Source organism: Eptesicus fuscus, chromosome 12, assembly GCF_027574615.1.
Source record: "Eptesicus fuscus isolate TK198812 chromosome 12, DD_ASM_mEF_20220401, whole genome shotgun sequence".
Taxonomy (NCBI): Eukaryota; Metazoa; Chordata; class Mammalia; order Chiroptera; family Vespertilionidae; genus Eptesicus; species Eptesicus fuscus.
Window position 1 is genome coordinate 39627936 of NC_072484.1, and position 72089 is coordinate 39700024.

The following is a 72089-nucleotide window of genomic DNA, read 5'->3' on the forward strand; positions in this document are numbered from 1 at the left end:
GAAGAGCTTTCCACCTGCTCATAGAAAAGTCTCCTTAGACCAGGACTTACTAGAAGGGGGTTGGGAGGGGGGACATGATTATTTGGTTTGATATGTTATAGGTGGGTGGAGCCAAGCCCAACACCATGAACTTATAGCACTTAATAAGTACAGACTGTTCGGAGTGTAAAAGGATTTAATCTGGGCAGAAAAGAAGAGCAGAAATCGATCAGCACCTGTTTGGCTTGTTTTGAGAAAACAACACTGATCTGACCTCACACGATCCAGACTGATGTGGTCCAACCTGCTCGAACTCAAGGGTTAAGTAGCTGGTACCCCACATCCCTGAGGGAAATCAGGATAGAGATACAGCTTCCCTTACAATTAAGGAAACTTAAACAGAGAAAGAATGAATGGAGGTAAAACACCACACTGGCAGCTTGAGAGCTCTTTGCCACCTGGCCATTGTAACATCCTCAGACTTCCTGCCAACGTCACGCTTTCTCTCCACTCCATGGAATAACGTGCTGGAATCAGACACTCGGTAGTCGTTTGCCTCCAGTGCCCTGACATGTGACAGCTTCCTACATTTTATTCTTATTTGGCATTTGAACTTTGAAATGACTCAGTGATTAATGCTTCCACGCTGCACGTGGTAATTGCCTTGGCAGAAAGGGATGTCTTTGTTCTTGCCCACTCACCTTTTGTATGGAGTTTCCCACTCCTGTTCCCTTATTTATGACTTGTTGACGTTCATCTATATTTAGCAAGTGTTTTGCTAATATCTAAGGAGTCATCGAAGGTGCAGCTGCTTCATCTCTACAGGAAACCCCCACTTTAGGGGGCTAGCGCCGCTCTATAAAGATCTGCTCCAGAACATTCTCTGCATGAAGATAAGAAATTCATCTCTTGATTTTTAAATTAGCTGGCTAATGCTTTCTATCCTTTCCCCCCTTTTGGAGCACGATGAACTCATATGTTATTCTTGGTTGGTTGTCAAACCAGCAAGGATGTTTTTCTGATCGTCTTTCTGTGGAGTTATATTTGGCTGTTTTTTCCTCCCTTTCCAGAGGTTCCTTTCTTCATTGTGTGGGCATGTGACCTTGTTTTTAGGTTTCAGTGTCCCAAGCTAGGAAACTTGTGATAGTCCTTTCCTGTTCCTTCTTGAATCACTGGTTTGTGTTACAAATGCTCGGCTCACTTCCTCCAAGGCCTCTGAAAGGGGGTCCTTCCAAACAAACCCCACTGCTGCCTCTATCATTGTGTGGATGCCGAGGCACAAGCCAGGACCTTCATGAGTGCCGTCCCGTTTGGGTGAGCTGAACAGTGTACTCCAAATGCTGTATTTTAAAGCGATCGCACCATGAGACAGTGTCACTGTGGAGTTCTCATCCACTTTGAGCTGCCTCTTTACAGGAAACGATCACTCAAGACAACTCCCCATAAGCCTCCTGGGTTTCTCCATCAGCCAGTTTCTATTCCTTAGAAACAGAAATTATTTATTCTCCATCGGTCTGGGCTTTCAGAAAAATCAGAAATAAAAAATTTATCCTTTCCATATGTACCTTAAAATAAGTAAAAAGGAGAATTTTGAAATAGATTTTACAAGTTCTTCTTTAACTGACAGGAATCCACCAGAGGAGGAAAACTAAACACAAGAAATCAGAATGGATTGGGGAAGGGGGCATTTTAAGTGGGATATTCTGCTTTTACTATTGTCCCTTCCATCTGGCATCCATATGCTCATGTGGCAGAATCCAAGGAGGGATGAGAAACCAGCTTTCCCAGGAAGCCTGCAATGTACGGTGATTTAACACACTTTTTGGAGAGACAGCGTGGTGCAGGGTTTGAGAGCACAGTCCCTGGAGCCAGGTTCAACTCCTGCCTCCACCACTTCCAAGCTATGTGCCCTTAGCCAGTTATTTTAATGTCTCAGTGCCTTTGTTTCCTCATCTGTAAAATGGGAGTTATAATACCTTCCTCGTGGAGTTATGAGAAGTAAGTGGGTTGATAGTAGACAGTGCCTGGTATATAATAACTATTATGTAAGCACTAGAGGCCCAGTGCACGAAAACTCGTGCACTGGAGGGGGGTCCCTCAGCCCGGCCTGCCCCCTCTCACAGTCCAGGAGCCCTCAGGGGATATCCTACTGATGGCTTAGGCCTGCTCCCCACAGGGAGCAGCCCTAAGCTACAGTCTTGCCTCCCTCTTCAGGAAGCGTCCAGGTTGATCAGGGAAAGGTACCACCCCCATCACCCGCTGCTGCTGCTGCCACTGCTGGCCACCACAGCTGCGAGGCCTGAGCCCCGGGCCTCGCAGCCACTGGGGCTCATGGATGCCTGATTTTACAAGCCTGAAAATTAACTTAAACAAAATAAATAAATATATCCATTTTGGGCTAGGTATTTGTTGTAAACATCATTGGTGCTGACTCGCCTCCTCTTAATAGAAACTGCAATGCCATATGCTCATTTTCCCAATATTCCTTATAGCTGAGGCATGAACATGGAACTCAATTCTGGCCAATGGAACCTGAAGAAATTTTTGCTGGTGTCTTTTTGTTGTTGTTGTTCCTCTCGTTTTAAAATTCTGCTTTTATTTACTCAGGTGGTATTTTTTTATTAAAGTATAGTTGACATACAATATTATGTTACTTTCAGGAATACAACAGTGGTTTGACACTTATATATCTTATGATGTGATCACCACAATAAATCTAGTAACCATCTGTCAACATACAAAATTATGATGATATTAATACTATATCTCTGTGCTGTACATTACATATCTGTGACTTATTAATTTTATAATTGGAAGTTTGTACCTCTTAATCCTCCTCACCTTTTTAACCCATCTCCCTCTCCCCTCTGGCAACCATCAGTGTGTTCTCTGTACCTAAAAGAAGACGTGAATACATACACACACAATGGAATATTACTCAATAAAAAAAAAAAGAATAAAATCTTTCCCTGGTGGTTTGGCTGGGTGGATAGAGCATTGCCACCCCCAACCCCAGGTTAAAGGGTTGTGGGTTTGATTACAGTCAAGGGGACATACCTCGGTTGCAGGTTCAATTCCCAGCCCTGGTTGGGGCATGTGTGGGAGGCAATCAATTGATGTGTCTCACATCAAGGTTTCTCTCTCCCTCTGTCACTCCCCCTCCTTTCCATTCTCTCTCTAAAAAGCAATGGGAAAATATTCTCAGGTGAAGATTAACAAAGAAGAAAAAGAAGGAGAAGGAGAAGGAGAAGGAGGAGGAGGAGGAGGAGGAGGAGGAGGAGGAGCTGCTCTTGACATTTGCAACAACATAGATGGAACTAGAGGGTATTATGCTAAGTTACATAAGTCAGACAGAGAAAGATAGATGTCATATAATTTCACTTACATGTGGAATCTAAAATAAATTTTAAAAATGAGCAAACAAAGCAACATAGAAACAAACTCACAGATACAGAGGACAACCTGATGTCTATATGTGTCCTTTGGAAAGATTTTCCTGCTTACAAAATAATACGAGGAGAAACCCACTTCTGTGCTTTCTGTCTGCTGACACCATTCTGTAGCCATCATTTTGTGAATCCAATGGAAAAGCCAAGAGAAGCCAATCTGGTTTCATTGTACCAACCCTGGGGCCACCTGTGCCCAGGCTTTTTGTCAAGGGTGGTGGTGATATAATAAATGTTCTTATTCTTTAAGTCACTTTCAGTCAGGTAGTCAATTATTTGTAGCCACAGGCATCTCAAGTAACACACAATTATTTTAAATGAGGAAATAGAGGGTTAGAAAGATTAAATAACTTTACTAGCCAGACAGGTGGTAGAACTGGAATTCAAACTCAGTCAAAGCTGCTCCAGGACACACCAGCATAGAACTCACTAACTGGACACGCTCGTTAGGAGTCAGAGCACTAAGGTGACCACCTTAATCCCTTAGTCCTTACAACAAACCAGGAGGCAGATACTGTTATCCCATTCTACAGATGGAAAAACTGAGGCATGGGGAGGATGTGTATCTTGTCCAAGGTCACAAAGCTGGAATATAAACTCAGACAGTGTGGCTCCAAATTCCCTGATCACTGTAACATACACTCTTGAGGCTCTGCTTCTCTATCTTGGGCCTAGCTTGTAAAAATGTTACTCTCATACAAAGTGTAGTAATACTCTCATACAAAGTGTAATCAATATCATAGATGCCAACAAGGTCCGCTTTACGATTATGAACCCCCAGCCTGGCCGGCTGGCACTGCAACCAGCTGATCACTGGCCACATGAAGGGCTGATAGTCCAGAGGCCACACTCATGTGAAGAACACCTGTAAATTAGGGGCACCCAGAAAAGGAGAAAAGCTCAATTTCATAGAACTTACCCAGAATTTTGTAATAAAAAAATCTGAAAAGACACACTTTTAATTTTAGCATGAGGGTAAGCTTTGTGTTTCATGGATTTGTATTGTCACCCCAGCTGTGATCCCAGACATCATGGAGCAGGGAAGAGTTTCCATGAATTTCTGATTCACAAAATCCACGACCATAGTTTTGGGATAATGTGTTACACAGGAATACTTATCAGAACACTACCACTTCATAGAAGACAGTCATTTTGACAGATTGGGCCCAATTTATTAAGCAATTGATTCAGAGTTTCAAGTCCTTCTCTCACTCCTCTCCCTGCAACCCTGCAGTACAATTTAGTCCTGATGCTGACATCCTGAGTAAGATGCAGACCCAGAGGTTTAAGCTCACAGTCCCTAAACCCATGGAGTCCCTACATCAGATGCCAGTTGCAAGTGCAAGAGTGCCCAGACCAACTGGCTACAAGTCTGAGGGGTCCTGCAACCCCCTCAGGTTCATAAATTTGTTATAATTACTCACAGAGTTCAGGAAAGCACTGTAATTATGATTACAGTTTTGTTATAAAGGATTCCGATCTGGACTAGCCAACGGAGGAGACACAGGGTGAAGTCTGCATGGGTCCTCGGCAGAGATTCTGTACCCTTTCGCCATGGAATCAGGATACATCATCCTCTTGGCACACTGATGTGTTCATCAACCAGAAAGCTCCACGGAGCTTTGGTGTCCAGTTTTTATTGGGGTGTCATTATGTAGATAAAATTGATGAAATCATTGGCCATGTGATTGAACTCTCTGAAGGCCAGGCTGTCTCAAAGCCCTAGCCCTCTAATAACATGGTTGGTCTTTCTGGTGATCAGTCCCCATCTGAATTATCAATAGCATAAATTCAGATGTGATCCAAGGGGCTCTTGAATAGCAAACACACTCCTATTATTTGGGAAATTCCAGGGATTTAGAGTCATCCTCCCAGGAGCCAGGAACAAAGGCCAGTCAAATTCCTTATTAGACAACACTCCCCGCTCCCCCCCCCCCCCCAGCCCCACAGTGTGCTTCAGGATGTTGAGGCTGGGATTTCACCAGCTGGCTCCCTGCTAGGTTTTGCCAAAGGGATGCCAGAAGACTGGAAGGCAGAAGGAGGGTAGAGGGTTTACTCCTTTGTGCTTGCCACCTGTTTTCCTCCTGTTTTTTTCCTGTTTGGGGAAGCATGACCTCAGCCACATTTTTTCACTTCTATAGAGGTAGTTTCTCCCAGTATCTACAGTTGATTTCATCATTCAGTTTATTAACACTCCCAGAACAGCCTTATCGTGCCATGTCAGAGACATCAGAATAAGCCAGCCATCAACAGTCCCCTCCCCTCCTTCGAGGTCTGGCTCCCAGCCCCATGGAACCCTTCCTCCCAGCTCAGAGATGACATCCCAGCTGAGCAGCATCCTTTCCTAAAAGGTCTGTGTTCCAGCCCCACAGGAACTCCCTTCCCAGTTCAAAGACTCTCGAACCAGTCAGCTGATACCCTCTCCTCAAAAGTCTTAATTTTTTTTAAATGTCTTAATTTCAGCTTCACACATTCCATTTCCAAGCTTCTACATTTTAATAATTATGATCACTATCACATTGTGTTTCCCAAGCCCTGAGAATGATACTTTAGTTTCCTCTTTGCTTTTTCATGTCTCTAATATGTAGATAACAATTCTTTATATTTGATTCCTTCTGTTAAAACCTAGTGTGGTGCCCTGGCTGGGTGGCTCAGCTGGTTGGAGTGTCATCCGTCATCCATATACCAAAAAGTTCTGGGTTTGATTCCTGGTCAGGGCACATACCTGGGTTTCGGGTTCAATCCCGGTTGGGGTACGAATGGGAGAAAATTGATTGATCTCTCTCTCTCTCTCTCTCTCTCTTCCTTTTTCTAAAAAAAATCAATAAACATAACCTCAGGTGAGGATTGAATAAAAAAAAAAATTAGTGTGGTTTTTATGTACTGACTGATGGACAGATTGTCAAAGATGATTCCTCTTCAGAACCACATGACAGGTCTATAACCTCAGAACTTCACCCTTGGCCGCACAGAACTTACAACTTCATTTTAACAGTAACTCAAGACCTGCACTGTCCCACAGGACTTTCTGTGATGGTGGAACTGAGGTACACGAGCCCTGTTCATATATGAGCAGTATCTACAGTTGATTTCAGAACTGAGGTACATGAGCCAATAGCCACATGTCCCTGTTGAGCACTTAAATTTGACTGATGCAGCTGAGAAACTGAATTTCTAGTTTTATTTAATTTTAATTAAATGTACTGTAAATTGCCACATTTGTCTAATATCTACTGCATTAGACACCACAGCTATATAACTTTATTACCATCTCTCTCACCTACTAGAACTTTCCTGTTTTTCTACAGCACCTTGTCCTATGAAATACTTTTCACATTGTATTTACTGGTATGTGGTAGTCTCCCTTACCAACTGTGGGCTTTTTGAGGGGCCATTTGATGGTTGTGGTACCTGGACACATGGCAGAAGGAGGTGCTCAAAAATGACTCATGAATTGAGTATAGTGTCCAACCAGGGAACAGCACTGTCAGGTTCTATGCCAGGAGAAAGGACATACCCTTGGATTATAGAACAGGCTACATACTGCTTTGTGTTTCCGCTTTCCTAATCTGTAAAATAACTTCTATAGGAAAGGTGGAGCTTATTAGGAATCATTATGTCACTTACAAAGCTGGTCTGAAAGCTAAAAATTCACCTTGGCAGTAACCTTAACATTCTATCTCTCAACACTGGATTCAATTACCTCATCCTCTTAACCCTGTTCTTTAAGAAAACAAAAATGTCTATCTTTCAAGCATAAAATACACAGAGGAAGTTTATAAAGATTTGTCTCTGCAACTTGGCATGAAGGACTATATTTCTATCATCCATTTATCCAATTGTCATCCAACAAATAATTATTCCACACATACCAAGCAAATGCCAGGCTTTGTAATCCCCAACCTACTTTTTTTTTGAGATTATATGTTAAATCTCTCTGTTAATCTCTTTCATGGCAACTTGTACCTTTGTAACATATATTATAATTAAATATCCCACAAACAATATAATTATATTTGTTGTATATTCACCCAACCAGATGGTAAGCTACATGAGGGTGGAAACCCTGCCTGTCTTCTCACACCTGTAATTAACTTTTTCCAGAAACACAAAGGGTAGGGGGATTTTTCAACCATCACTCTTTTCTAGGAGTACAGGACTCAGGTGAAGTTTAACATTGTCACCTCAATGTAGAATGTAATCACTAAGTAATTTTTTAATAAATAGAAAAAGAATGGCATATACAATATTTGTAAAATTAGTTACCAATGCCATAACCTGATAAGAATTTGGTAATTCCATTTAACAGGTTTTCTTAAGAAAATAATCAACCAAGAATTAGAAAGCTCCAAAATGAATGTGGCAGGATAAAAAATAAAGACAATACTTGCATTTTCTTTTTCCCATAATTCTCTCATCACAGTCCTCCATTCATTGAATTAGTGGCATTCAATGAATCAGCCAAAAACAACTAAGTCAATAGGGGATATAAACAGGAGTTTTGAATTCAAAAAAGGAGACAAAAGTCTTGAAAACTGAGTCTTTTCATTGTAAGAGCAGGGCTCTTTGAAAAAGAAAGAGTGTTCATCTTCAAAAAGCTAAGTCTGAGAAACTCAGAGCATAGAAATTACCCCTAAACCAGAGAGGAAGGGAGATTGCCTGCTGGTATAACAATATTTTTCTGGCTCAAAAACAGATGGATACTGAGAAGAAAGAGGAAGCAAAAGAGGACCCCAGAAGAGTTAGATTCTGGTGGGCTTAGATGACACACTCTCTCTTCCCTCTGGTCCAACAAAGCCCTGGAGTGGGGAAGAAATTCTAGAAACCCCAATAGGTTTAGAGAGGGCTCCTTCAAGCAGATGTTGAAGTTTAGGCAATCAACAGTCTCATGGAGAAAACCCTTTTTCCAACATAGCTTTGTGACAGTCCAAATGGTCGTGGGACAAGTCTGCAGAGAGGATCTACAATATCCCGAATCTTCCACAGCACTGGTGAGGCAGGAGGGTCATCTGAAGTCTCCTGTGCACATAGAAGAGGACTTATAAGCTAAGGAAGCTTAAGCTTTAGGGCTTCATGTGCCTTCCCCCTTGTAAAGTCTCCAGAGGGTCATGGTGGTGTAGTCATAGTTCAATATTTTTGTAAAATTAGTATTAGTAAGAAGCTTTAAGATCAATTGGTTAATACCACAGTCTCCACTCCAAAATACTTTCTGACATACTTTCCCCTGTGTCAGATGGTGTTGGGGTAGCAGAATACACTTGTATTTGAGTTTAGTCAGATATATGATATGTTTACATGATTCCCAGTCACTTCTGCATATAATTGTTTTTGCTAGCCATCCAAGTATACATATGAGTGTCAAAAATCCTCATAACATCCACTGTGCCAACACCCAGAGTCATGGCCCAAACTTACAGAGCCAGAAGTTGCAATACGATACGAGCATATCCTACAGCACCAAGAACCAGAACGTCATGGTTAGTGAAGAAAATGGGTTTTAAATGTATGCAGCCAGATGCTAGCCTATGGAAAGTTCTTCCAGTCATGAGAAGTGTGAAATTGTAAGTGAAGCATTTAGCGTCCATTCATGCCTCGTAAAAATGGAAGTTCTTCCCAGCCAGTAAATATACTAAGGAATATACTCAACCCAACAAAATCAGAGTTTTATATTCTGTTTCTTAAAGGTAGATCTCAAAATTAAATTAGATAACCATAAGGGGCATGGGAGTGCTGAGAGAATAATGGTGGACTTGTGAGGACCTTACATCATACAGGGGATAAGGACACAGAGGAACCTTCATGAACACAGAGGAGAGAGACCTTTAAGATATTTCAGTAGAGAATGCAGAAAAGAGGGACACTGATGATCCAAGACCAGAGGGATGGCATGTTCCTGATGCCACAATAATACTTGACCCCCTGGAACTCTGATCAACACCTAAGGAGAATGAGAAAGGGACGGCCTACTCCAATTTGGAATTTAATTACTCAAGTTACCACTATCCTAAAGTAATTAAGTTGACATGGAATTAACTGATATTTAGTGCCCCGGCATCAGTGGGAAGGAAGAATTGATATCTTTGTTCAATTTAGTTACAGAAAAAGGTTAATCTCACCCGGCTGACATGGATCAGTAGCCAAGCATCAACCTATGAACCAAGAGGTCACAGTTCGATTCCGGTCAGGGCGCATGCCCCAGTTGAGGGCTCGATCCCCAGTGGGGCATGCAGGAGGCAGCCTACCAATGACTTTTTTTCACCATTTATGTTTCTCTCTCTCTCTCCCTCTTCCTTCCTCTCTGAAATCAATAAATATTTTTAAAATTTTTGCATGCCTGAGTGAATATAAAATGAAGATCCAGTAAATATATCAAAGAAAAATTCTGCCAAAGTGACTGAGTCAACTCAACATGAAACCATGCTATTGGTGATAATGCTAAACTTCACCTGAGTCCTGTACTCCTAGAAAACAGTGATGGTTGAAAAATCCCCCTACCCTTTTGTGTTTCTAGAAATATTAATTGCAACAAATTATCCTTTTCTTTCATATTTGATGTAAAACATTCTTTATCCTTCTTCTTGATTCCCTTAAGACTCATGGATGACATCACTGTTTACTTTCCTCTGTAAAACTCCATGTCCCCTCCTCTTTTCCCATGAGACATTTCTCATTCATGAACTTATCTCTATTGCAATAGCCTGAATAAAACAATCTCCTTTATTGTTAGCAGCGTCAGGTCTTTGACACTGGCGTGTTCTCACTACTAGGTGTACTGGTTAATAATAGCGGATTTTGTAATCAAAGAAAACACAATTTTAAGAGAAACATCAAAAGTGCTTTATTCAAAGTAATGTCCATTGCTAGCTACACATTTCCCCATCTTTCCGGTAATTTGTGGATACTATCCCAATAGAACTTTTCTTGTTTTGAGGCAAACCATTCAGAGACCCAATTTTCCACTTCTTTGTATGTTTTGAAGTGCTGCTCAGAAAGTGCGTGTGCCATCCATCGGAACAAGTGGTAATCTGAAGGAGCAAGGTCTGGTGAACAAGGCTGGTGGATTAATACTTCCCAGGCAAGATCTTTTAACGTGTCTTTAACTGGTTTTGAAGTGTGTGATGGTGCATAATCATGAAGCAAAATTACTTTGCCGAGTCTTCTGGCACATTCTGGTCGTTTCACAATCAAAGCGTGGTTCAAATTGATTATTTGTTGTTGGTAGCGATGAGTATTAATGATTTCACCTTGTTTTAGAAGCTCATAATACACCACACCTTCCTGATCCCACCAAACGCAGACCATTGTCTTCTTTCCAAAGTGATTTGGCCTTGTAGTCGATGTTGATGGTTGACCTGGATCAACCCATGATTTTGTGCACTTAGGATTCTCAAGATAAATCCACTTTTCATCGCCAGTCACAATTCAATGCAAAAAAGACTTTCATGCTGTTGAAGCAACATTTTACTGATGACTTTCCGGTTTTCCATTTGTCTTTCATTCTGTTGATGTGGCACCCATTTTCCTTCCTTTATACTCTTTCCCATTGCTTGTAAATGATTGTAAATTGTTTGCTGAGCAACGTTTAATCTTTCTGCAAGTTGTTTTTTAGTTTGACACGCATCTTCATCCAATAATGCTTGTAATTGTTGATCTTCAAACTTTTTCAGTTGACCTGGACGTCTTTGTCTTTCACATTGAAATCATCACTTTTAAAGTGTTTAAACCAGCATTCACAAGTATCTTGAGATGGAGTATATTCACCATAAGCTTCCCGAAGTATTCAGCAGCACTTTTCTTCAAAATAAAGTAATGAATTAAAACTTCCCACAAATGCTCTTTTTTTGGCATGAAATTCAACATTTTTAAGTGTAAAAATATCTATGATGTTAACACCTTCAGCAAATTTGACATATGAAGTTTTAAAGCTTGTCAATACAACAAAATAGCATACATATCAAATCACATATATATCAACATATGTGTAACTCCAGCTATTGAAAAAAATCCGCATTATTAACCAGTACACTTAGTAAATGATAACCCAGAAATTTGTCGGATTTGGAGTTATAATCACAAAACCAAGATCTTACAAGCACAGTGAAGTCGGGTATATGAAGGACCGAAATTCCTTTAGAGGAAGTTAAAAAAATAAAACTCCAGACTTCCAAATGATAATCGTGATGTTTTATTACCTATAGACTGAGAAAACAATGACCAAAAACTTACCTTAATTTAGCAATGCTTTCAATAAATTTTATTATATGAATCCTTATGGAGCTACACACCTCCATAGATTTTTTTAAAGTATCTCTATGGTCGTCAGAGGTATGTGGACCATAAGGCAAGAACAACTTAGAAAGTTTCCGGTAGTAGCTCTAAAAATGTAAAATGTGAAAACATGAGCTGACTTGGCTGGGGTAGGCTGAATGTCCTAGCACCTGGGGCTGTTCCTTTGGAGGGCTGTTGGCCAGGCCTCATAAAGCACAGACATTTCATCCCCTTTCCTATTGTATCCCCCAACCTGGAGCTGGGAAGATAGAGAATCACCCTCTTCCTCCAGGCTTTTCATATCTGGGCTCACAGAGAGGTACCGCCCTGAATCCTGCTCATGCCTCTTCTCCCATCCTCTCCCCAATGCACAAGCATGTGCACATACATGCACACAGGTGCACACGCACCTCATCTCTGACTCTACACTCAAAACCCTACTCCTGGTGAACCTAATCCTTTTAGAGGAAGACAAAGAAAAGTCTCACTGTGGATAAGATCAGAGACCCCTCTTCTGGGGAACCACCTGAGAGAGAGTAAAGAGAGAAAGAGGAGAGCCAGGTCATGGCGAATCAGAGCTGCACCCACTCCCTGGCTTCATCCATCCTTTACAACCTTGAAAATGCCAACAGAAAAGGAATATCTAAAGTTTTGAGAATACTGACAACGAATTTGTGAATATTTCTAAATTGATTTTAAAGCATGCCTAGCGAGCCCTTTACAAATAAGAGGAGTAATGTATAGGTCATAGTTGTATATAAGCAAATGCATGTATTATCTTCCTCAAAAACCACACTGCCAGGCCCACATGTATTTTTCAGGCATCTGTAGAAATACAATTAATATTAATCTAATATCCAGTTAAAGTATTTAAGACTAGCTTTCATGCTATTTGAAATACAGATTTGAATATATATCCTATCTAATAAAAGAGAAACGTGCAAATTGACCATACCTCTGCTATGCCACAAGCCACGTCCACTAGCCAATCAAGAGCGAGTATGCAAATTAACCCAACCAAGATGGCGGCAGAGCAGGAGGCTTGGGTTGCCCCCGGCAATGGAGGAAGCCAATCTTCTCGCCCACCCTGGCCAGCCCTGGCCTCCGCTCAAGGCTACAAAGTTTCAATTATAGAAGATAAATAAATCCCAGATACCTGCTTTCAGCTGGCCCTGGCCTCCATTCAAGGAGGTGCTGAAAAAAAAAAAAGAAAAAAAGGAGGGGCTGGACAAAGCCATGGTGGCGGGGTGGAGGTAGAGGCGGTTAGAGGCCAAGAGGGGAGGGCAGTTGTGAATGATCAGGCTGGTGGGGGGGTGGAGCCGTTGGGGGTAAGCAGACCAGCAGGGGGGCCAGTTGGGGGCAAGCAGGCAGTCAATGGGGGTCAGTTGGAGGTGATCAGGACAGCAGGGGGAGCAATTTGGAGTGAGCAGGACATCAGGGGAGCAGTTGGGGGCAAGCAGGCCAGTGGGGAGGGAAGGTGGGGGTGAGCCGGCCAGCAGTGGGGGCAGTTGGGGGTGATCAGGCCAGCAGGGGGGCATTTGGGGGCAAGCAGGCCAGCTGCAGGGGGCAGTTGGGGGTGAACAGGCTGGCAGGCAGAGTGGTTAGGGGCAATCAGGCAGGCAGGCAAGCAGGTAAGCGGTTAGGAGCCAGCAGTTCCGGATTGCGAGAGGGATATCCGACTGCCGGTTGAAGCCCGATCCCTGTAAACCAGCAGTAGGACATCCTTTGAGGGGTCCCAGATTGGAGAGGGTGCAGGCCCAGCTGAGGAACACCCCCTCCCCCATGCACAAGTTTCATGCACCGGGCCACTAGTGTGTGTGTGTGTGTGTGTGTGTGTGTGTGTGTGTGTGTGTATTCCCAGTCTGCACAATCTCCCCATGTTTGCATGGTTTTCTCCAGGTCCCCCAGCTTCCTCCCACATCCCAGAGCTATAGGCATGAAGTGAAGGGTCCTGTCTCAGTTGTCCCAGTCAGAGTGAGTGTGGGTGTGAGTGGCCTCACAATGAAAGGGCGCCCTTTCCAGGGTGGGTCCCATCTGCTCCCTGAGCTGCAGGGACCCTGAACTGGAATCAGCAGTTTGGGGAAAATTACTATCTTATTTGCTTTTATGCTTCTTTCTTAAATATACATATAGCTCACATTTATTTCCATGTTTACTATTAGAAGTAGTTCTTTATTTAGAAGTTTGGTGATGTTTTTGTGACCAGGAATATGCCATAGGAACTTAATTCATTTTTATCACTGAGCCCATGGGAAAATTGGTTCCATTATACAGTATTTTGCTTGAAGTCGCAGTTTCCAAGAGCCTATCGATGACATTGAGTACTTACTGTACATCCCAAGTACCATGTTGATGACACAAACATTCTAAAGTGGAATTATCATTATCTTTTCATGTCACCATCGCATCCTTATTTAGGATTTTATTTTAGATCCAAAATTGCAAAAGGAAGTTCAGACATTGCCTATTTTTAAAAAACTAGACAAATGTACTCACATTATTCTTAACTCCAATATCATTTCTAATGGAGGAGGTGGGATTTTTAGAGTCTGGGTTTTGAAGCAATCCTGGCAACTTTATACCTCCATGTCTGAGTTTCATTTCCTTCTCCGAGATCAAAGTGTACATGACTGCGATCGGTAGAAAAGACCGAATGTGGTGAGATGAAAACGTCCTGTGTGTGTACCAGTGATTTATGCTGGGTGCGGAAGTGAGCTGTGATGTTTATGGACGGGAATGACTTCCCTTCTGTTTAATATGTAGGCCGTGTCTCCTGCGGCACCCGACCCGTTATCTTTCTCCTCCTCCTTCACACTTTCCTGAAGCCTTCTGGTTTCACAGCGGACACGTTGTAAATCTTCTCCTTCTAAGTGTCCCACATATGTTTCATTAAAAGTGTTTGTTTCTTTCATCAGCTTGACGTTTCTAATGTGAAAAAAAATAATAACTTTGTCCCTGGGGCTTGGAAATGTATAAGCCTGAAGTCAGGAGCCGGTGAGCTGACTACAGGCAGCAGGAGTCTCGGTGTCCGACATTCAGGCTCCTCCAAGGTGTGGGCCACTCCGTTGTCCCCCAACGGCCAGGTTAGCATGGAAAGGATTAGGTAAGAAACAATGTGTATTAGCCCAGCCTGTGTGGCTCAGCGGTTGAGCACCAACCGATGGACCAGGAGGTCAAGGTTTGATTCCCAGGCAGAGCACATCAATCCTGGGTTGCAGGCTTGATCCCCAGTGTGATGTTTCCCTCTCTCCCTCTCCCTTCCTCACTGAAATATATATACTTTTTAAAAAAAGAAACAATGTGTATTAGTCAGCAAAGGCTGCTATGGCAAGTACCAAAGACTGGGTGGCTTTAAACAGCAGATATTGTTTCATGGTTATGGAGGCTAAAGGTCCCAAATCAAGGTGTTACTTCCCTCCAAGACCTCTCTCCTTGACATGGGGATGGCAGTGTCTCCCTGTGTCCTCACATGGTCTTTCCACTGTACATGTCCTAATTTCCCTTTCTTATAAGGACACAGTCTTATTGGATTAAGGCCCATCCTAATGACCTCATTTTGACTTAGTTGCCTTTTTAAAGTTCTTATCTCCAAATACAGTCATATTCTGAAGCACTAAAAGTTAGGACTTCAACATATGAATTTTGGAGGGACACAACTCAGTCTATAACACCTACTATTCATTATACTTTGGAAAAGTACATGGAAAAGAGGGAGGAAAAGGGTGGCAGGCAGAGGAGGCTGCCATGGAATCCTCAGCGAGGTAGGGTGAACTTTTTTTTAAAGACCTTTTTAGAGCAGTTTTACGTTCACAGCAAAATTAAGGGAAGGTAAAGGTATACCTCCTGCCCCAACACATGCATGACCTCCCCATTCTCAACATCCCCATCAAAGTGGTGCACTTATTACAATTGAAGAACCTATACTGATATATATTATCACCCAAAGTCCATAGTTTACATTAGGATTCATTCTCAGTGTTGTACATTCTACGGTTTGCACAAATGTATGGCATGTATCCATCATTATGGTATCAAACAGTCTTTTTACTGTCCTAATAGTGTGGACTTTTCTGTAGGTTCTGATTCCACCTATTAAGGGGCTCATACTCACAGAGAGTAGGGAACCAACACTGCAGCAAGCAAATTAGGCCTTCACAGCCAGGGCAAGGTGAGCTCTGAGTCGTAGATGAAGGTCTATTTGGGTCTTTTGCCCTCTAAGACCAACAGGGTGCCGAATGGTGCCGAGTATGATAGGCCAATAATTTCCCCCCTCCTCCGCCGCCTCCTGCCACCATTGCCAGTGGTGATCTCAGAGTAATGTCTCAGGCACCACATGCACGTGTAGCCCTTGTCCCCAGAGGTCCAAATGACTAAACTCCCATTACAGCTCCAGAAACACAATTTTTACTACACAAAAGGGCACACCATTAAAGCACTCTGTCCCCAAGTAACTGATTAGTGTGGCCCCATCCCACCCCCGATGTGATTTTCTTTGAAGGGCTAGAACACACCGCACATCAAGATTCCTGTGTTTTCATATAATACCTCAATAAAAATATTTAAAAAAAAAAAAAAAAGATTCCTGTGTTTCAATCTGGGTCCTGGAATGTTCTCAGCAATTAGCATGTGGAGTCCTCCCTTTCAGTTACCATTATTCAGACTGCTTCCCAGATTGCGATGGTGTCACTTCAGAGACGATTTCATAGGTAGAATTGGGCTTCATTTGTTTGGATTAAACCATTGGATCTTCCAAATCTGCATGAAGCATTATTTCAGAATTTCATTCCTCTTTCTTCTCCTGGCTCTCAAGTACATTCTCCCCTTTACTTCATAGCTTGAAAGTGTACTCAGGACAACAAATGGCATAAATGTTACCACTACCCATAGAAAAGGTGGGTGGTTACATTAACAGAAATAGAGTGAGGAGGAACGCTAAAGAAGACAGGGTCAATATTTACAAATGTACACACACAGGGGCCACCATCCAGATTGAGACTATTTCCATCTCCCAAAAAGTTCCTTCATGCCCCCTCCCAGTCACTGCTCTCTAAAAATAATCATTATTCTGACCTCAACCATCATGGATTGGTTTTTAAGGAATATGCAATGCTCTTACAAGGTAAGAAAGAATAAATTACATTTTTAATTATAAAAAATAAAAATTACTTAAATATAGAATATAAATATCTTACAGTAGCACCAATACATGTTCTTACTCAAAATGTTGACTTATATCCATGATTGTTCTGTGCCTGCAAAATCTTCTCAAAAAGAGAGAGAAATAATCCATGTGAGTTGAAGGTGAAACTCAAGGGCTCTACAGGTTTGCTTCAAAATAGCATGTGCTGTCCTAATTGGCACACACAAGGAAGTTAATATTTATATGAACTTGCAGAGTTTTCCAGTTCCTCTCGAGAGACTCTGCATGAACATACTCCCCTTTGAGATTTCTGATAATTATCAATTCTCAATGAGCGGAACTCATTTGCTCTAAGTACCTTCTTTCTAAATACTAGTATAGTTGCATAGGTTTTTCACCTACCCAACCTGGCCAAAACCTGAAGAAATAAAAGAAAATTTTTTTTAATTTCCCTATGGGATCCAAGTGAGCTGAAAGTATCTCCTATTTGGATAGTTGATACAGTGAGTTTCTGAGACATCCTTTCAGGTCTAAACACTGTTATTGGGGGGAAGGGGGCTTCTCTTCCTTTTGTGTGATCAAGTGCAACATAACATGGGGTTAGGCCTTTTCTCTCTGGTGTCTCCTTAATGGACATAGCCAGGTACTGTCAACATGCTTTATTTCACAAACCTCCATGTACCTGAAAACAGTTGTCAAAATTCCCCTTCTGATGTCATTTGCTAAATTTAAATAATTTATTCTTCTTACTTTTCCATATGGAAGTGATTTGTGTAACTTCAAACATTTTAGGATCTCCATTCCTCTCTAGATTCTCCATATGTGCAGAGGTGTGGACAAGAGTTCTGTGAGAATCTGAGCGGTGCTCCAATAGAAAAGAGGAGGATTCCCATTTATTGTGTGCATCTCCATTGTCCTACAAGGAGGAGCCCTCTCTCCATTGTGTAGTTTTGCTCACTGACCTCCACTCTGCTGCCAGACCTTTTCTTTTCTGTACTAAAGAACATTTGCTTTTCTTGATAGTGTTATTTCTGGAATCTCAACATCCTCCAAACCCTGTCAGATCCCCTGAGAGGCTGCTCTTCCCTTTCCCTTTTCTCATTGTAGCTTCCTTTTCCTAAACATGTTTTGGCCAACATTTTTGCTCTTCTGTTTTTCAAATCTCGTTCCCCAACCCTGTTGGATATGATAACCACACCCCCCTCTGACAACTGACAGATCTTCCAAGCTGTGTCCTTGTCATATGGGACATAACTCTCTCCAAAAGCAAATCTCGACTACACCCAAAACGAGCTCTCCTTGGCTTTTCGGTGACTGCTCACACACTGTGCTCTAATCACCCATTCTCAGTGGGCTATTTTGTGGACACACGCCCTGGATGAGAAATAATGATTTTCTTTATTCCCCTTTAGATGTTCAACCCGATCCCCACATAATATTCTACCCACATAACAGACTCCTTGGAATATACACAGGATATATTCCAAGAGTTCACAGTATTTTGGAATGGAGAAAGGAACCTGGTCTTTGCAGGCAAACAGGCTTGGGTTCAAGTACCAGTCAAGTAACAACTTCCCAGCATTTGAGTTTCCTTATCTCAAGAGAAGATAAAAGCTACTTCAGAAGGGAGTTGATAGAAAACATATTCTTTTACATAATGTACCTAGCCTAGCATCTGAAACATAGGAGGAGGTAATGTACAATTAGTTCTGTGACCATTCCTTTCTGTTTTTCTTTAAAAACAAAATGTTGACATGCATGTGCATACACACACACACACAGGTAGTAACCGAAACTCCCTGAGCTAACCCCAAATTAAGTTGTCTCTCCTCTGGGCTTCGCAAACCTTATTTCTTCTGCCTTTTCTTAAAGCAGCCATCCTTGGTGAAATCTCCTCCCCTAGACACGCAGCCTGAAATCGCCTCCACAGACACACTCTCTCATGAACTCTGGATTTATATAGCCTCTCTCTCCATCCCACCAATATGATGCCACCATGTGTTTTGGTCACTTCTTAACTTGACGAATATAACTGTTGTCCAGATGGCCTAGTCTCCCTATGTGCTTCTCAAGTCTAGTAAATATTAGAGGCTGCTGCCAAAATTCTCTCTCCCTCTGGTCATTCTGAACCTAGTTCAAATCCCTACCGTCACTTTTGTATTCACTTTTCATAAAATTCAACATATCTACAATTAGGAGCGAAAGCAAAATGCCTTCTCAAACATGTTAGGTTACTTCTTTTGTCCTTTTAAATTTTTAATTTTTGGGGGTGTTTCTACTTCTTTCAATTTTTTTTTGTTCTCATTCTTCATCTGCCACCTGGACTTTTTCACATTCATGCTATAGACTTTCCATTCCTCATTCACAAGTGTTCCTAAAATTCCATCTATAAAGGTAGTGATACCTAAGTTATTATATATTCAGTAGAAGAATAGATGGAGAGAGAAAGAGAGGGAGAGAGGGAGAGATGGAGAGAGGGAGAGAGGGAGAGAGGGAGAGAGGGAGAGAGGGAGAGGGAGAGGGACAGAGGGAGAGAGGGAGAGAGGGAGAGAGGGAGAGGGGGAGAGGGAGAGGGAGAGGGAGAGGGAGAGGGAGAGGGAGAGGGAGAAGGAGAAAGGGAGAGGGAGAGGGAGAGGGAGAGGGAAAACGAACATATAAAAAAGTTATTTTGGTCTAGAGAAATCTCCCAGACATAGCATTATGAGTTGGGGATAAAAAGGTATGGAAGAATATATATAGTTTGAACCTTTTTAGTGTGAAAATATACCTATGTATACATACATACACACACATTCTGCAAGGATGCACAAGAAATTATTTCATTTTTTTATTTTTTAATATTGATTTCAGAGAGGAAAGGAGAGGGATAGAAAGATGGAAACATCAACGATGAGAGAGAATCATTGATGGCTGCCTCCTACATGGCCCACACTGGGGACTGATCCCGCAACCAGGGCATATGCCCTGACTGGGAATCGAACCATGACCTCCTGGTTCATAAGTTGATGCTCAACCACTGAGCTATGCTGGCCGGACAAGAAATTATTTTAAATGTTTACCTTTGAGAAGAGGGACATTTTATACTATTTGAATTTTCTAGCTATGTGCCTTATTTCTTCTAATATTAACATGAATTTATTTGGGTAGTGGGATTCTGAGCAATTATTATTTCTTTTTTAATATATTCAACATACTAACATCTAAGAAATGTTATATTTTAAAATAAATAAATAAAAGTAATGTTGCCCCTACTCTAGAAGCTCTAGCCTAGAAAAGATTATTAGAAGATGTTAACACAGGTCCATCACAGCTCCTATGCTGAGAACTTCTAAATTCTCAAATGTCATGAATGATACTATTGTCTTCAAATGTCATGAGTGCTACTATTGTTTTTGGCACTAAGGTGGAAAAATATAAATACACTGGAAAAAGTGCACTGGGAAAATGAAAATGAAAAAACTACAGTGCCTATCCTTAAGTGGTTTCTGCATAAACAATGGAATAGCTTCTATTTTCAAAAGAAGACAAGATACTGGAGGAAACCAGGATGGGAAACCCCCTCTGTGGCACAGCAAGGAAAGCTTCAGAGTAAGTGACATTAGAGTCAGACCCTATATCAGTCAAGCTGTGTTAGGTTATGCTACGTAACAAATTAGCCCTGAAAGTTCAGTACCTAATCAAGTTTATTTCTTGTTCCTATAAAACCCATAGCAATACATCTGAGCACCTCTCTAATTTTCCTGTCATATGAACCTCAGGGTAGGTTGCCATAGGCAAAATGGTAAATGAGGCATTGGTCTTTCGAGTTCTCTCATTTTTCCTTTCTTCTTCAGTACAATTGTTCTTTTTTCTCCTCACTATTGAAAATTAGCTTTCTTTATATTCTTTCTCTTCACCCAAGTAAGCCAGTTCTCTTGTACTCATACTATCTGTTTGAATAATGAATCTACCTTTATCCAAAAAATGGGTATAATTGTGCTTCTTCATTTTTCAGATTTTTATCTATCCACCCTCCCAGGAGAAAAACGTACCTGATCTATGTCTTGCTCTTGGCTCTTTGATGGGTATGATGCAACACACAAATGCAGAATAATGGCTCTTGCTACTCAATGTGAGAAACAAATGGATAATGGCCCCACTAAGAAAGAGCCTGTCAGAATTTGAAACAAATCCAGAAAACTTATTTGATGAGGAATGAGTACCCACCCAGTGCGGGTGGGGGACTCCTGCCCCATGCTCTTTATTCTGATTTCAGAAGCAGAGGTCTGCAAACATAAATGTGCTATGCTGAACTGGAATGGAGCTACTGTGCATATTGTCACAGTAGCTCCCTAATACCCAGTATACCTCCAAATTCATTTTATCCCTTCTCTACTCTGCTCTGTGTGTAGGAGGGTTCTCTATGGATTATAGCGCTGGTCTCCCTTGACCTCTGGCTTTAGCCAATGGAAGCAACTATCAGGTAATCAGAGGACAGGTTAAGAAAAAGGTAGGACATTTATTCTCCAACTTTCCCCTGCCTTACTGCAATGTGATAGTGGCTACTCTCCCCTTTCTAAGGCCACACTCTATCAAGTGATCCCTTGCCCATGTCTACAGCACTCACTGGGCTCCAGGACCAACCAACACTCAGGCCTAGAGGTGGTAGATTTCCCACCATTACTGGGCCCTGGGTTCTCCACCATCCTTAACCTTGTATTACCTATGTTGAATTATCCCTTCATTAAACTCCAATTACCCTTACATGTGCCATCTTTTACTTGTCAAGAGACACCCAGTTCAATTTATTAGCCTTCTTCAGGACAAGGGAGTATACCAGGAGCCCACTGAAGTCAGGTCAGCCCAAAGACACAACCTCAACATTAACTCCTCTATTGGAACCCTGTGCACTGTGGGTGGGAATATAAAATGGTATAGTTGCTATGGAAAATAGTATGGTGTTTCTGAGTAAATTCAACATAAAATCCTATAAATAAAAAACTAATATGCAAATGGTCATCAAGTCCTCACACCATCTCACTTTAATGGCCCAGACACTCAACACTGAGGAGAGAGGAATGAGGACCAGCCAGGCACAAATGAGCTCGCGAGAGAGGAATGAGGACCAGCCTGGCAAAAATAAGCTTGCGAGAGAGGAATGGGGACCAGCCAGGCTGTGGCCCGGAAGAGGGACAAGCCGCCTGCCCCACAGTCCCGGGTGCTAGCAGCTAGGGCTGTGGCCTGGGAGAGGGACAAGCCACCCGTGCCGCGGTCTCAGGCACCAGTGGCTGGGCCTGCAGCCCGGGCAAAGCAGCCCGTCCACGGTACCCTGCAGCTGCGGCCAGCCCCGGCAAAGCCATCCCTGGTCCTGGGTGACTGTGGCCGGCCAGGGGGAGGGAAGCCCAGGTCCCAGATGCTTGCAACCAGCCGGAGGAGGGAATCCTGGGTCCCGGGTGCAGGGCAAGATAGAGGCGGTTAGGGGCAATCAGGCCAGCAGGGGAGCAGTTAGGGGCGATCAGGCAGGCAGGCAGAGGTAGTTAGGGGCAATCAGGCAGGCAGGCAAAGTGGTTAGGGGCGATCAGGCAGGCAGGCAGGGAGTCAGCGATCCCGGATTGCAAGAAACAGTCGGACATCCCCCGAGGAAACCCGGATTGGAGAGGGTGTGGGGCAGGCTGAGGGACCCCTGTCCCCATGCACAAATTTTGTGCACCAGGCCTCTATAAAAAGCTAATATGCAAATAGACCAAACGGCGGAACAACCGAATAACTGGTAGCTATGACATGCACTGACCACCAGGGGGCATGGGTGGAAGGTGGCAGATGTCAGCCGTGGGGGGATGGTGGAGCAGGTGAGCAGGGACACCAGACCAAGGCAGGGCACCAGTCGCTGCCATTGGGGCGAGCCTCTAGTGGTTACTGAAAATTCTTTGCTCCTGCGCACTGCAGTCCCGCCCAGTGCTTGTACCCACTGCTGGCGCCCAGCGCTGGCCTCGATTGCTCGGTGCCATCAGTGGGTGCAAGCGGCGACTGCTGGCCCCAATTGCCCCTCAGGGCTTCTCCAGTTCCCCCTATTCCTGAGGGGAGATCGGGGCTGGCAGCCGCCTCTCGCACCTGCTGCCAGTGCCAGAGCCGCGGCTCACACTGCTCACACCTGCTGCCAGTGCCCGGCGCCGGCTCTGATCGTTTGGCGCGATCAGCGGGTACAAGCAGCAGCTGCCAGCCCTGATCATCTCTGAGGGCTTCTCCACCTCCCTCTGCTCCTGAGGGGCAATCAGGGCAGCAGCTGTAGCTCACACCCACGTATGGCACCAAGCCCCACTTGCACCTGCTGCTAGCGCCAGCCCCAATCGCTCTACGCCTTTAGCAGGTGCGAGCAGGGCCAGCGCCATCAGTGCATGGGAGAGGCAGTGGCGGGAGCGGGGCTGCCAACAGACAGGGGGCCGGATACCATGGCAGGAGGGACCAGGTGGGGGCAGGGAGGATGGGCCGAGACCCGCCCCTGTGCCTATCACAGCCTCGTGGCCCACAGTTCCTTTCAAGGTGCACGAATTCATGCACTGGTCCCCTAGTTACTATATGATGAAGCAATTCTATTTCTAGAGATGTACCCAAAAGAATTGAAAGCAGTGACTCAAACAGATTTCCTTACATCCATGTTCATGGCAGCATTATTTATAACAGACAAAAGTGAGAACAACCCAAGTGTCCATCAATATATGAATGGGTAACAAAATGTGAAATATACATACAACAGACTATTGAACCTTAAAAAAGAAGAAAATTCTGACATACGCTACAACCTGTATGAATCCAGAGGACATTACGCAATATGACATGAGCCAATCAACAAAAACACAAATACTGTATGCTTCTACTTATGTGAATCCCCCAATATAGTCAGAAAGTAGAATGGTTGCCAAGGATTGGGGAAGAAGGGAATTAGAAGTTACTGTATAACTAGAGGCCCGGTGCATGGAGTTTCAGTTTTGCAAAAATGAAGCATTCTAGAGATAGATGGCAGTGATGATTGCACAAAAATGTAAATGTATTTAATGCTACTGAACCATACTATTTAAAAATGGTTAATACGGTAAATTTTGTTACATATATTTCACTAAAATTAAAAAAATTTTAGTTCCTTCTGCACCCTCATAAATAGGCTTTCTTTCACAAGAACAAGCATCGGGCATGCTTAATTCAAACAACTCCACTGCATCAGGCAGGACAGGAAGTGAAGAGATATGCCCCCTCTATAAGCTTTCACCAAATGGACTAAAACGTGATGCCAGGGAAGCCAGAACCCAACAGCATGAGAAACCCCTGGACACCCAGGAACATAGTTATACACAAGGCTCTGTGTTAGGACTGGGGACTGAGAGCAGCCCTTACACAGTAGGAACAAATGTCTGGCTGTGGGTTCTCCTCCAGCAGCCTAATTTCGAGGTTGAACCCCTGTCCTCAAAACAAGGCAGCCTTCTTCACTTCCTCCTCCACTTGGGTGGAGTAAAAGCCAGAGATATCTGAATCAAGATGACTGGTGGTTAAGTTTAAAAAAAAAAAAAAAAAGTATTCTGTTAACCCTTCAGTTCCTGGAATCCATGGCATCCCTTATTTTTACTCTGAGGCCCAGGACCTGGTCACAAGTAAAACCAGGACATGGAGCCTGATATACCTCATTACATAATAGGCACAAAAGGTCCAGACTGTAAGGAACACCTGGTCCTGTCGCCTGGGTGAGACAGCGCTAGGAAAGCCCGGTTGTGACTATTGAGACAAATTTCCGTCACACGGACAGTGTGAACATGAATAGTAATCTAAACCAGTGGTTCTCAACGTGTGGGCCCCCAACTAGCAGCACCAGCATCACTTGGGAACTGACCAGAAATGCAAATTCATATGCCCACCTACCCAGATGGGCTGAATCAGAAATTCTGGGAGGGGGGCCCAGAAGCCTGTGTTATACTAAGCCCACCAGGTGATTCTGAGGCCCACTCAAGTTTTAGAGCCACTGGTGTAGACCTGCAATGCACAGTCCCATGCCGATTCCACAAAGTCTGACGTGGGCACAGTTGAGAAACACAGACTAGCAAGTTGTATGAAAGAAACCTAACAATGAACAGAGTTTGCAGGTCTGGCAGAAATCTCATCCTAGCCTGGGTTTTGGAGACAGAACTCATGCCCTGAGGAGGTGGGGGTGGGGGTGGGGGTGGGGGAATGGAACAAACATTGAGGAGAAAATGGAACAGATAAGGAATTCCTAGAGAAGGCATTTAGCCCTGTGGCACAAGATACAGATGCAGCCACCATAACTGGAAACACAAATTTAGTTTTAAGAAGACCCATTAATCATTGAGGAGCAGATCTGAGGAGAACTACCCCAGGGATGAATTCAGATTCCTCCAGAATAGCTCAGTTAGCTCTCAGTGGGGGGGTGGGGGTGAGGGTGGGGATGGGGGGGGGAGGAGGGTAGGTCAGCCTGGCTTCTTAGGTGGGACCCACCTGGGGGGGGGGGGGGGGAGATGGGAAGCAAGCTAATCCTGAAAGAGACATATTCGGGTGATTGGCAAATTATTAAGCTCATAGTTGGCACTGAGATTCTCAGGAGAAATGTCGTGTGGGCTCTTTTCAGTCTTAACTAAAACATAGGTTTGTTTATGTTCATTTAAACCATTTTTACCAGGCCAACAACCAGGGGAGCTAATCACATCCTCAATAAGGAAAGTAAGTTATCAAGCCTGTCCAGTTACCATCCGTGCCCCCTGCACACACCCACACTGAGGTTTTCTGTAGTATTCACAAACAGCGAATCTTGTGAGGGAAGTTTAGACTTTGAGGTGACAGTCCCCGCCTTATCCACAGGGGATACACTCCAAGTCCCCAGTGGACGGCTGAAACCACAGAGAGTACCGAACCCTCTATATACTGTTTTTTTTCCTATACACACATACCTGTGATAAAGTTTAATTTACAAGTTGGGCACAGTAAGATATTAACAACAATAAATAATAATAAAATAGAACAATTATAACAATCGACTGTAGTCAAAGTTACATGGATGTGGTCTCTCTCAAAATATCACATTGTACAGTACTCACCCTTCTTCTGATGGTGTGAGATGATAACATGTCCACATGATGAGATGAAGTGAGATGAATGGCGTAGGCGCTGTGGCGTAATATCGGGCTTCTATCGTCCTTCTGACGTATGTGACAAGCATTTTCATGGCTTCTCCGTGGCACATCCGAACTGCCAGCATCGCTGCTCTTGTGCTTTAGGGTCACGATTAAGTAAAATAAGGGTGACTTGAACACACGCGCTGCAATATCACCGCAGTCGATCTGATAACCAAGATGGCTACCACGTGACTACTGGGCGGGAGCATCTACCGCGCAAGCGCGCACGCGCAGACGCTGGACAAAGGGGTGATTCACGTTCCAGACCGCGCGAGATTTCATCACGGTACTCAGGACAGCCCTGCAATTTCAAACTTAGGAGTTGCTTATTTCTGAAGTTTTCCATTTAATATGTTTGCACTGCAGCTGACCACAGGTAACTGAACGTGAAAAGCAACACCACAGAGGAGGGGGGATTGATTACTCTAGTCCAAGTCGCAGTGGGAAATGCCACTGCGAAAAGTCTTCCTTCTCAAGGAAGTTCTCTCTCACACAGACATGCCCTCCTTTCTCTCCCAGCGGTTGTTCTCAACTCCCACAGGCCTTCAGGTACCCTGGGTGCTGGAATACCCTTAATAGCTCACAGGTCAGCTTTGTATATAACTTTGTATATAACTCAGGTTTTCAATATGATTTCATGGAACTATATTTTCATTACTTCTCTTTAGGACTATTAAGTAATAGTGATAGTAAGATAGCAATAGCTTATGTATTATAACACACACACACACGCACACACACACACACACACATGCACACACACAACGGGCTCCCAACTGAGCCTCATTTTAAAGGAAGGGTCCCTAAAGTTGTGATGTCTTAACTCAAAGGGTCAGAGTTTCATCAGCAGGAGATACTTTGTCCACCTAGTAGCACGTTAAGCGCCCAGCCTGTTTTGTCTTCTGGATGGAAAGTATAGTGTCAGTCACCGGTGACTGACTGGGCGCTTAATGTGCTAGTTGGGTAGAAAGTGAGGACAAAGAGAGTCTTACACATCCTTCAAATTACATAGAAAAGGAAGCTACTTTCTTTTTCAATGAATACACCAACACTAAATTCCCAGTTTCAGAATAGCTCCATGAAGGGCTTCAGGCTCTCTGCTCTACCAGGAAGGCAATATTGGGTATTTACCATTTGTCTCACAAAATCACACCTCCGGAGCCACTTTAGAGAGAATAGAGACAATTGCAAAGTATATTCATCAAACAAATGGCTCTTCACCTCCAAGAGAAACATAACATGCTAGCCTGTGATGAGTGTCATCACATTACTAGACAGATCACATCGTTGTGCTTCCAAACCTGTGGCATTCATATTGACCAAAAAGTCTCCAAAAATCATCCCAAACATGGCATCACCACTGAAAGGCTTCCCTCATAGGCTGTGAAACTCTTGGAAAGTTCAAGGCATCTAGATTGAAGAGGCAACCGGTAAGAGACCTCCCCGTGCCTGCCATGCTCTGGGTTGTCTGCCCGGAGCAGCCTTGAGGGAGTGACATTCATCAAACCCAAATTGTCCCACAACCTCCATGACAGCGTGATCTTCACACAGCATCTGTTCCTTCCTGTCAGCGAGTGTGGATGATGAACTACCATGAACAGTAACATCTAATTGCTGCATTTAATATTTGGGGTTAGTTTGAGGATTCCTCAGTTCAAAATTGGAAAGGAAAATTCTAACACCCAGCCAGGTCCTGAGTAAATCGTGAAAAGGGGGCCGATGTCCTGGTCTTCAATGCTCCTCTTGCTGCCATCTCTCCCCCACCTGCATCCCTGACTTCCCCCCATGCTCAGGGACCTAGTGAGCTCAACATTATTCTTTTCCCAGGTAGATAAAACATAGTCAACACAAGTAATGGTTAATACAGCAGAGAGTGGTGGTTAAGAGCAGAGATCATGGAGCCAGCATGCTTGGGTTGAAATCCTGCTCTTCTACCCTCTGACCATGTGACCTTGGGCAACTGATTAAAATCCTTGGTGTCCCAGTTAGAATAGGGATGATAATAGCAATAGTATCCATCTTGGGTTGTTGGGAGGATTAAAGGAGTTGACATGTTTAAACATGTGTAGTAGGCACTATCTAAGTGCTTGCTAAATAAGTAGCAACCTGTGTTATCAATAAGAAACACTAAGTTAGCACCTATTGTGTGCGTTATGGGACACATACCTGGGTGGAGATGTTAAGGCAGCAGGGACTCATGCCAGTCATGGAGTTCTAGAATGATCATTTCATTCCCTTTATAGATGGTAACTTTCCTTAATTCCCTTCAGTGTCTTGGTCATGGGCATTCATGCAAATTCTATTTATCTACTTCAGCCCTGGGCATTCACTGCTATTGCTCTCCCAGGACTGACCTTGGCCCACTCTTCCCCCAAAGCCAATAGAGGACATTTAGTTGTCTAGGACCTATGTGTTCCAGAGTTCACAGGAGCAATGAAAAGCAGATGCAGAAGGGACACACACACATGCTCAGCGAATCTTCTTTCAATTCTGCTGTCCTCCACACCACTCCATTTCCCATCACCTCTCTTCACCTTTCACAACACATTTTTTTCAACAATGAGGTATTTAAGTGAAAACTGAGCTTTAAGACAAAACTATGGCATGAAAAATCTCCATAGGGAAGCAAGTTTCTCTACATGCAAATCTCAATCAGCCAATGGGTATGAAGTTTTATCATGTGCTCCAGGATAGGCTGGGCCTGGTGGAGGACACAGAGGAGCACAAGACAATGTGGCCACCAACCATTCTCCAAGGAGCTCAAAAAGGCACAAGAACAGAGAAACCACGTGGAATAAATAGCCTTGAGGGGCCTGGGGAATTCAGAAGCAAGGGGGATAAATAAGTGTAGGTACAATCAGTGCAACATTTGTGGAAGAAATGGAGTTTAAAATTTAATTTAAATTTTATTTTCAATATATGGAGCAAGCAGAGGCCATTAAGAGGTAGGGATAGAATCTAAAAATACAACATCAATCACAGCATGTCTGTGGAACAGCAAGACTAGCCCACCCATAGTGGAGGATGAAAGTTGGGAAATAGTATGAAGAAAAGATGGATAGAGAGATTTTCCACCAGTTTACAAATGGCTTTTGAAAGCTCAGCTGGGAATCTAAGATTTGATTAATTGCTAGGTGTACAAAATATTCTTTTCTATTGGCTCTCTAAGAAGCTGGATAAATACATTCCCCAGCAGGACCTTTGGGAAAGTTCTTTCTCTTGTCACTCCCTCCTCTCTTTTCTGCTCTCTTTACATTGATCCTACCAGGCCTGATGCCTCACCTGGACTGTGGCACTAGGCTCTCAACTGGCCTCCAACCTGCACCCTCTGCTTACTTCAGTACATCCCACACCAGCTGTCAGGTCATCTCCCTAAAGCTCAGCTCTCATCAAAAGCCTGTTCAGTGGCTCTGTATGCCAATTAAATTATATCTCAACTCCTTGTTCTTGAATTCAAGGTCATCCAAGTTCCAGCCTCAACTTACTGCTCCCACCTTTGCCCCTGCGTCTTCATACTGCTGTCAAAATAGATTATACAAGGGCACTTTCCCATCTCTACCTACTTGACTGTGCACAGTCCTCTTTCTGGAGTGGTCTTCCCAGCTGCAAACTGAGCAGGAAACAAAGCATCCTGTGATCATGGAAGTAGGTAACGTCCATGCAGGCAATAGGGCTAATGAGAGCCCAGGAAGTACCAGGGAAGCCTGCTAACAGGTATGTGTGTGTGTGTGTGTGTGTGTGTGTGTGCGTGTGTGTGTGTGTGTGTGTTTACTCTTAATGGCCTGATTGTACCTACACTTATTAATCCCCCTTGCTTCTGAATTCCCCAGGCCCCTCAAGGCTATTCCATGTGGTTTCTCTGTTCTTGTTCTCTGTGTGCAGACAGAGGCACCACAGCTTAGTGGTCATGGGCTCTGAAGGCAAGCAAATTGGATTAATACCCTGGATCCAGAACACCCTAGCTGTGTTCCCTAGATAAGTTCCTTAACCATTCTAGGCTTCAGTTTCCAATCTAGAAAGGTAGGTTACTAATAGCACCCTCCTCTTAGGGTTGTTGTGAGGCCTAAATAAGATGACATATGTAAGTACATAGCACAGTGCTAGTGAAATAGCAAATACTAAATAAGTGCTAGTATTGTTTTAGGCAGAGCTCAGTGAAAGAAAGTGGAAACAGGCAAGCAGTTTTCTATTTCCAAATGTCTTCATATTTATAATTTCTCCTCTCTTTCTCTTTCCCAAAGCTATGCTTCTCCAAGTTATTCTAGGATCTTCTTTTCCTGCATCTCCAGTTTTTAGTTTTTTTATTGGATGTTCCCTTTCACCTGCAGACATCTTACTTCCTGACCCTACATAGCCCAGCACCTTCCACACATGCCAATTTGAAGAGGGAGTGAGAGAATAAGGTGTAGGGTTAGAGTCTGCAGTTGAAGGCAGGGTGGGAGATGTGGATGTGAAAGATATTAGCAGAAAATTGGCATCATTAAAACAAATGAACTTTCTGAAGAGAGAACATACAGAGAGAGGGGCAACAACCTGGAATGAAACCTTTAAGAAATGTCTACCAGGCATCAAGTTACCTACAAAGGAAGGCAGGTTTCTCCCCCAGACTTCCTTCCTGTTCCCCCATTCCGTTACACTAATGTCTCATCGCCAAGGTGCTGCTCTGAGTCTTCACCTCCTTACTCACTACACTCTTCTCTCATGTTGACACAAATGGCACTCACATGTCTCTCTGATATCTCACCCAAGTGTAGAACTTCATCCTAAAGTCCCTGCCTAGAAGTCTAACATATGTATGGAATTCATCTTCTGTATGTGTCTTGAACTGCTGTGCAAGTCAAGAGAGGTGGTCAATAGTGTCAAAGTAAATTTTTCATTTAAGACAAACTCCAGAGCAAAATAATAGCTAGTCTGCTTTTCTGTATAGTTGCTGTATCTTCAAATGTAGTGAACATCCAACACAATTCCAAATACAGTCCTTGGGAGGTGGGTTGGATTAGACATTGCATATTTCCTTTCCTTCTCTGTGAGATGACCTCTGTGCAATCCTAAAAGGAGAGTCAGCAGTGACCCACTAGAGCAGTGATGGCGAACCTATGACACGCGTAGCCATTTCTGATGACACGCGGCTGCATGCCAAGGATGAAACATTTGCTGCTCCTGAGGATGAAACATTTGCGACTAGAGTCTTGGAGTTAGTTTTTTCCTCAAAGTGACACACTACCCGAGTTATGCTCAGTTTTTTTGGTGAAGTTTGACACACCAAGCTCAAAAGGTTGCCCATCACTGCACTAGAGTGTACTGAATGGGCAAAAGAACCAAATCCAATATGACAATTTCAACAGTGAACCAGCTCTCAGATCTCTTATTGCCCAAACTTTTATAATATGTACTTTTATTTTGAGGCTAAGATATGCATATTCATAGTCAACTTTACTAATATTAAGGATATTAGTAAATATCAAATGTTTGCTAACAAATGTTTACATATGAATACACCGTGTAACCATCATACAAATCAAGACATAGAATTGCAGCCCTCCCACCCCAAGGTTCCTCTGTACTGTTTTTCAGTCACTGAAGTGGGCACCATGCAGACTTCTATCACCATTGATTACGTTTGCCGATTCATGATCCCTTAACTTGAACCACCCAGTATGAACTCATTTGTTTCTAACTTTACCCCCCTCAGAATAATGCCAGATTTATCGGTATTGTTGTGCATATCAGTAGTTTGTTCTTACTGCTGTGTAGTATTCTATTGCATGAATACCACAATTTATTCATCCATTCTCCTGTTGATGGGCATTGGGTTTGCTTCCAGTGTTTTAACATTGTGAGAAAGCCACTAAAAACATTCTTATTTGTGTCTTTTGTTGGTATGCACTTGTTTCTCTTGTGAATGTGTGTATATATATATATATATATATATATATATATATATATGGTATTCTGGGTCATAGGGGAGGCATGTGTTCAACAATTTAAGATACTGCCAAAAAGTGTTCGAAAGCAGTGATACCATTTTACACTCCCATCCGCAGTGTTGGAGAATTCGCGTCATTCATAACCCCATCGTGGCCCAGTCTTAATCCAACTATAACTTCATTTACAGCAAAAGAATTTATGGTTTTCTTGCCCTCGAATTTTCAGAATCAGGTTTTCTTTCAAACATCATCTCTCTCCTAGATTGAGAATATGAAGATTTTATTTTATTTTTTCCATTTCATTCTACAAAGGCCTTGAGATAGTTTAGGAAGTGGCATGCACCTACATAGAAAAATGCAGAAGGGAAATATGGGTGCATAGAGCAAAAACCTGCCTTAAAAAACTCCTGGCTTAGGGAAGTGTTTTAACTTGATACACATCATTTGGGCCACACATTCCTTTCTTAGTTAATAACACCATTCAGTGAGTAGAAAGCAATTGTCTCATAAGATGCCATCCCTCACATAAGAGCAGACATCTAGCCAATGGGCTGGAGGAATGAGTAATGAGGCTACTTCTCACACTGCACTGTAAGCTACTCTCACGTGGATTTTGGCATAAGTGGCCTTTTTGTTGTCATTAGGATTTTTCCTCCCCCTGGCTGTTCAGAAGTTTTGGATGAAATTTTTCTGATGTTTTTAATGAAAGATGATATTTGCTTACCCATCACAGAAATGCTGCCGAACATGTTGCATTCACAACATGACACAAAGTATAAAAATCACAGAGAGACTAATTACTGGAGGAAAATTATACCAAAAGACCTATTTCCTCATGATGAAATGACAGCCTGGTGCCCCGTTACCTGGCCTGATAGGCAAATCATCTGCGCAACACTGTTCTAGCACTTTGCCTTGCAGGCCACAGCGGAGGAGAGAGGCACTGCGGTCCTGTAAGCGGCTCCGCGAGAAACCAAGGCGAGCTGTCAGTTAAGTGAGGTCTAATTATAAGGCTCAGTTACAGTATTCATGAATATGACAGACAGGAACCAAGGCTTACCTCTATCTATACACGCTGAATATATACTTATATAATATAGAAATAGAGATAGATAGATAGATAGATAGATATAGATAGATAGATAGATAGATAGATGATAGATAGATACACTCCTGCATCTATACTTACCGCTAGAGAAATTCCTTCTCTCTTTTTATTTTTTTTTAAAATATATTTGTATTGATTTCAGAGAGGAAAGGAGAGGGAGAGAGAGAAACATCAGTGATGAGAGAGAATCACCAGTTGGCTGCCTCTTGCACACCCCACACTGGGGACCAAGGCTGCAACCTGGGCATGTGCCCTGACTGGGCATCATGGTTCATAGGTCAACGCTCAACCACTGGGCCGCGCCCGCCAGGCAATTCCTTTTCCCTTTGTGCCAACATCTGAATTATCACTGGAAGTTTTGATGCTTAGTGTTGACAGCCAGGGCCTGCCCCCGCCCAAACTGGGAAGTGAGCACCACCTCTCCTCTCTCACTCTGCTCTGCCTCTTCTCATCAGCTACCTAGGACTAAAAGGGTCTGTTCCTTTTCCAATCAAAAACCTATTTAAAGAGATAGAAAATCATCTTTTCCTCCTTAATGTGTATTTAAATCACTTCAAATCACTTCTCTTTCCAGTCATAAAAGATCACATTATTCCGTTTATATGAAATGTCTCAAATAAGCAAATCTATAGAGACAGAAAGTAGATTAGTGATTGCCAAGGGCTGGGAGGGTTGGAGGGAAATAGGGGGTGACTGCTAATGGGTATGGGGTTTCTTTTTGGAAAATTAAAATGTTCTAAAACTTATTGTGGTGATAATTGCACATATCTGTGAATATACTAAAAACCACCGAATTATACCTTAAGTGGGTGAATTGTATGATATGTGAATTAAATGGCAATAAAGCTGTTTTTAAAATGACTTCTTTTTATTTGTGGTCTTTTTCCCAAATGCAGAAAATTTTAAGCATCCAAGAACAAGTGAGGAAGTTTGGGGGTAGAAAGTGGATGGGGAGGAGATAGAATAATTTCTGTTCCCCTGAAATCACACTTATAAGACCAGTCTTGGTAATTATATTAGAAAGGGGGGATCTTGCTTGATGTCAATCAGTGTTACTCAAAACTTTCTACCCATGATTGTTTTTGATCAACACAAAGGTCTCATGACTTCTTTTAAGCAATTTGAACATTCAAAAGACATTAAATATCACAGTTACAGGCAAATCATCAAATTATAGCATGATCTCTCAGAGATGATGTTACACTCTCTTCACTTGTTCAGAATCATGACATGGAGTGAGCATTATATTTTGTTCCTAAGACTGCCTATAACTTTCTCTTGAGATCATGTCAGAGCTGGAAGGGACGTTAAGAAGTTCCCTTTATCTGTATAGACATTGATGTGATTTTCAGCAGAAAGGGGTTTAAAAGTAGAGGGTTGAACTCAATTTCAGATACGGCCATACCCTCGGATATCAATCATTCCATGGAAATATTTTCCTCAAGCATGCTCCCCCTCATGGTAAACATGGAATTTTGTGTTGCCTAAGTAAATGATGGTATTAATAAATTGTTAGTTTTTTTTAAAAGCAACATAATGTAGGTGTGTTATCCTTTTTAAAACAGCAATTATCACCCGGCCAGTGTGGCTCAGTGGTTGAGCATCAACCTATGAACCAGGAGGTCACGGTTCAATTCCCGGTCAGGGCACATGCCCAGGCTGCAGGATCTATCCCCAATGTGGGGCGCACAGGAGGCAGCTGATCAATGATTCTCTTTCATCTTTGATGTTTTGATCTCTCTCTCCCTCTCCCTTCCTCTCTGAAATAAATTTTAAAAATATCCAAAAATAAAATAAAACAGCAATTATCTTTTAGAAATGCATACTGAAATATTTATAAATGAAATTATAAAATATACAGGATTTGCTTCAAAGCAATTCCATAATATCACCCATGAGAAGCAGGAGTATATACAGATTATAGAAGTTTGGGCATGAGTTGATCATTGTTGAGGCTGGATGATGGGTACATAGTGACCGATTATATTATTCTGTCTTCTTACATATATTTTTTAAATTTTCCATAAAAAAAATTTAGGAAACATGCTTCCAACCACATGGAGTAACAGACACTGAATTTATCCTCCTACCTTAGAAAAATTAGCAAACCAGGAAAAATTCTGTATAAAACAATTGTTTTCAGACATTGAATCATAGGCAATGCATGAAGGAAAATAAACTAAGTGACACTTACATTTGACCCAGCTTATGGCCTGGAGAGTTTCCAAGCTATGGGACAGAAAGGGGGAACCCAAAGGAAGCCCAGCATTCTCACTAGAATGGGGGTGGCAAAGATTAGAGTTCAAGGAGACCAAGATGAGAGAGAGAGAGAGGGATAAGGAGAGAGAGCTCCAGAAATCTGTAAAGGAGTCCCCAGGGTTATGCAAGCATGAAAGGAAACTACTGAAAATCGGTGAAAGAAACCCTGGAGAGCAGTAGGTTGAATAATTCCTAAAGCTCATGCAGGGCTAGATATCATTTGTGTTTCCATAAACCAGAGTAGAAAGACTCAGTAATCCATAAGACATAAAGTGGAGTCTTCAGAAAGGTTGTACCATAACAATGGAGCTAAATTAACCCAAGACTAAAGGCAGATTTGGAACTGAACTAATAAATCTGAGACATAATCTTTGAAAGGATCAAAGAGATTCCAAACATTTAACTGCATGCAAGAATAAAGTCCAGCTTGTTTAAAGAAATACAACAAACCTTAAAAGGCAACCATGTAAAATCCATGATGCCCACCATCCAATCAAAAATTACCAGGGATGAAAGAAGTAGGGAAATATGATCCATAGCCAGAAGAAAAATCAACCAATAAAAACAGAGCAAGAAATGACAGAGATGATTGAGAGATAAGTATATTAAAACAGGTGCCATAAATGTGCTCCAAATGTTTAAGAAGATATAAAAATGCATGCACAAAATAAAGAGGAAACTGGAAGATATAAAAATAATTTGATGAAATTAGAGATGAAAACTACATCAGAGATGGAAAAGCATTGAAGAAATGATCAGTGAATTAAAAACATAGCCAGAGAAACTATTCAAAATGAAGCACAGAAAGAAAAAAGCCTGGGTAAAATGAGCAGAGTACTGTCTCATACCTGGAGTTCCAACATACCTGTAGTTCCAGGAAAAGAGAGGAAAGGGATAAAAAATATTTTTTAAAAATAATGGCCAAAATTTTTTCAACTTTGATTGAAACTATAAGCTTGCAGCTCCAAGAAAGCTCAATGAACCCCAATTAGAATAAACATAAAGAAAACAACCCAAAGGCTCATTTAAAAAAAAAAAAAAAACTACAGAAAATCAGGACTAACTAAAAAGGAAATCTTAAAAGCAGACAAATGAAAAGGACACATTACATAAATAGGACCACAAATAAGAATTTTTCAATGAAAATCTATGCAAACCAGAAAGCAAGGGAGCAACATAGTTAAAGTACTTAAAGGGAAACATTTACAGGGAACTCATACAACTTAACAAACTGAAGATAACCCAATCAAAAAATGGACAATGGACCTAAATAGATACTTTTTGAAAGAGGACATACAGAAGGCCAAGAGATATATGAAAACATGCTCAAAGTCACTAATCATCCGAGAGATGCAAATCAAAACGACAATGCGGTACCATCTCATACCTGTCAGAATGGCTATCATCAACAAATCAACAATCGACAAGTGCTGGCAAAGATGCGGAGAAAAAGGAACCCTCGTGCACTGCTGGTGGGAATGCAGACTGGTGCGGCCACTGTGGAGAACAGTATGGAGTTTCCTCAAAAAATTAAAAATGGAACTCTCATTTGATCCAGTAATCCCACTTCTAGGAATATATCCCAAGAAACTAGAAACACCAATCAGACAGGATATATGTACCCCTATGTTCATAGCAGCACCATTTACAATAGCTAAGATTTGGAAACAGCCTAAGTGCCCATCAGCAGATGAGTGGATTAAAAAACTGTGGTACATCTACACAATGGAATACTATGCTGCGGTAAAAAAGAAGGAATTCTTACCATTTGCAACAGCATGGATGGAACTAGAGAGAATTATGCTAGGCAAAATAAGCCAGTCAGAGAAAGATAAATATCACATGATCTCATTCATTTGTGGAAACTAATGAACAACATAAACTGATGAACAAAAACAGATCTAGAGACAAAGAAGCATCGATCAGACTGTCAAACCTCAGAGGGAAGGTAGAGGAGGGTGGGGGTAAAAGGGAGAGATCAACCAAATGACTTGTATGTATGGATATAAGCCTAACCAATGGACACAGACACCACGGGGGTGAGGGCATGAGTGGGGGTGGGAGGACAATAGGGGGATAAGGACACATATGTAATACCTTAATCAATAAAGAAAAAAAGTTTAAAAAAATAAAGTGCTTAAAGGGGAAAATCACATATACCCCAAAATATAGTTTAAAAATGAAGGTGAAATAAGACTTTTTTGGGACAAACTAAAGCTCAGAGAATTCATTACAAATACACCTGCACTCCTATCAAAGGTTCAGCATACCTGGAGTTCCAGAAAAAGAGAGGGCAGGGAGAAACAATATCTGAAGAGGGAAAAGGAGGATGCAATGCAGTCTCTTACATTTGCAGAGACTTCCTTTACTCATCAAGCTATTGGTTTTCCCCTCGACTTTCAAAGTCATGTTTTCCTGCCACCATTGATTTCGAACTCAGATGTTTTCCTCGTTTGCTGGTACTGCTTTTCAAGTGTTCTTGGGAGCTTAACCTTGAGAGTAACCCAATTTCAGATTATATTCCAAACTGAGTCTCCCTCAGCAAACGTAAACTCTACAAATGCAGGCTGAGGGCATGTGAGCACCAAATCAACTTCCTCTTTTGTAAAGTCTGGCTGGATAGCGAATCTGCCTAGATCAGAAAAGTTTCACCAACAACCAGGGAAATTTCCCTGAGCCAGAGGAAATACCTGATTAACCTAAAATAAATACATACATACATACATACATACATACATACATACATACATACATAAAATGACATCTCATTTGGGCTGTCAATGATCCCCAAAGTTTTCTGACACAGTACCTTCCCAGAACCACAAGACTCGGAGGACAGGCGTGGTAATCAGCCACAAGATTGCTCCATATTCTGGCTTACAACCCTAATTCTAGAAGAGATGTGTTAATAGCCTACAAGGCAAGAATTTCAAAAATATAAATGAAATTGTATCAGCATTTTAAGTATCTGCCATGCAGAATACCAACATTGTTCAGAACACTTTTCAAAGCTGCCAATACGTTTCTATTCATTGGTGGTAATGATATTAATTTACTAAATATCATTTCAAATACTCTTGCCTGCTGATATTTTTTAGCATGATCATGCAACCCAAAAAGTACATTTCTTTCAGCAAAGTTGTTTGATTCAGAGGACTCCTAAACGACTTCTACCCGAAGATCACTTTTTGCCGTGGTTGCTAAAAACACCAATTGTTTACCAGAACATAGTTCCAAGCTATACATAAAATAAATTTTTAAAAGGACACTTAATGCTCCTATATTTTAAAGAAGTACCCTCCCATAATTTCAATGCATGGCTCAGAGAAAACCTGAATGAATATTTCTAAGGTCTGAAAACACTGGCCACAGAGTCCTGTGGCATTTGAAGGGGAAAGGACTCTTTTCATTACTCCACACTAAACACCTTTTATCAGTGATAACTTTCCCTTGAAAGACAAGAAAGTGGGTATATTGAATATTTATATATTGTGTATTTCACATAGGTTTTTTTCTTACATTTTTATGTGGCCTACCATGGTTTTCAGCTAAATGGATATAAGAAGAAAGTCACAGGAAGTTATCAAAAATTACGACTTCTGGTTTGTTCTAGAATTACCTTGCCTAGATTGCTTAAGGAATACATTTTTGTAATAATAAAATTCCCACAAAAAGTGAATAATATGGGAGTCTAAATCCACTTTCCAGACTTGCTTCCCCTGTAATATCTGTAATAGAACAATCCTGAATTAGCTGCTACTTTCCATAATTCTTGTCAGCAAAATCTATCAGTAGTTCTAACTCTGATTATACATGCTGGTAATGTAATTAAATGTGTTTTAAGCCTATCTCTGATGTCACAGTTTCAAATATAGCCACATAAATTTTAGCTATGAGTATTTCATACATAATTTATATATACAAATGTGTTTGCATGTGTACCTGGATTAAGTATAATAAATGTAAATTGTATAATTTATATCTATATATGTTTAACTGTGTTTAGTTTCAATCAGACAATGGCTTGATATATATTTTTAATGAGGGAAAATCCTACTGCAATATTAAGATTTTGTGTTTTGCAGACTTCATTTCTTAGTATTTTTTTAATTAAAAAGACAAATACATTTCAATGTTCTTTTCAGTAAATGTTATGCTTCCTGTTCCAAAACAACCTTAAGTTTATAAATAAGAGTTAATGAATCCAAGAACCATGTTATTCCATGAGCTTGTAAACTAGACTTCTTTCCAAGTTGGATTTTCAGATGGTACAATTTATAAACAATTTCTGGGGGTGGAAGGGTTGTTTTTATTTTGTTTTCTGTGTGTGTGTGTGTGTGTGTGTGTGTGTGTGTGTACACACTAATAAAAGAGAAAGATGCAAATTGACCGTACCATCGTGACACCCACCAGCCAATCAGTAGTGAGTATGCAAAATAACCCAACAAACATAGTGGGTTAATTTGCATACACAGGCACCGAGTGCCTGGGGGCGAGATGCTTGCGTCGTCACCATGGCGATGACGCAGGCATTCCACACCACCCCAGCTGCTCCGGGCCTCTGGGCAGCATGGGAAGGCGGAAAGGCGGCTCCTACCAGAGTGAAGGCAGTGCCAGCAGCCAGGGGAAGAAAGGCCCATTCTTGCATGAATCTTCGTGCATCAGGCCTCTAGTGTATATATATTTGTTGTTAATCCTCACCCAAGGACATTAACTCTTAGACAGAATGGAAAGGAGGGAGAGAGACAGAGAAAAACATTGATGTGAGAGAGACACATCAATTGGCTGTCTTCCACATATGCCCCAACCAGGGCTGGGGATCAAGCCTGCAACCTAGGTATGTGCCCTTGACTGGAAATGAACCCGCAACCCTTTAGCCTGGGGGCCAAGGCTCTATCCACTGAGCCAAACTGACTAGGGCATGTTTTTCTATATTTTTAATAATTAAACTTCTACCTTTCAAATGACTTAAAGACTAACTGAATTCCTAACACATCACAAAAATGAATTTGTGCTTCACTGGGATTTCTCAGGCCAGCACATCCTCATCCTGCATTTGTCTTTCTCTCCGAGAGCATGCTGGCTGGGCACATGAATGGCTCAGAAGTAGTTTGCAGTATCACGTGATGCTGCTTTCATTGAAGAAGAAGGGAGTCTGCATGGCATCCATTCCTGAGACCTGATCAGAAATCGTTCCTGAGAGAAGGAACACTAACCTTGGACTCTCTCACGCTGTAAATTGTCTCTTCTGTAATTGTGACAGACACTCCCCCAGGTTCTCTCTCCCATACGCCTCCCGTGATCACTTTATTCTTTCTCTCTCTGCTGCCAAATCCAGTGGAGTTCCCGGAGTTTTGACACCTTGTAAAGACATTCCAGTGGATTCTAGCACACCCAAACAGATGGTGTGAAAGGAATACAGGGGAAGAAAATAGAGACCCCTGCCAGATTCTCATGTATTCTAGGTAACATCGTGTTCCAGGAGAAGAAAAAAAAATAAAAAGGAACTGATATCATTGTTACTGCCTGCTTCCTGAGCCAAGCCACCATGCTTCTGCCAAAGATAACACCGTCTTTAAGATGCCTACAGAAACTCCCAGCATTATGCGAGGTAAAACACGAGACCTAGGAGGGGGTATAAAACAATAATCTGTATTATTGTTATACTGTGTTACACTGAAGCTTACATAAAACAGAATTTGTTTTTCCTTTAGCAAGGAATGCCATCCAGCTTGAAATAGCATCTCTACTTCCTCTCCTTGTCCAGTGTGCTAGAAATTTCTACTGTTTCCTCTATGAAAGCTATGGCATAGGAACAAAGTGTATGAAATAAATATTAAAGAACAAGTTAAGTGCTTTTTTCCCCCAGAAACAACCATATTTATATGAAAAGAGGTTTACCATAATTAGCCATTAGGAAAATACAAATCGAATCCATAATGAGATACCACTACACACCTGTCAGAATGTCTAAAATAAGAAATAGTGGCAACACCAAATCCTAGCGAGGATATGGAGAAACTGGATCATTCATGCATTGCTGGTGGGAATGTAAAGTGAAAACAGTTTGGAATTTTGGAAAACGGTTTGGCAGTTTCTTTAAAAACTAAACTAGCAACTACTATACACCCAGCAATTATACTCTTAGGCATTTATCCCAGAGAAAAGAAAACTTATGCTCAAAAAAAAAAAAAAAACTGTACACAAATGTTTATAGCAGCTTTATTAATAATAACCCAAACCTGGAAACAACCAGATGTCCAAACTGTGCAAACTGTGGTTAAACAAACTGTGGTGAATCCACCCTATGGGAGGGAGGAGGGGCGGCTATAAAAGGGCAACAGGAAGGGTTGCTGGTGATGGAAATGTGCTGTATCTGACTGCATCAATGTCCGTATCCTGGCTGTCACTTCATCCTATAGTTTTGCAAGATGTTACCATTGAGAGAAACTCAGCAAAGGATACTTTGAGTCTCTCTGTATTATTTCTTACAGCTGTGTATGAATCAGTAAGTATCTCAAAATAAACTTTCGAAGTATAACTCCGTTACAATAAAAAAATTTAATCTATGCAAAGGCACAAAGGAAAACATGTATCTTTTGAGTAGATAAATTTGAAGATTATAGTGATCCAAACAGATTATATATGTGTGTGTGTGTGTATATATATAATTATATATATATATATATTATAATTGATTTCAGAGAGGAAGAGAGAGGGAGAGAGAAAGAGAAACATCAATGATGAGAAAGACACCCCCTACTGGGAATTGAGCCTGCAACCCGGGCATGTGCCCTTGACTGGAATCGAACCCGGGACCCTTCAGTCCACAGGCTGATGCTCTATCCACTGAGCCAAATAAATTGAGGCCAAACAGATTTCTTTTAAGTCTCCACTTATAATAGATTGTGAAATATCTGCCATATATATATATATATATATATATATATATATATATATATCAGTAGATTACTTAGATTTAATAAAGAAAGAAGCCATTGGTCTCTCCATGTCTTCTCTTCATCAACGTATTCAAGAGCTCTAGATCAGAAAAAAAATTATGGGTACTCTACCAAGGATATAATGGATGGATGATACAAATAACATTAAAGCAGCAATATGCTCTCTGGATGTGCAAAGATAAAATTATTCAAGTGCCGTTCCTTGGTCATAAATTGGCTTGTCTGGAAGCCATTCACATTCTTTTATCCATGTCCCTTGTGTTCAGTGACATGAATTATTGAATGGCTAATCCAAATTGATGTAGGGAATATAGTTTAGAGCTGGCATGGGACCCACACGGCTACAAAACTCCCGACCTTGGTCTCCTTGCTTTTCCTGCTTGTCAGTCACACACTCACATTTCATTTTGAGAGACTGGAAGGTCACATTACAAAAGTAAGAGAAATCACATTTTTTTCAAGTACTTTGGTTCTTGAAGTGCTCACCAGATGATCATGCCCACATCTAATTCATCACTTTGCCTTTTCTCCAACTCTGGCTCTTCCTGGTCCGCTCATTTCTCTTCCTTCTTATATGTTCTCTTTCTCCACTTCTTCCTCATCTCATATCTCAATCCTATTCCTCTCCTCCTCTCCAGCTCAATCGCCCCTGCTCAGCTCATGATTTCTCTTTCCTACATTTGTACCTCCTTACTCCACCATTATATAATCCAGAGCTCAGCCACACACAGGCCTAGCTAGAAAGGAAATTATTCTGTCCTTAAATAGATGCTTTTAACTCTATGAAATGTTATAAATAGAACTGGGTGGGTGTGTTTTTTTTTTCTTTTTAGTTGCATATGACATTTCCCTCAACTCTCCAGAGCATCTTTCTACTCCAGCACCTTGGCCCAGAAAAGGTTGATGAGGATACAACTGTTTGCCCTACATCTGTCTCTCTTCTCCTTTCTATAAACCCCACTTCCTCTTTCTGTCTTACCCAGACCTCCCATGTGTAAAATTTCATGGTTTTATTTTTCTTACATAAGTATTATACCACACATTTTGGTTAGGAATATATATATATATATATATATATATATATATATATATATATACACACACACACACACACACACACACCACCACCACCACCACCACCACCACCACCACAAGCAGCAGCAAAGTTATTTTCAGGTAAAGTCACTAAAAGTCACTCATGCTACAATTATTCTAAACTCCACGGCTCCTCCCCAGCATATATGCCCCTGTGTTCTGGGTTCTGACAAACCTCTATAATTCGGGGTATGCGGAGTAGAAGGAGGGCTCATATAGGACTGCAGTCACATAAATCATGCCATTTCATTAGGAAAAGCTACTCGTGTGTGCTTTTATTGCTATATCAGCACCAGTCATTGGTGAACAAAACCAGGTCAAAGAAAAAGGATAGTCTCTGGTTTTGAGCACAACCTCTTAGGCAAGCAATGCCCACAAAATCACTGCTTTCATTGCTTTACTTTGTCTTGGTTTTTACTGAACCATTTTATGGTCATGTGACGACACACTCCAAACAGGATCGTTTTGGAAACAAAATAACCAATAAATCACTGGAAAAGCTTAAATGTAAAGCTAGTCTACCCTTACAATGAAGTCATTTGTGTTTTTCACTCCAGAAATCTTTCCCTGGGAAAAACAACTTGCATTGTTTATCTGAGGTAAAAGAAAGGCAGTGAAGTATTTATTTACATCATCATAAAGTTGAAAATCCAGTCCTAGGCTCTCTTTAAAAAAACTCAGTCCTCAAAGGGAGTGCTTGGACAACAGATGGTCCTCATTGGTCAATGGGTGATATATGTGTTTTCTGTGTGATTCTGAGAACCTAACATGGAAGCAATAAATGTTACGATTAAATGAGAAGTAGTAGTGAAATAGCTCAACAATTTAAAAATAACTTCAGGATTTTGAGTTGCATTATGGGAAATCTAAAAATTTTGTCTATAATTGCCTGAGAAATAATGTTTCAGGAATTTATTGAATAACCAACCTAATGGCTTAAAACAATTCCTCGCGATTCTGTGGGTTGGTGGAGCCCCGGTGGCAGGTCCCTGTTCCATGATGTAGAGACTGAGATTGCGACCTCAGCTGGACCGGTGTCATCCGAGATGGCCTCTCCTCTTCCAGAACCTCCCTCCTGTGATTTTTCATCATTTAGTAGCGGAGCCTGAGCTTATTTATCTAGCAGTTAGAGCATAAGAGGCTGGAGCCAAGAGGCTGACAGACCGATTCCAAGTGAGACACAAAGCTGGCCTAGTATCACTTTTGCCACAATCTGTCAGTCAAATCAAGTCAAGACCAGCTCAAATCAGAAGGAAGAGGGTCTTGCTTCCACCACATAATGGGAGGAGGAGCGTGCATGTTCATAGATAGGAATTTGTGGCTGCCATCTTTGGAGATGATCTACCACAGACGAGGAGGGAACACAGACTACTTCTCATACAATGAGCATGCCACATTTTAAAAAGGAATGATGCCCTGGCCAGGTGGCTCAGTTGGTTGGAGTGTCAGCCCATACACCAGAAGGTTGTGGGTCCAATTCCCAGTAAGGGCACATACCTAGGTTTTGGGTTCGATTCCCGGTCAGGATACATACGGGAGGAAACCAATTGATGTTCTCTCTCTCTCTCTCTCTCTCTCTCTCTCTCCTCTCTCTCTCTCTCTCTCTCTCTCCCCACGCCCCACTCGCTCTACCCACCCCCCCTTCCTCTCTCTGTAAAAATCAATAAAAACAGATCCTCAGGTGAGAATTTTAAAAATAAATAAATAAATGGTGATGATCCTGATAACATTAAGAAGTCAATAAAAATAGTAATGCATGTTCAATATTATCTATTTTTTCTAAGACTATAAACAAGAACTTATTGGCCTACCAGTGGGTCCCCAAATTCTCAGTGTTAGAGGCATTCCTTTGAGCTCTGTCATCTTCAGAAGTCCTGCCTAAAAATGCAATACCCCTGGCATGGATCTCAGGACAATCACTAGTGCCTTTGGGTGAATCCGAGATTATCAACTAAATCAGTGAGTGGTCTTTGACCCTTTGTTGGATTTTGGCCATCTGAGAGACCTGGAATCACCTTCCAAATGTTGTGGTTGTTATGGGCATTTTTCATCAAACTGGGCAGATACCAAAGAGATTAAGACTCCCTGTTCTAAGGTCACAGTCTTGGGTAAAGGCAATGATAACAGTGCTCTTTAGTGAGAACAATGACACACTTAACTGTCCTCTAAATATTTACTCTCCTTTACCTTTGTCTCCTCCTCACACACTACACCTCTTTTTTTTTAATTTTTTTTTTTTATTGATTTCAGAGAGGAAGGGAGAGGGAGAGAGAGACAGAAACACCAATAATGAGAGAGAATCACTGATCGGCTGCCTCCTGCACATCCCCAACTGGGGATAGCGCCCACAACCTGGGTATGTGCCCCCACCAGGAATCAAATCATGACCTCCTTCATAGGTTGACACTCAACCACTGAGCCTCCCCAGCCGGGCCCACACTACATCTCTCTATGCGGAAGGAAGGGTCTTTACTTTGTAACTGTAACCCCCATTGGGGAGAATCCCATAGAATCCTCACTGTGCTTCTGATCTAGTTCTTTCAAATGGTATTCCTCAGAACCCTTCTAGGGCTAAATGAGGCCAAGGAGGGGCATGCCCTGGGGGGAGAGCTCAGGGGGTGGGCGGGGCTCAGGCTTACCCGATTCAAACAGAGCAACTCTACCTTGACCCTATCTTATTGTACTTACATGCTTGTTTTCCTGTGAAGAATGAGTTGGGAGGCTAAAAGAAGTTTGAGAATTACTAACAAGCCCAAGGCTCTTATTTTCCAAGTGGTAAAAAATGGTACTTACTGAGTTTAACTAAGTCTGGAGTCCGAGCTGAACTACAGCTGTGCCTCCGGTTTCCTGACCCTTGATGCTGTAAGTTTTCTAGTCCGCACACTACCTCCCACCAAGCACTGGCCCTCCACCTTCTCGCAGGCCAGCGTGTGACCTCCCCTAACTTCAATACGTGCTGTCCCCTCAAGCCAGGGCGTCTGTAATCAGGAAACAGCCAGCTGATAAGTCAGAAACTTAGGGGAATTCCTGGAGGAAAGCAGCCTGGGAATGGGCATGGGAGGGGAGACGAGAGCTCTGTAGAACCCACGGAAGAAGGTATCTTCATGCAGATCTCAAACAAGGCAGCGAGCTGGTCCTGACTCTTCCCACAGCCTTCTTTTTCCTCCAGAGAATGGATTTGAAGTAGCAATAAGCCGCATTCCTTTTTCCCAAAAATTAGTGTGAAAACACACTGTCCCTGATCACTTAACTCCTGACAGCCAGAAAGTGCATTGCAAAGTCATATTCCACGCCTTCCAAAATGCCTGAAGGAGAGAAATGCTAGACACACCCCAATAAAGATATGTGTATAGAGTTCTACCCTTGCAAGGTTAATGGGCCTTGACTAAGACCACTGTGACTTTAATGCATGGTATTGTTTTATTCCTACTGTAGTTTTAAATAGAACATCTCAAAACAATTAGATTAATTAAATATCCACGGGGATGCAGGAAATGTTTTCTTAGCACACTCGGGGACTTGACCAGCTCAGCTCCTTAGGTTTTCTTCAGAACCTCTTCAACCAGTATTCTCACTCCATCGGAGCCTTGACAAGGATCTCACTCTGTCATTAAGAAGAACATTTCAGTACCTGGAAAAATGTAAGACTTCTTGAGACTTAAATTTACCAAATGTAAGCTGTTTAGTTTAGGGGGGAGCCATCCTGTCAACCTCCCTAGCTTATTGTCTGAGAATGCGAAGTAGATCGTGGTCTTGGGGAGTAAAATACAGGTTAGAAAGGTTAGAAAAAGTCAGCGAGCAATTTTTATTGTCTATGTTTCGTCAAGATACTGAAAGTTGAAAATTTCACCCCATGCTAATAACACAGTATTAGTTACACTTGACTGCTTTGTTGGAGCCAAACCAACCTCACTTCTGTTCTCTCAAGCCTAAATTCCCAGAGCGGCCAGCTTTTTAAGAAAACAAAAGCTGCCATAATCTCTAGTATAGGCTGATTGTCAAACCACAGGAGTTCTAGCAAAGACCACATATTATCATGAGCTCCAAACATTAAAGTCTGCGGCATGACAAGCTCTAAGAAAAAAAAAAAACTCGTAAAAGAGACTCATTTTTCTCCTCGATGTCAGCTACAAGAATAAACTAGCGACGAACAAGAGGTTGGGAGTTGGAAATTAGAAGACCGCGGGCTCTTTGGTTTCATGGCCAACTAATCTGATAATCTTGGGTGAGGCATTTCATTCATCTGTCTCTACACTGAGACTTACTGTTTGTCCCCTCTGCGAGTGTTGAGTTTGCATAGTTGCATGGGAGATTCTTTTTCCTTTTGTGGAATCTCAGGGGTGTCCGTGTCCAAGAAAGTCTACTTCTACTCTGCTGAAGCAATACAGCATGGTGGTCAAGAGCATGAGCATGGTTCCATCCATACCCTGGCTTTCTCCCTGGCAACCCTGTGACATTGGACAAACTATTCAAAATTCCTGCATCTTAGTGAATATTACATTGACTAACCTTCCTGTCCTCCATGCAATCATTTTATTCATCTTGTAAATAAATCTGGGCTCTTTCACATAATATTCATTGCATTATTAGGATTGGGAGTTTACTTGAGTCTTGAACATAGAGAGAATTGGTTCAATGTCAGTAGATAGGAATACTATGTCTAAAACAGCATCGCTATAATTTCCTAGTGATGCGGCTGCATATAAAGATAGTATGTGTGCAAAGAAGGGAAATTAGAAATTTGAAATCTAGTGGTTTTACTGACCAGTTCAGCTATTCAGGTTTTCTCTGCCGTTCATTGTCATTGATTAGGCTGTTTAACCACTGTAAAAAGAGAAGTTAACTTGTAGAAGCCTGGTAGTAATTCAACTAATCCCTGTCCAGAGAAATGAAACAATTTGCCCAGTGGAGATTTAATAGACATCCTTCTCCCACTGTAGAAGAAGTCAGTTTTGCATCTATTTAAACAAATTCATTTGCCATTCCTAATGGCCTTTAAATGTTTCTGGTCTTTGTATTCAACTTTGAACTAGTTATAACACTTTCCTGGTTCTCTCATTAATTGATGAATTAATAAATAAACCCTCTGACATGCATTTATTTTACTTTTTAAAAAAAAAACAACCTTTAACATAAGTAGATAAATATATATAAAGTCTCATTAACTCACTTATTTTTTAATACATTTTTATTTATTTCAGAGAGGAAGGGAGAGGGATGGAGATAGAAACATCAATGATGAAAGAAAATCATTGATCAGCTGCCTCCTGCACACCCCCCCACTGGGGATTGAGCCCAAAACCCTGGCATGTGCCCTGACCAGGCCAGACTTATTTTAAAAGGGGGGAAAAAATCTTTCAGATTAGAGGATGTCCAAAGAAATAGTTTTATTACTTTCAAGTCTATACTAAGAAGAATTATCTAATAGAGATCAATATTTAATAAATTATTTATAATGGATATATCACTTTTCAAAATAAATTGATGCTTCCGGAGCATTTAAACACAGCAGCATATTTTAAGTGTTTTTAAAATCTTCATCTAATCTTATTTATCCTATATAATAAAAGCCTAGGTGGAGTCGCGCGACATGACCGTCACAAGATGGCCACCACAAGATGGTCACCACAAGATGGTCACCACAAGATGGTTGGCAGGGGAGGGCAGTTAGGGGTGACCAGGCCAGTAGGGGAGGGCAGTTGGGGGTGACCAGGCCAGCAGGGTAGGGCAGTCGGGGGCGATAGGGCTGACAGGGGAGGGCAGTTGGGGGCGATCAGGCCAGCAGGGGAGCAGTTAGGCATCAATCAGGCTGGCAGGGGAGCAGTTAGGGGGCAATTAGGCAGGCAGGCAAGTGAGCAGTTAGGAGCCAGCAGTCCTGGATTGTGAGAGGATGCAGGCCAGGCTGAGGGACACCCCCCAGTGCATGAATTTCGTGCACTGGGCCTCTAGTACTCTTGTAAAGGAAAAAGAAATAGTATGTGCTATGTAATAAAAACCCTCAGCCCAATTATCCCAAATTACAAATTAGTGAAATATTACTTTAATAAAATGTTATGTATGTAAATTGATAGAACACTCACTGATTCTTAAAATGCTTCAGTTTGATAAGATTGGGGACTAATGGGGGAATAAGGACACATATGTAATACCATAATCAATAAAGAAATTAAAAAAAAAATTGGGGACTAAGGCATCAGATAACACAATGTAGGAATTCCTTCTAAAGAGAGCTTTTTGGATAATCAGGCAGTCCCTGCCTGAACACATCTATTAATAGGGAGCTCACTATCTTTCAAAGAAGGCCATTTGATTGTTAAAAGCTTCTTTGGTTTGGAAGTTTTCTTTGCAATTAATCAAAATCTCCCTCCTTGAAACATCCATCTATTGGTCTTAGTTGTGGTTTCAACATAAATAGACACATAACAAGTCTTTTGTCTTCTTTTTCCTCTAGTGGTGTCACTTCTCTGACATTGGGGATTCTTTGGGGAACAAAAGAGGTCAAGAAGAAGGATCAGAAACTAGGTCTCCTGCCCTAACTGGTTTGGCTCAGTGGATAGAGCGTCAGCCTGCGGACTCAAGGGTCCCAGGTTCGATTCCAGTCAAGGGCATGTACCTTGGTTGCAGGCACATCCCCAGTGGGGAGGATGCAGGATGCAGCTGATCCATGTTTATCTCTCATCGATGTTTCTAACTCTCTATCCCTCTCCCTTCCTCTATGTAAAAAATCAATAAAATATATTTAAAAAAAAAAAAAAGAAAGAAACTAGGTCTCCTATATCACCTCAAAGTCAAGAGTTAACAATCATGTACACAGACACTTTGGTTGCTGCTATAAGCTATCCAAATCAACTCCACATAAATATGAGTCTAAATTCTCACATAGAGACTACAATGTTATTCCTTAGCTTTCATGGATATTTCTATAGATATTCCTTAAAACCCTGAACCTTTTATTAAAATTACAAAATATCCCACAGCCAAAACACTTAATTCTTTCTAAACCAAGACAACTAACAATAAAAGGAGTTGCCCTATTCAATTTTATCATCCTACTAAAGGCTTGATGCACAAAATTTGTGCAGTGGGGAGGGTATCCCTCAGCCCAGTCTGTGCCCTTTCATAGTCTTGGAGCCCTTGGGGAATGTCCAACTGATGGCTTAGGCCTGCACCGAGCCATCAGTTGGACATCCTTAGTGCTGCTGCAGAGCAGGGAGAGGCGCCCTCCACCACCGCTGTGCTCGCCAGCTGTGAGCCCGGCTTCTGCCTGAGCAGCACTCCCCCTGTGGGAGAGCACTGACCACCAGGGGGCAGCTCCTGCATTGAGCGTCTGCCCCCTGGTGGTCAGTGCACATCATAGCGACTGGCTGTTCGGCCGTTCAGTCAATTTGCATATTAGCCTTTTATAATATAGGATAATTCTAAGAATGCCATAGAACCTCTTTTTGTGCGGGTCTTGGAACAGTTTCATAGTTTGCCAGAGAAATAGCCAACCTACTGTTTCATATTACATTACTAGAGGCCCAATGCACAAAACTCATGCAAGGGGCTCGGCCCTCATAGCGGCTGCCCACTGGCCGTTCTGGAAGGTCCTTCCACTGTCCAGTCTAATTAGCATATAAGCTCTTTATTATATAGGATGATACCAAAATGGTCGAAAGGATTTTTTTGTAGCACCTTTGTCTAAAATCAAAGCATCTTAAAAATAATGTATAATTTGCCCAGCTGGCAGGCTCAGTGGTTGAGCATCAACTTATGAACCCGGAGGTCATGGTTCAATTCCCAGTCAGGGCACATGTGGGCTCGATCCCCAGTGTGGGGGTGTGCAGGAGGCAGCCGATCAATGATTCTCTCTTATTATTGATGTTTCTATCTCTCTCTACCTTTCCCTTCCTCTCTGAAATCAATAAAAATATTTTAAAATAATAATTTATAATTTAAACATTGACATCTAACAGTTTCCTACATGATTTTCTCCCTCCATCCAACCCTCTCCTTAAGAGGAAAGACTGTGGTGACTAGACAATAACGCTAGAAATAGATTCTTTAAGGAAGGGGACAAGCTGTGGAATGCACTTCTGAGAGGAGAGAAGTTTCTGCAGCTTTTACAGATTATTTTGCTAGGGAATAAAGAAAATCTTGCTATTTTCCCTATGTCAGATGTAAAAATAAAAAGCATAGAGGAGAAGAATGGGGCCATAAACTTGATACAATGTACTGCTAGACTTTCCGCAGATAAGCTTCAGAGACAGTTTCGATGATGCTCTTGTCAGAAAACACATGGTATGATACACTGTATACGTGCCAGATAGCTTCTGCACTTTCAGAAATGACATTTCTAAAAATGTCTATCCATTTGGAAAATAAGTATGCAATAAATCTGTAAATATTTATTATAAAAGCAATAAGAAAACAGTAAAGAATGAATGCAGCTTCTGACAACACTGCGTAAACTGTTAACAACAGACCTTTGGAGCCCATCGATTCTGTTTCTAGATCAGGGGCTGGAGCCCAAACGTTGCAATAACAGGGGCAGTGTCAATACATTCCATGCCCACCCTCCTGCCATAGCTGGCTCACCTAAGGGAGGTGCCAAATGATGACATGTAAAACATACACACTTGTATTTCTCAACCCACATGTGTTGCTTGATCAATGAACCAAAATAGCTACTCTTTGGAATTGGGAATCTGTAAGAACTTGTCGCTGTTCTTTTTTGTTCTGGGTGCTATAGAAAGGGACAGGGAGACAAAGAATAGGGAATCTCCCATAGAAGAGAGAATATTCATACTTCTGCAGGATTTGGATCACCCTAAGGCTGTCCTATGAAAGCACCCTTTCCCCCTGGCACTGGCCTCACTTTTGCTTGGTAGCTCAATTCTCTGCAACTGACTGAGGAGATGGTTATGAGTAAGTGATGGAGGCATGAGGCATGAGTGATCTCCTTCCTTTATGTAAGAAAACCAAGTTGCATATTGGTTTACCTGTTCTAAGTAACTATCCTCTGGACAAGTTAGCTCTACACTTCATATATTTATTTATATCAGAGAGGAAGGGAGAGGGAAAGAGAGATAGAAACATCAGTGATGAGAGAGGATCATTGACCAGCTGCCTCCTGCACACCATACACTGAGGATTGAGCCCACAACTCAGGCATGTGCCCTGATCAGGAATTGAACCATGATCTCCTGGTTCTTAGGTCAATGCTCAACCACTGAGCCACACTGGCCGGGCAGCTCCACACTTCTTGACTTAATCCACAGAATTAGAACATCTGCTTTAATCGAAGATTTACAGGGAGAATTATACCTACTCCATCTAGAGAGGTTTGCCTCTGATGTCATTCTTGATTAGATGATTTTGGAATTTTGATTGCTTCACATTAGATCATTATGATTTCAAAATGCAGCTTGTAAATGTATTCAGTTCATCAAGGGCTATAAATATAAATCTTCCACTACACACTTCTTCTTTGCTTAGGTCCTCTTAGATGCTCTTGGGTTCGTGGGAGACCAAAAGAAATGTCTTCAAGAAAAGCTGAGAAAGTCCTCCATTAGAAATAATTTTCTAAACATCTGGTCTCATGTTCGGAAATTTGATCATCGTGAGCCATTTCTGGTTTTAAATTTAAATTTAAATGACTTCAAGGTAATGAAGGCTGACTCTTTGAAAAAACATATGTAAAAAATTTAAGGACTACTTATGCTCCATTCAGTAAAACAATCACATGATTAAGTAATAAAATTCCCCCAGATTTTTCTACATGGTTTTGGTTCTATCTTCTACTTCCTATTCCAAAAGAAACTATCCATTTTCTATTCACAGTTCCTTGCACTGTAGTGAGATTTGGATCTAACAGGGCGGGGATAAGGGGAATAAAAGTATCTATTTATAGAAAAAGAAATTTCAAAGCTCCTAAATTAAAATTACAGTAAGTGTATTTTAAAGCCAAAATTCTCTAGAATTTGACTTCTTTCTTTATTTTAATTAACTGGACAAACCCTAAAAATGTAATATTCTATGAGTCAACAAGTTTTATGTGAGATCTACATGAAATCGTGTCAGCTTAAGAACTACAAGAAAGAGGAATAACGAGATGAGTATCAGAGAGCTGGTGGGTCAGTTTGCAGTGGAAGGAGAAAAAAAGCATCATTTATTTCCACAAGACTGCAGTTCAGCATGAAAACTAGCCCATCTGACACGCAATTATGTGTCATGAGTTACAGTGGTAATTAAGTCTGTAGAACAGCGAGCTACCTCGAGAACCCCCCCGGATTTCAGGTGGCTGGCTCCCAACTCTGAATCATCTAGTACTTCACAGTGGCTCATTCATCTACATCATTCCTTTATTTATCACCATCTAAGCCCGGGGACCACATTTGGCTCTAAAACACATTTTTTTTCTTTGCATGCCTACTAGCCTATCTTTTCTTTTCCCAAGTACTTTTTTTCTTTAAAGTAAGCCCATTTATTGGAGAAAACCAAGTGTCTTCGTCATTTCTTGGTGTGGTTTTTCCTCTCTCTTTTCCAGTGTTCCTATTTGCCTCACCAAGGGAGTGAGCAAGGTCTCCCATCTGAGGTCATCACCCAGTAGGGGTCAGTTACATCTACCTTTCACTCACCCTGGCACATCCTAAGAGTTGCTACACACAGGCAATAGTATTTCTCATTCATTCATTCAGCAAATATTTATTTATTTTTTAATTTGATTTAAATATATATTTTTAAAATATATTTTAGAGAGGAAGGGAGAGGGAACAGGAGAGGGAGAGGGAACGGGAGAGGGAGAGGGAGAGGATGAGGGAGAGGGAGAGGGAGAGAGAGACAAACATCAATTATGTTTTATTGATCGGCTGCCTCCTGCATGCCCCCTATTGGCGATCGAGCCTGCAATCTGGGCATGTGCCCTGACCAGGAATTGAACTGTGATCTTCTGATTCATAGGTAGATAGATGCTCAACCACTGAGCCCCATGGCCTGGCAGCAAATATTTGTTGATGCAGCAACTGTTGAGGCACGTAGACCAATTATCCAAAAAGGGAGAGAAGAAAGAAAGCAAATGAATGAAATGAGAGCCATAAATCAAAAAGGGAGATGTGTCTTCACAGGAACACCCATAAAGCCAGGCTGTTCTCTACTTCTCAGGCCTTGTGGGCCCCTCCTTGAATTTGGCAGCACTGCCCGCCCCCCTTAGTGGAGTCATATGTAAAGAGTGAGGCCTCAAAGAGGTGTCGTGTCATAGAATGTACGCGCCTTTCATGTAATTGCCCAATGGGGATGTTAAAGAAGAATGAGGGAAGAAACTCTCACATCGATCAGTAGTGGGAACCCTGAAATAGAGCTCTCCTTCTGGGTTGAAATGGTCAGGGCTGAAGTGGATGGGAAGAAGCTGGGGTTTGATCACAGCTTGTGGTACACAGAGGACTTGGAGAGAGAAGGTAGTTCGTGATTGCAGGGAGAGCCTAAGAAGATGAGCATGGTATGCTCCAGGGACCTTCCAGATTCAAACAAAAATGACACCGGAAAGGCGGGTCGGAAGCTTCAGTACCAGGGTGAAGAGGAGAAGGGGTGCTACTAAGAGTTGTTCAGTCTGGGGGCGCACAAGCAAGGCAGGGTTTCAGAAGACTGACCCAGCCGTGTAGGCAGCATGGATTTGAGGAGGAAGGGCACGGTGACAAGGCTTGTGTTTCCTGAAGAAGAGCTCCTGACCCCACACTCTATCTGGAACAGGAGGCTTCGTTCTGGGTGGTCAGTGACATGGTGACGAGTCAATGAGGAGGCTGCTTTCGGCAGGGATGGCTGGAGGAACCACCACCAGGCCGGAGACCCAGGAGGAGGCAAAGGCAGAGGGACTTTTCCTATTTACTCCCATTGCAGGGTACGCCCCCGGATGCAGACTCAGTGATGGTCCCGTTCAATGGTCCAAAGGCTTTGGCAGTACCACTATCCACACTACCACCCCAGGGTGCCAAAGCTCAAACCAAGTCTCAGCCCCCAAACCCAAGAGTCCATGTAGTCCTCACTAAATATGGCAGCCGTCTGTTTAGCATGCTCAGGGTCATTCTGTCTGCACCTGTATTTCCATTTACAATTGGCTAAGACAGTCATCATTTCCCCTCCAGTCACTGAGAGTTTGGGACTTTGGAATGCAGGAAATGAAATTGTTCTCACATTGTAGAAATGTGACTTTTGTCCAAGGAAGATCCTGAGGACTGTATTTGTTGGACTGATGATGCTGGGGTTGGTGGAATTTAAGATTTTTAAAAAACAGGCAGGCAATTGTAAGATGTAACCATTGGAGAAACTGGGTGAAGGGTACATGGAACCTCTCTGTACTCTTTTACAACATTTTGTGAATCAATAATTATATCAAAAATAGAAGTCCGGTGCACAAATATGTGCACTAGAGTGTCCCTCAGCCTGGCCTATGGAATCAGGCTGAAACCGGCTCTCTGACATCCCCCAAGGGGTCCAGGATTGTGAGAGGGTGCAGGCCAAGCCAAGGGACCCCACTGGTATACAATCAAGGCCAGGAAGAGACATGGGAGGTTGGCCAGGTGGGGAGGGAACGTGGGAGGGCTCCAGGGTATGTCTGGCCCATCTCACCCAGTCCCAATCGGCTGGACCCCAGCAGCAAGCTAACCTACCAGTTGGAGCATCTGCCCCTTGGTGGTCAGTACACATCATAGCGAGCTGTTGAGCAGCCTTAGCATATTATTAGCATATTACACTTTGATTGGTTGAACGGCCAACTGGTCAACCAGACACTTAGCATACTAGGCTTTTATTATATAGAATTAAAAGTTTAAAAAATAAGCATGTTTAGATGTTAAAGAAGGGGAGGGAGGGAGAGGGGGAGGGAGGGACGGAGAGAGGGAGGCAAAGAAAATGGCTTAGAGCAGCAATTTTCAACGGGTGAGCCACAAGCATTTTTAAAACATGCAACAACTATTTAGTCAAGGGCACTGACCTCTTTTCCCTTAGATTATCAAATAAAAAAATGACAACTGGACACATAGGTGTCCAGTGTGAATGAATCAAAATTATACCTATTTTTTGTCAGATCTGCAAAAATATGTTTTTTTATGGGCCGCAGAATTTTTATAATTAGTTTATGTGTGCCATGAGATGAAAAAGGTTGAAAATCGCTGACTTAGAGGAACAGACCTCCAGGCCAGAGGCCCAAGAAAATCTTTCTCTAACTCCTAGAGGCACCCTTCACCCCCATACCCCCAGCCTCTCACTCACCCCATTCTGCATCCCCATTCCCTATACCCTACAAGGCTGTCCTCTCCCTCTGGGGCCCCAAGTACAGGGTCTACAAAGGAACAGCAATAGTGTCCGACAGCCCCAGTGTTTTCGGTCCCTTTTCAGGCATCAATTGCACTAAACACAGAGGAGTGCTGTCGAGAATCACCTCAGCACCTTCTCTAGGTTCCTGAGCCAAGATGACTGACCTAGCCACACTGAGTCTGGGCACAAGGAATGATGGAGTGAACACTGAGGCAAAGGGAGGGGATCCGAGGTCTGCTCAGCTCAGCAGGGTCCCCCCAATTGAATAATTTCATCTCCTAAGGCCTCCATTTCCCTACCTGCACTGTGAAAGTGTTAAATGACTTCATGAGTACATGAAGGGCTCAGCCCACCTTGAGCGCCTACAATGCTATGAGTTCTATATATCTATGCATTGCCTGCTACGCCCCTCCTAACACTAGAGAGCTGGTGGGAATAGCGTAATTCCAAAGAAATACATGGCACTGGAGGAATTCATATGTTCCTCAGTAAGTAAGCTATGAACCAGCCTAGAGTGGAGTCCCCAACTTTACTCCAAGTGTAAGGCACCTGTCCCCCTTCCACTCATGCACTCCTTCTGTAACACCTTCCCTGATCATCAAAGCCAGGGCACTTCACCTTGGTCAGTCTCTGCCATGAAGGTCATTTCAACACCTGCCTTTCTCCCCAGGTCAAACTCAAACTCCTTGAGAACAAAAGTTATTCTTATTTGTACATGTGTACCATATGGCAACAGATGCTCACTAAAATGTAAGCTGAATGAAGAAATCAATGAATGAACAATGCCAAAAAACTCAAAGCAAAAAGGCACTAAAGGTCGCTTATCTGTACCTTATCTGAAAATTCTCATTTTTGTGCAGAAAATACTCAATCTTATCAGAGGAAGACAAATTTGCGGGTAAGTAATCGCTCAGAGACATTTATTACACTCTACATGACTCATTTTGCAAAATGAAAGATGAAAGCTGTATGAAATAAACAATTACAGCAAGGCTGGGTCTCTGGCTATGGAGGAAACTACAGCAGCATCTGCCAGCCTGGCAATGGAGTTCACTCAGGCCACGCTTAGGAGCAGGTATCTGTGTTCAACTGACCCCCTTCCAAGTAAGTGCAATATAAAAAAAAATGTCCATTTTCTACTTTGTAGAGTATTAAAAGATCACAAGAGCCAGCTTCTACTTCTACCCAGAAATCTCTGACCTGCAGGTGTGCTTGTGTAAGTTAAATAAAACCAGAAAGGAAAAAAAAAAAGCTATAAAAATGCTGCAAAATACATTAGAAAATCCAGAAGTATTCCAAACGTGTCCATGTTACCACTCGTCGGGCCAGATAATCCAGATAATTGAAAGTTGACTATGTTGTAAAAGGAAAATACAGTTTTAAGCACCACCTGTTGCTACTTCCTGTCGGGGTGATGGTTTGTGAAATCTTTTTTTTTTTTTTTTTAATCTTCCTTTTTATTCTATCCTCCCTCTCTCCCGGGCTTTCTTCCTTACAAGAGACGTGGCAACTAAATACAATGTGTGATTCTGAACCGTACCGTCTTGCTGTAAAGGACATTGTCCGGACAACTGGCAGAACTTCAATGAGGTCTGAGGATCAGATGTTGGTAATGAACCAGATTTAATTTCCTGATTTTCATGGTGTGTTGTGTGATGTGGAGAATGAGCTGGTTTGTAGGAATTATACACAAAGTATTTGAAGAGATAGAACATTGAGCTGACATATATACTCACAGGTGGTCTATAATTTCAGAAGTTCTTTGTTCTGTTCATGCAACTTTTGTTTAAGTTTAAAATTCTGTTTGAAAAAATAAATCTGAAAGTAAGAAGAAGGGTCTTACTTGGAGGCATGGCCTTCATGCAAAATCACCGCCTTCCTCCAGGGACCTAGGTCCATCTTGCTCCTTTCTTCATGACCATTTCCATACCTCCATATGTCATGTACCACAGGCTTCTCACATATACCCCGACGCATTTCTCTCTCCCTCCCCTGGCTTCTCCTCCATCATTCTCCTTGGCAAACCCTAGGCGCCAGCAAACTGCTGCTTCCTGCCCTCTAGACCGGCCTTGGGAACTTCTGCCTTCCCCTACCTGGAATGCTTTTTGCCTCTGAACCCTCCCCACCCTTCAAGGCCCATTTCAAAACCCACCTCCTCTGGGAACCTCCCGTAACCTACCCAGCCCTTCTCTGAATTCCGAATTGGTGGGTCTCATTTGGCTCTAAGCTCACATGATCTTCTGTTGCAAAGTTATCTTCCCCTTTAAACATCTTGACTTCTCCATTAGAAGAAAGGTTTTTAGAGAGCGGGCATCCTGTCTCAAGTCTTACAACCAGCACCGTAAGAACGGACTGGTTCAGGATTCCCATCTTTCTTAAACATCACCTCCTTCCAATCTCTAATACCCATTGTCATCACTGATGGTAGGTCATGGACACACACACACACACACACACACACACACACACACTCACTTCAGCCAAAATGGAAATCAATGGGTATGCCCTTCTTCCCCCTTACGTCTCCAACTGAACTAATTTGATCCAATTTGCTCTTTCCTATACTTAGGAAACTAAGCAAAGCATTTCATTAATCCTTCCCTCTGATTCAGTCTGTAACTCTAAGAAAAACTGTGAAGCAGAGGTTGGAAATCTTTCTGCCACTCATATCATTACTTTTTCTTTAAAATTACCCATTCCCACCCAGTTTCCTCCAGAAGGTTGTTCTCCAAAGAATAAGTGTCCACTACCATGTTAACAGCTAGCTACAGCGCCAATTGGTAAGGTGATCGGCTCCTAATGGAGTTTCATGATTAAAAAAAAAAAAAACAGAAACAAAAACCCTAAAGAATGGAAACTCTGCAAAACCCCACAAATGGGGAATATCAGACAAAGGAGCAGGTAGCTACTTAAGGCAACTATTTATTCCATGGCTAGTTAATTCCTATTCACACAGTATATGCCAGAGATGGGGCTAGTTGAAGGCCAACTAACTAACAGAAAAACAAGAGAAAGGGAAGAATCTTTTCAGAAGACAGCCCAAGAGTAAACTGTAAAAGTGGGGAGAAAACTTTGCGAATGATTATAGCATTAAAATGTTTATGTTGGGAGAGCCTCTAAGGAAAAGAATGATTTCACAATTGGGGGTGGGGGTGTCTATAATGCAGCAGTCCAAACTTCAGAAGGTAATTATTGGGAAACCAGCAAGGGAGGAGGCAATGATGAACTTTTAGAGACCAACCCACAGCAGAGGGGGTTCCCAGGTGGGTATGAAAAGCTCATAAGGACACAGCTGTCCCTCTTGGCAAAGGGCAGCATTAGCGTATGCCATCTTCAATATCTATGACGCTAATTCAGGGCTGCTCAAGGAAAACCACCACATTCAGACCCATCTGTTCTTTACGTCCCAACGACTATATTCTTTGCAGATTTAAACACAATTTCCAATAGAATGTGGCAAATTCATAAAACAGACTCTTAGCTATACTCTACATTTATTTGATAATACTTAAAATGTCAATGTCCAAACGATAAATGTAATGACCTGGGAAATTATTTGTTAGAATCTGACATGAATCACACTGGCATTTGGGGTAGGGCATGAACTCTTGAGCCTCCCATTATATTTCAAAATCATTCATAAAATTGATCAGTTGGTGACTGAAAAAAGTTTGCACAGCCTTGCAGAAACATTTTCTTTTGTTGTTGTTGTTATTCTTTATTGTTGAAAGTATTACATATGTCCCCCTTTTTCCTCCATTGACCCCCTGTAGCCCACTCCCACTCCCCACCCCAGGCCTTCACCACCCTATTGTCTATGGGTTATACATATATGCAAACAAATTCTTTGGTTGATCACCTCCCACCCACCCACCCTCCCCCACCTTCCCTCCGAGATTCCGGGCTCTTATCATTTTCAAAACTCATTCGACCCATCATCTTTTCAAGCCTGCACAAGTGGCACTGAGCAGATTTGCAGTGTCCAAGTCACCCGTGTTTCCCTCTACATTTTCTCATCCCCTTTCTCTCACCGAAGGGAAAATAAATACCATCTCCTTCAGACCCACCAGTCAGAAATGAGTCAATGTCAAACCACATCATAATTCCAACGGGCACAGAGATGGCTTTTCCCAGACTACAACGTACTTCCTTCTACATTATCTCATTGAAGCCCTTTAGTTACTCTCCCAAGGGGAAGAAAAATAAATATTTAATGAGTCATATGCAAAGCATTGTGCTGGACAAACACACATTTATATTCATTTACTATTCACAAGAACCCACAAGGGAACTGTTAAAATGCCCCGTAATACAGATGAGGAAACTGAGACTCAGGTGAGATGTCTGACATGTCCCATGGCTAATAATGGTCAAGTCAGGATGCACAACTAGGTCTTCGGGCTCCAGAGCCCATGCCTGTCACCCTGGACCGTGTGTGGTCAGCAGATCACATCAAATCTCTCTGCTTTGCTACTCTGCAGTCTCGCTCAGACCCACTGGGGCTTCCCTTCGGTCTTTAATATAGAAAACAGTAGAAGTTTGGTGATAAATTGAGCAGCTTCCAAGAACTGCAGGCTAAGTGTCCATCTCTATTTTTCTGGCCTAGGGTGGGGAGGCAGTGGGAGTGCTTTTTAATAACATAATGCCAAATTTTGTGAGCAAGGAGAATATCCCATTGGATAGTAAGGGAGAGACTCTCAGGTGAGCAAGGCACACGTTAGGGTTGGCAGTCACCTTTGGCCCAAATGCCATAGGTTTTTGAGTACTCATGTCCTCAGAGCCACTTCACTGTCCCTATTGAGTACCTTTATTATACGGTAACATTTCAAACTTCTAAGAAAACTGTATACCAATTAAGTACTACTTGTCCATTTTATTGATTGAGGACTTATGCAATATTAACTTTTGTGAAAAAATTAAATCATCTTCTACCTTTTTTTAATATATTTTTATTGATTTCAGAGAGGAAGGGAGAGGGAGAGAGAGATAGAAACATCAATGATGAGAGAGATTCATTGATTGGCTGCCTCCTGCACGCCCCCTACTGGGATCAAGCCCGCAACCCAGGCATGTGCCCTTGACCAGAATCAAACCTGGGACCCTTCAGTCCACAGGCCGACGCTCTATCCACTGAGCCAAACCAGCTAGGGCTCATCTTCTACTTTTAAAAATAAGTTTGAAAACATGGTCCAAAGAAATGGACCCTTCAAAGACATCGCTCAAAATACATTTCATACGATCAAACTTTTGATAAGTGTATTTGTTTGCTAGGGCTGCTATATAACAAATCAACATGGACTAGATGCCTTAAACAATGAATTTATTTCCTCACAAGTCCAAGATCAAGGTGTCAGTAGGGTTGGGTTCTCCTGAGGCCTCTCTGTCTAGTTTGCAGATGGCTGCCTTCTTCCTGTGTCTTCACAGGGTCTTCCCTTTGTGTGTGTCTGTGTCCTAACTTCCTCTTCTTATGAGTTCAACAGTCATATTTGATTAGGGCCCACCCTAATGACATCATTTTAACTTCATTATCTTCTCAAAGATCCTATCTCCAAAAGTAGTCACATTGTAATGAACCAGGGGATAAGACTTCAACACATGAATTTTGAGAAGACATAAGTCAGCCCATAACAGTTAACATCAAGTATCCCTGAACTAGTCTTAAGCCCCCAGCCACTACCTAAAGAAGGGATATTCTCTGTGGCCAGTTAAGAGAAACATAATGTCCTAACAGATTATTAACTGAACTGGACATGGAACAAACTCACAAAAATGAAGAGCTGACAAGGCCGGGCTGGAATCCAAAGCTGCTTGGCCCCTGCTTAGATGCCAGTGAGGGAGAACCCCAGGCACAGCAACATACCTTCAACTGTGGAAAGTTTTCTTTCAACCAGTGTACATTTCTATACATTTTTAAAAATGACAATTAAAATAAATCTTTCTAAAATTTAGTCCAACTGCATTTTCCAAAGATGGCCACAACAATATTTCCCATCCCGTATACTCTTTTTATAATGGGATCTGGACACTCCTTCCATTGAGAGGTAGGGTCTGTGCTCCCTCCCCTTAAATCTCAGTGGTAAAGTGATGTAATGTGACCTCGGGTTAGGTTATGGGAGGTCTCATTCCTTTAGGACACATGTCTTTGGAGTGTTGAGCCCTTGTGTAGCAGTCTGTCCATCCCGAGGCCACTGGTTCACATGGAAAACCCATGTGGAGGGGCCCTGAGATTCCATGAAGAAAGAGAGCTATCCCAGCAGCCACTGCTTTGGCTCCAGTAACATCTAATTGCAAAAACATGTAAGACCTGGAGCCAAAACCACTCAGCCAGTCACCTCCCAAATTCTTGACCCACAGATTCTATGAGCATAATAAAATTGTTATTGTTATTTTAAACCACAAAGTTTTGGGGGTAAATTATTACACAGCAATAAATCATGAGAACAAAAATATTCTGATTAAGTCTTTCTGATGCTAATTTGACTTTGCTTCTTCCAAGAATTAGTCCAAATGAGTAAAAAGATCATTTCCTTTTTGAATGACTACAGATTTTCTATTCAGCATCTTCTACATCTGCAAATGACAAGGTCAAATGACCTATTTATAAGATCTGTATGAACTGAGTTTTGTTCCCCAAAATGTATAGGTTAAAACCCCAGTATAACTATTTGGAGATGGGGCCTTTAAGGAGGTAATTACAGTTAAATGAAGTTGTAATGGCAGGGCCCTAACTCAATAGGACTGGTGTCCTTATAAGAAGAGAAAGAGACACCAGGAGTTGAATTACACAGAGAAAAGGCCATGTGAGGACACGGGGAGAAGATGGCCATCTGCAAGCCAAAGAGAGGCCTCATCAGAAGCCAACCATGCCTGCACTTTGATCTTAGACTTCCAGGCTCCAGAACTGTGAGGAGAAAAAAATTTCTGTTGTTTAAGCCACCACCTAGTCTCTGGTACTTTGTTATGGCAGCCTGAGCAAACTAATACGAGATCTTTCCAAACTTTCTAACTCTAGTTATTTTTTCAGTGATTCTGTTTAAAATGCAAATAAACCTTAATCAATCATGGATAACTTTTTAGATATCAACCTATCTAAATTTTTGCAGTGGGAGAACAGAATTCATTTGGGTGAAGGAAGAGAGAAGATGGATATGAGAGCTAGAATGTGAAGCTGAGGAAACCTGCACAGGTAAGGACGAAGGCAGGGGGAAGTAGGTGGAACATCAAAGGCAGAATCAAGGGAGCCTGATTCTTTAAATAGATTTATAGAGTTGTGCAACCATCATCACAACCCAATTTAAGAACACTTTTATCATCCCCCAAAAGATCCCTATGCAATGCCCACAACTGAACCACTAAAATGCTAAACTCACACCATAGTAGAGGACACTACAGAGTGGAAGGCATTGGTTAGAAGCAACTGGGAGACCTTGTAGACGGCTGTCCAGAGTGTAAATGGGTACCACCACTTTCAAGAGCAATTTGGCCACATAAAGTTGAAAATGCTCATATCTAAGGACCTGGGAACTCCTCTTCTAGATATATGCCCTGGAGACTCTCTCACATCTGCACAGGGAATCACATACAGAAATGATCACTACAGCATCCATTGTAAAGTAGACATTTGGAAACAACCCAAATGTCTATTGACATGAATGGATAAACAAGTTGCCGTGAATTCATATAACATGATCCACTTAAACAGCCATTGAAGTGAATAAACTGTAACTACAGGAATCAATATGAGTAAATCTCATATGAGAATGTTGAGTAAAAAAAAGGAAGTTGCCAGGTAATATACATAGTAAAACACTATTTGTGTCAAATTTAAAACCATAAACAACACAGATTTTTGTATGTAAGTTTGATTCTTTTAAAGAATTATTGTGACACAAATGCTGAGGTTTTGATGAAGCATAAAGATAATATGCTATGCTTGTAATATTTCATGATAATAAGTTACAAAGAAAAGCGCAGGAGTCCTATTTCATTGCGTTCACTAGTTCTTAATGCATTCTTTAAAAATGTTTGTAGGTATTATATGCATAGCCCTTGGACACAGGCAATTGGGTAGTGAAGAGGTGGGAGGTGGGCAGGGGCTGGGAGGAAGGAGGGAAGGAGGGAGGGAATGGGAGATATCTATAATACTATCAACAATAAAAAAAAACACATTTAAAAAATAAAAATAAAAACTAGGTGTTTCTCAGGGAGGAAAAAAATGTTTGTAGGTAGATCTGTGCTGACCAGGTGCTCTGCACAGTGTTGTGTGCATTCACCTGCCTTTTCTCATTTCATCCGCAGGTTAGCCCTCCAGGCTTGTGTCTCCAGGGCTTGCTTTCACCCCTCTACACACCACACTCACTCATCTATCTTCGCTGCCTTTCCTTTCCTTCTAGTCAACAGTTGAATGCCTGCCTAAGGCGATGATGCCTTTGTGTTTGAGCAACAGAAAACTAGGACTGTTGGGCTCATAAAAAGATAATTAAGTCTTTAACCATTATTGAATGTGGCAGAGGGGAAAAACACGGAGCCTTTACGGAGCCTTTACCCAGCCTCCTCAGAGGCCACTTGGGGAGAATGAGCAATTCTGGAAAACCTTAGGCCAGACAAGGATGGATTTAGCATCTTTACTACTATGGGCTTTTATCAAGATAGAACATTTTCCAATCTTGGATTTTCCCATCAACATATTCCAAAGGAAATTGTCTCTAATGAGGCCTCTTTCACGTGATGTACAAAAATGTAGGACTCTTGTATTGAAATTCAGGACCTGTGTTATCTGTCCCTTTAATCCTCTGCTCCATGCAACCCAAGCTGGGGCCACACTAAAACAGTGGTTTCCCATATACTCCCCATGCATTCCCTCTCTCTTCCTGCTCATCTTCGCCCAGCCTGCTCCCACATCTCATGATATGCAATTCTTCCCCAAAATCAGGAGCAGCTCCAAAGGAACCTTCCTCCTCAAATTCTTCCCCTCTAGAAGTAACAATAAGCCCCCATTGCATTGTGCCTGTACATCTCTCTTGAATCAAACAGATTTTCTATATATTATCAATTTACATTTTTTATCCCTCTGTAGTATAAAAACAGGGAAAGCAATGTCGTATTTATTTTCATACCATTCAAATCGCCTACAACTGAACATATAAGAGATGCTTAACTAATGTTTGCTAAATGACTAACTATTTCTCTCTTACACATCTGCATTTCAGGCTGTTTCTTTTTACTTTAGCAGTTGGGATAGGTAGGGAATCCAGGTAAACCTTTTGCTTTCTGGTCACCTAAACAGATCTGCTTATAGAAATCAGAGGACCAGATGATGGGACTCATTAACATATTCTCCTGACCAGTAGTTCTCAGCCCTGTGTGCACATTATAATCACTCATTACATTGAGGAAATGCCAATATCCAGACCCCTTCTTGAAGGAGCTGATCTGGGATAAGGCCTGGATATCTGGACACCAAAAGTCCCCAAAGAATGTTAATGTGCAGAGAGGGCTGTGGGCCAGTGCTCTGCACAGCCATTTGAACACCTGGGGCTGAGGTTTGGGTACCAGCTTGGAAAGGAAGCTTGAACAATGCAGTAAGCAAAGGGAATGTCAACCCTATTTGCATCAAAGACCACAAACTGCTTAAGCACCACCTTCCCAGCAGTTTTTATTCAAACCATGGATGAGCTCATTTGAAGCACATCTTATCTGTTTGTTAAAGCACTCACAGGATTCTCTTAAATGCATAGGCAACTTCCACTTTCCCACTTCCCCTTGTCCTGTCAGCAGTTACTGCATGAATTTGAAAGTCATAAAACTCCTTTTCTTAAATAAATAATTTTTTAAAGTTCTATAAACTAGGTATCTACTATAAGAATATGAGTGCTGGACCATGTAGCCGTAAGCAAATAGGGATACAAAATCATGTCCAGGGAAAAGAGTAGAATACAAAACAGAACTAAATGCAACTGCATACAAAGGAATGCAAATATCGGGCATTCCTTTGGAATGGAATTTTTTCATCAATCAGGTACAATACACAATAAAGATTCAGAATTATTTTAATAGTGGTAGATAACTCATATTTTTAATGAAAGGGTTGATTTGCCACCTAATTGGGGCATATTATCATCACCGATTTTACAACATTCTTCAAGCAAAAGCTCTGCTGTGTTTCTGTCTGAAATGAGTTGCTTTCTCTATTGCTCTATTTTGGTGGTCTCCTGACAGTGGGTTCTTTAGAAGGTTCTAGTTCTGTGATTGGTTTTTTATCTTCCCCTTGAAAGCAGCCCTTCTTCCTTTGGTTGACATCACATAATTGGACAAGTCTGGAATTACATTCTTGCTGATCTGTCAGCCTGGAAGTTAATTCCTTGCAAACTGAGCAGTTTTGTCAACCACTGTGGTAAGATGACACATGCTTTGCCTTAAAAATAAGTTATTTAAGCTTGAAAACAATTTTGTCTCCCTTTTGTCTTTGGAGGAAATGAAGTAGCAACCTGCACTCTTCCCTTCACATAATGCATGTGCTTAGAAAAGTAGGCATCACTCTAGTTGCATTTTAAAACCCTCTGCACAACCTAGCAAGGAACCCTAAATTTTTTTAATTGATAAGGGCATGGATCTTTTTTAAGTAAATTATAGTGACAAGTAAAGTATTTGATCATATACTATAATTGGAAAAATGTTAGAGAGAGGGCATTCTCAACCACAATAGGAGTATATATTATTGGTAAGAATGTAAAATGGTGAAGCTACAATGGAAAACAACAGGGGCATTTCTCAAATAATTAAAAATAGAAGTACCATATGATCCAGCAATCCCATTTCTAGGTATATATTCAAAAGAACTGAAAGCAGGATATCAAAGAGATATTTGCATACCCAATGTTCATAGCAGCATTATTCACGATAGCCAAGAGATGGAAGCAACTCTAGGGTCCATTGACAGATGAATAGGTAAACAAAATTTGTTATATACAGAAAGTGGAATATTACTCAGCCTTAAAAGGGAAGTAAATTCTGACACATGTTACACATGGATGAACCTTAAGGACATTATGCTAAGTGAAATAAGCCAGTCACAAGAAGACAACTACTGTATGATTCCATTTATATGAGGTACATAGAATAGTCAAATTAATAGAATGAGAAAGTAGAATGGAAGTTGTTGCGGGGGGGTGGCAAATGGGGCAAATGAGGAGTTGTTTAATGGGTACAGAGTTTCAGTTTTGCAAGATGAAGAAGTTCTGGAGATTGGTTGCATGACAATGTGAATGTACTAGTATTTAACAGTAATGGACTGTACATTTAATTAAAACAGTTAAGATTGTTAAGTTTTGCCCTAAACGGTTTGGCTCAGTGGATAGAGCGTCGGCCTGCAGACTGAAAGGTCCCAGGTTCAATTCCGGTCAAGGGCATGTACCTTGGTTGTGGGCACATCCCCAGTAGGGGTTGTGCAGGAGGCAGCTGATCGATGTTTCTCTCTCATTGATGTTTCTAACTCTCTATCCCTCTCCCTTCCTCTCTGTAAAAAAAATCAATAAAATATATTTTAAAAAAAAAGATTGTTAAGTTTTATATTATGTCTGATTTACCACAAAATTTTAAGACTTAAAAACAGAGTAGCATTGTAAACTGATACAACTTCTGTGAAAAAAAGTGACTAAATATCCATTTATGGATACAAAATATAAATTTATATTTATAAATATAATAAAACATAAATTTATAAATATATAATTTATATTTTAAATACATACATTTATTTTTATATAATTATATTTTAACCATTTGACTATTTGACCATTGGACCGTTTGACCTTTTGACCAGTAGCTATGACGTGCACTGACCACCAGGGGGCAGAGGCTCAATGCACAGGCATGGAAACATGGAACAGACTGATGAGGGAAAGGGGGAGGGAGAAGGAGAGGAAAAGATTAACCAAAGATCTTATATGCATAATAGAGTCCCAGTGCACAGATGTGTGCACCCGTGGGGTCCCTTCGCCTGGCCTGAGGGGATCAGGCCGAAACCAACAGTCCAACATCCCCCAAGAGGTCTCAGATTGCAAGAGGGCGCAGGCCAGGCTGAGGGACCTAGTTGCAGCATTGTTTAACACAGCAAAAGACTAAAAACCACTTCAGAAGTCACCCATGGATCCTTTAAATAATAAATTCAAAGAATTTATTTACATAACGTATCTTTGAAATTATTCTACAATAATTTATATAAACTGTGGTAGATCCATAGAATGTTGAAAGAAAAAAGAGGCAGCTCTATATGAATTTTTATGGAATAATCCAATTTACATTGTTAAAAAAAAAGGCAAGGGCTGGTGTTTTCAGAATGCTAAATATTTGGAAGAAAATGGAGATATAGTTATATCTTCGCATATGCACATATTTATCAAGATACACAAGAAACTGATAACAGAGTGCCTGGAGTACAGGCATGAGAGGAAGATATACTTTTCATTGTATATAATAGTGTATGTTTTAATATTGTGTCTTTTTATGTACCTCTTTAATTTTTTTTTTTTTAATCCTCACCTCAAAATGTTTTCCATTGATTTTTAGAGGGAGAGGTAGGGAGGAGGAGAGACAAGAGAGAGAGAAATATCAGTGTGAGAGAGACACATCAATTGGTTGCTTCCCCCATGGGGCCAGGGATGAGCCTGCAACCGAGGTATATGCCCTTGACCCGAATTGAACCTGGGACCCTTCAGTTCAGGGGCTGACACTCCATCAACCAAACCAACCAAGGCTATATCTCTTTAATTTTTTATCATGTATTTTGAATCTGTATCATAATAAGTCATTGGGCCCCAAATATCCTAAGCCTAAGAAAAGTTTGCTGTCATAGGTGGTTACTTTTGTCTTCCTTTCTTCCCTGCTAACTCCCTACCTGTCTCTCAGCCTCATCCCACCCAGACACAGTCTTGTCTCCCCAAGTCTCAGCAGTTTGCCCATCCATTTTGTTCCTCTCCAGAAAAAGGTATGTACTGTTCAGTGGTAAACTGGCTTAAATTAAGCACCCAATAATAAGGGGTCAGGTAAAAGGCTAGACTCTCAGATTAACACTAACATGCTCTAATACCTTAACTCCATGTAACAGGGATAAAAGAATATATACTAAGTTATAAGTGTTCGTAATAAAAAATTGTATGTTTTAAAAATATTCTGTTTTTAACATTTTCACAAGAATCTGTAGTGAGAATTTTAATTGCTTTAAAATTATTTTGGATGCAGAATGAATATTTCTTTGAATGCAGCACAGTGAGATAGGACAGAAGGGCACTAAGCTTTATATGGGTTACATGCATAAATATTACATTATCTGATACACTTGTAATCTCATGAGAGGGGATGGTTAACAGCCAGCCAATTTGTCATCAACGCAATCTCCTTCCCATCAAAAACTTAGTTAATATACCAATTTACATTTAAAAGTTAACAATAAATAGAGAGCTAAGTATAATTTTCAAAATTATAATGATTGCTAAAAGAAGAAAAATGATAATGTAACTATCAAATACTGGTAAGAAGAAATTAATAAAACTTAGGTAAGTTCTAAATTTTCACAAAAGAGAGTTAATAATATTGTCTAATATTATAAATCAAAAAATAGCTTTGTAAGCAGATAATGTAGACTATGGATGTGGAGAGAACTAAATGGAACTGACGGAGGAAACTGGTGATGAGAAGTGAAGCAAGAGTGTTGCTTTCTATCCTGAGTTCTTCTTTACTATTTGATATATTATCAGATGCATACTTTCCTTTGGTAAATGCTTTGAAGCAGTCAATAACTTCTTATTGACAAAAAAAGTCTATTATAAGCCTACAACTATACCAAGTGTAAGGATATCCCCACACTTGATAAATAAATAAACTTAATTTAAATTTTAAAAATCTGAGACATGGGCTCTATCCTCAGAAGGACAACAGTATTTGAATACAGGTGAACACACACACATATGTATAAGGTATACATGTACACAGCTGTATATGTGTGTGAGCATACAGAAGAATAAAAATGGAACGTTGCTTAGGGAAAGAGGAGACACAGAGTAGAAGTCCAGGGGGCTTCACTGGACAGCTTGGCCCTGCAGACTCTGAACCAGAAGAGGAGTGGAGGATGGTTATTCTGGGCAGGGAGTTGTGGTGCAAAGGAAGGAATGGACCTTACATGTTTGTGGGACACAGAGAAAACCAATCTGACTAGAGCTAGCAAATAGGATTGATGGAGTGGCCTGAAAGGCGGGGGGGGGGGGGGGGGGGGGCAGGGGGCGGGGGAGTGGAGGACAGGATTTCAGAGGCCTGTGAAGTCCAGACAGAGGACTTGAGGTTTTGTGGAGTAGAATTTGATGGTGTGCTATTGAAGTGCCTGGGTGGGGGAGAGCCGTTGGTCTAACAGTGTGGAGGGGATGTACCCACTGAGAGAGGAGAGTCCAGGGTGCCATGAAGAAGTAGATGTGAGGTGTTGATGCTCCCATGTAAGAGAGGAGGAAGCGAAGTGAAAACACTCTGCTTTACTCCATGACCCTGGTGGTCAATAGACCCCAGATGACAGCTCAGACTTCCCTACTTTTTTCTAACTAAATTGCAGGGGTTCTGATACCAGCACAGTGATATTCCACCCTTCCTAAAGACAGATGCCTCAGTGTCACCCTGGACAGAACTACATTTGTTTAAAAAAAAAAGTGGGGCAATGGCAAATAGCTGAGGAGGGTTTGGTTAGATGGGCTGGGCTTTACATGTTGGTTAGATGCATAAAGAGTATTGGCAGGGCCTATAGGCACAGGTTCAAACCCCAGCTCCACCACTGACTGGCATTTACCACCACAAGTCACTTCATCTCTCTGAGTCACGGTGCCCTCATTTACAAAACGGTGGGAATAACAACTTCCTCACAGGAAGGATGGAAGGTCTGCTTGAGAAAACGTGAACAAAGATCCTAGCATGTGGCACTCTGCAAACTGGAGGTCCCCTTCTCTGGTGCCTATTGCTGCCCAGCATCCACTCAACCTGTCTGCTCTCAGTCCTTATGCTTCACTGGATCTGCTCCAACCTCAATGCGGGGGCAGCCTCGTGCCCAGGCCTAAGCCAATCAGTGCATGACCCAGATGAGCACGTGATCCAATTCAAGCCAAGGAAAATGAGGACAAAAGTTGTTTTTGTCAACTGTTGGAGCAAAATAAGCTATTTAACCGGCAGACAGTAATCTGAAAGGATACTGGCCTGGAGGTGCACGCAGCTATTGTACAAGCATGCAGAGCTCAAGAGCAAAGTGATGGGGGAAGAGAGTAGAATGGAGAGACAGAAGATCTGCACCTATTCCTGAGGCCCTGGATCCAGCTATCCCTGTGGCCAAGCTGCCGCTGGACCTTTCTAGAAGGGAACCTGAAGTTCCTTTGATAACGCCTGTTGGGTTGGGTTTTTCTGGCACTTGTAGCTCATTGAGCCCTAACTGATA

At 41.8% G+C, this 72089-nt stretch overlaps 1 long non-coding RNA gene across 1 annotated transcript; it reads left to right on the forward strand.

Annotated features, from left to right (window-relative positions):
* Nucleotides 1–26210: 26210 nt before the first annotated feature.
* On the forward strand, nucleotides 26211–52988 carry LOC129150954 (uncharacterized). Its single transcript, XR_008557745.1, has 3 exons — nucleotides 26211–26361; nucleotides 40745–40890; nucleotides 52814–52988. It is a non-coding gene; the product is annotated as an uncharacterized LOC129150954 (long non-coding RNA).
* Nucleotides 52989–72089: the final 19101 nt, after the last annotated feature.